A 72,089-nucleotide genomic window follows, 5' to 3' on the forward strand; every position below is an offset into this window, starting at 1 on the left:
CCCCTAGATCAACAAGCATGAATAGCATTCACACGGATGCAGTTGCCAAGGCCTTAAGCAATTATAGTGTGAATAAAGTCCTCGAAATACATCCCCCATCTATTGCAGCTGAGGAGCGACAGCTGCTACGACAAACTAGAGTAGTTTTGGCTCAACTACGCTCGGGATATTGCAGTCGCCTAAATTCTTATGGGCCCGCACGACGCAAAACACCTATTCAACTGCCCTGCCAAACCTACTTATCTAACTCCAGTGGATCTGTGGTTACATCCCATCAAAGCAGCCACTTTCCTGGAACTGGAGATAGACCCAGAGCCAGATTGAACAGAAGAACGAACATACAAACATAATAAAAAACACTGTTACAACAACAACCGAAAACATCGGGTCCAGACGAAATATCCATGATAATGCCGAAACAGCTGGATGAGCAAGGAATAGAGTGTCTTACAACAACACAAACCTTCAATTTGTCGATACGCTCCTGTGGTCAGAAAAGGATACGAGTCATACTGAACGATTTTACTTATGCCGCCTTTTATAAAGGCCCATTAGTCTTTACGCCTTCACCGATCGGCCGATCATAAAAATGGATTTCGCTAGAAAAGGTAGGGTAATCCCGCTAATGAAGCCAGACAAGGACGTGTCAGCAAAAGTAAATCGCACAATGTACTTGTTCGCCTGTATCAAGAGCTAATGAATTTATATACCTCCCTAGCTTCATACGGGTATGTTCTGAGACACACTTCACGTCTCACTCCACTCCACAAGCATTTTGTTCACCCCATTTTCGCTGATTTTTCGAGTATTTTATGGACGGACTATGGTGTACTTTTCTTTTTAAATGCCCTAATGTATCTTAGCCCCAAGAAATTCGCATAAAATAGGAGAAAATGGGGTGGACAAAATGCTTGAGGCGTGAAGTGAGAGGTGAAGTGTGTCTCAGAATATACCCGATAAATAGCTGTCCAGCTTCCCAGCTGCCGATTATCAGTATGGTACAAGCAGAACAATGCAGCACGACATACAATAGGCAACACCGAACAAACACAAGATCCGTATAAAACGTGTGATCAATTTATGTGTGCCGAACGTAGAATTCAGGAAAGGAAAGATAAAAGTGAAACAATGAGTTTCCCAAGGATTGGTGATAATTCCGTAACTGGAAGAAAACTCGCCAGAAAGAGATCTAATGCGATATAGTTCTCTTCAAATTCGACAAACTTTCGATTCAAATATCTTAAGCACCTCTTCGGATCAGTCACCATAATGTAGCCAAACGTGACTGAGGTCCCATATTCCCTCTTTCCATGGTTTGAGAGTGACTTAACCGTTGCCAACAATTCAGTTTTTCCGGCTCCAGTTTTGCATCTCTTCAGATGATTTAGCCAGTTGTTCCACTGACCAACATGTTTAATTCCATTATCAGCACCGTGTCCTGGGATCAGCAGGGTTAGCACGACGAAGCACATCACGCTCATTTGCTAATACCGTCCCCTCTGCTAGAAAAATTGGTCTCACTTCGTACAGCAGATATATGGCGAGCGGCTGCAGCCGCTCTCAGAATGTCCTGTCTTCTATCCCAACATCAGAAGGGTTGCCTAACGGTGAACTCTCTGAAACTAGGCACATGATTGATGAAAATCCGGCGTTATGGGAAGATGGCCTGACCCAAGAGAAACGACGGGTTATACTATATATCTGGTTATATCTGACGAATTGAGACACTGTCTAATTCTGGTAAAGGCATCCTTATTGACCGTGCAAAAAGTAAAGCTATAATTGTGCTCAGCCAGCGCTGTACCCCTCTGGTCGTTTCCTAGGACCGAGTTCCACATCTCATGAGCCCATTAAATTCCCCTAAGAACAGACGATTGGACCTTCCAAAAGCGGGCAAATGTTATTGGTGGGATGTATACGTTAAGCAAATCTACCTCGTCAGTTCCACTCCTTACTGATACACCCATACATTCCATGTTCCGGTCGCTAGTGCCCCGGCTCAAGCAAATTAGGTCTGTATTGAATAGACTGGCGCAATAGGAAAGCCAATCCCCCACCTCTACTTCTGGTGCGAACATTCCTCAGTATATTGTAACCATCACAACAATGTAAGCTGTTTCCTGCACCGCTGCGATGATGATAGGGGTTATTGTGAACGTAAATTCTTCGTGAGTTTTCTCACTTCCGGTATCAAAGAACCCGCCGCCGTGGAATTATTAAGACCACTTATTTTGAAAGTCATTCCTTTCGGTAGTTTTTGCACACACCAGCCATTTTAGTTGATCAGCATTTTGAGCTTTGGAACATTCGTGTATGTTCTGAGACACAATTCACCTCTCACTTCACGCCGGACGCAAATTAGTCACCCCATTAACGCTTATTTTTCGAGAATTTTGTGGACGGACTAGGGTGTACTCTTCTTTTTAAGTACCCTAATAAATCTTAGCCCCAAGAAATTCGCAAAAAATAGGAGTAAATGGCATGAACAAAATGCTAGAGGCGAGAAGTGAGAAGTGAAGTGTGACTCAGAACATACCCGATTATGTCGAGAAATATGGACCTACCCACGAAAAAGACAACATTGCTGTAAACAGGAACACAAGAAGTTCCTTCGGTGAATATTTCCTAAGTATCCTCGAGTAGCCCTTAAACGGGACTCACGCGAACATTTTAAACGTTTGTGAGAGATGTACTTGAAGATGTTGTCCGATAAAGACCCTTTTAGGATGTTTAAATTTTCGGTCAAATCGTTGTTGTTGTAACAGTGTTTGTTATTATGTTTGTATGTTCGTTCTTTTGTTCAATCTGGCTCTGGGTCTATCTCGATGGGATGTAACCACAGATCCACTGGAGTTAGATGAGTAGGGTTGGCTGGGCAGTTGAAAAGGTATTTTGTGTCGTGCGGACCCATGCCACATACTGGGCAGATATCTTGCACGGCGCGGCCGATTTCCGCCCAATAAGAATTTAGGCGACTGCAATATCCCGAGCGTAGTTGAGCCAAAACTACTCTAGTTTGTCGTGGCAGCTGACGCTCCTCAGCTGCAATAGATGGGGGATGTATTTCGAGGACTTTATTCACACTATAACTGCTTAAGGCCTTGGCAACTGCATCCGTGTGAATACTATTTAAACCTGTTGATCTAGGGGTTCTCTCCTGTATCGTTGGACCTCTCCCTCTAGAGCATGGTTATTCTTCCTGATCTGCCTGTATGTGTCGGCCTACCCACAAGATGATGATTGGGATGGCTAACATGGTAACATCCATGCAGGTACTGCAACGAAAGCATCTCATTGTGTTGCTTTACTGGAAGAATCTTTGCCTCCTCATGTAGATGGTCCACTGAAGACATGAGGAGGCACCCTGTTGCTGTTCTCAGGGCGGCATTCTGGCAAGTTTGAATCTTTTTCCAATTCGTATCACATAATCTCGGGGACCAGACTGACGCCGCATAGCTTACCACAGACCGACCTTTCGCGTTATATGTGGTCAACACGTTTTCTTTATCTGCACCCCAAGTGCTGCCGGCTAGGGAATTCAGGACCTTGTTCCTACTCTTCAGTTTGTCGCAGATAGCTGTGGCGTGCGCGCACGACGTGAAAGTAGTGTCGAATGTGACCCCTAAGATTTTGGGACAGTTTGTGGTCGGAATTCTGCTACCGTCGACCACGACATTCAATTCTCTTCCAAATTGCGCTGTCCATGTGGTGAACAGAGTGGCTGTTGATTTTGTGGCGGAAATCTGCATATTCCTCGAATGGAAAAAGGTGGTAAGATCGGTTAAATAGTTGTTCAGTCTCTCACAGATGTCATCAGGAAAGGTACCCGACGTCAGGATCGTGCAATCATTCGCATACGATACGATCTCAATGCCGTCTGGAGGGGGTGGAATACGGGAGAGGTAGAGGTTAAACAGTTCCGGAGATATCACCCCACCTTGGGGAACTCCCTGTTTCATTCTACGGGGTTGGGACTTCTTGTTCCTGAATTCCACGTACGACTGGCGTCCACACTTATAATTGACTACCCAACGTTTCAAGCTTGGCCGGAGGGTTGTCTGCTCAAACAGCGTGGAGTGCCTGACTGTATCAAAGGCTTTTGATAAGTCAAGCGCCACCATCACTGTTCTATCGCACGACCGTCTCTGGTTGAGTCCTTGACAAATATGTGTGGTAATGGCGTGCAGAGCAGTTGTCGTGCTGTGCTGCTTACGGAATCCATGCTGATGATGGGCAACTCGATAGCTATTTCTGATACTGGGGAGGACTAAGGCCTCAAGGGTCTTTGCTACGGGCGACAAAAGCGAAATCGGCCTGTACGATTCACTTTTGCTGGCATCCTTGCCGGGCTTCCGTAGCGGGACCACCCTACCCATTTTCCAGACTTCGGGAACAACGAGGGTGGATAGCGACAATTTGAGAACTTTAGTGAGATACTCCATTCCCGGCTCATCCAGCTGCTTCAGCATTACCATGGATGTTCCATCAGGGCCCAACGCTTTGGATGATTTAGCGTTCCTGATGGCATTGGCAACATTATCCTTTGTTAGCTGTGGTTGTGCCTCCTCGGCAGGAAGAGATCTGATGCAACGTAATACTCTTCTCTTCGCCCAGTCACTTTCGAGGTGTTCGACAAGCTGTCGATTGAAATAACTTGCACACCTCTTCGGGTCAGTCAACGTAACGTCGCCAAACGTGACTGTGGTCCCATCTTCCCTTCTTCCAGTGTTCGAGAGTGACTTAACCGTTGCCCACAATTCACTTATACCGGCTCCAATGGTGCAACTCTTCAGATGATTTAATCACTTGTTCCGCTTATGTTCGCCGACCAGCCTGTTAACTTCCAGTGTCAACTCCCTGACTCTGGGGTCATTGGGGTTGATACGACGAAGCTCATCACGCTCATTTGCTAATCCCGTCTCATCTCCTGGGAAATTTGGTCTTACTTCGGGTATTCGACCAGCAGGGATATGGCGAGCGGCTGCAGCAGTGATGATGTCGCGGAACGTTCTTTCCGCTACCCGAACATCAGAAGGATTGGGCAATTCTCTGAAGCGGTGATTGGTGAACTCTCTGAAACTCGGCCAATCAGCTTTTTTATGATTGATGAATGTGCGGCGTTCAGAGGTGATGAAGTCGGGTGGTCTGCTAATGGAGACAATTATGGGGAGATGGTCTGATCCAAGGGAAATGACGGGTTGCCAGGTAACGTCATTTGTCAGACCAGGTGAAACGATGGTTATGTCTGGCGAGCTGTGACACTCTCCTCTAATTCTGGTAGGGGCGTCCTCATTGACCGTGCAAAAAGTAGAGCTATCAATCTGCTCAGCCATCGCTGTACCTCACTGGTCGTTTCCGAGGGCCGAATGCCACATCTCATGATGCGCATTAAAGTCCCCCAGGACCAGACGATTATGTCCTTCCAAAAGCAGGCTAATGTTAGGCACGTAATCTGAGATACAGCTATTTCTCGGCGGGATGTATACGTTCAGCAACTCTATCTCGGCAGTTCCACACCTGACTGCTACCCCCATACATTCCATGTACGGGTCATTAGAGACAGGCTCAAGCGGGATAGGTCTGTATTGGACAGACTGGTGCAATAGGAAAGCTAATACCCCATCCTCCACTTCTGGTGCGATCCTTCTTTAGCACGTTGTAACCATCGCAACGTTGTAAACTACAGTTGTTGTTGAGCTTAGTTTCTTGCACCGCAGTGACCTTGATATTCCTCCGACTCATGATATCTACTATTTCCCCGATCTTACCTCGGAGTCCATTGCAATGAAATTGCAAAAAGGATGCATTTTCCGGGATTGGGACAACAACGGCTGGTGTTAAAGGCTGCATGTGCGGTTGTTGTCGAGGGGACTGCGGGGGCTAATGTCAGGCCTATAATCAGGGATACAGCTATTTCTCGGCGGGATGTATACATTCAGCAACTCTATCTCGGCAGCTCCACACCTGACTGCTACCCCCATACATTCCATGTACGGGTCATTAGAGACAGGCTCAAGCGAGATAGGTCTGTATTGAACAGACTGGTGCAATAGGAAAGCCAATCCCCCACCTCCACTTCTGGTGCGATCTTTCCTCAGAACATTGTAACCATCACAATGCTCTAAGCTGTGGTTGTTGTTCAGCTTGGTTTCCTGCACCGCCGCGACCTTGATGTTCTTCCGACTCATAAAATCTACTATCTCCTCGATCTTACCTCGGAGTCCATTGCAATTCAATTGCAAAAAGGCTGCATTTTCGGGGATTGGGACAACAACGGCTGGTGTTAAAGGCTGCGTGTGCGGTTGTTGTCGAGGGGACTGTGGGGGAGTTTCATAATCGGACGACGAGGGAGTCTCGTAATCCGACGACGACTCACTGGGGACTGTGTTCACACAGCATGCAGCAACATAGTCCCTGTCGTAGTCCCTCACGTGGTGTGGCCGAGGTGTGGCCCGATATCCAAAGGGTGGTTCCGATATAGTCCATATTCGCTTCATGTATGGAAGAAAGTTATCGTGCTCAACATTTTAGCTAAAAAAGTATCTTTTGTAAGTGGATGTCCGAACTTAAGTTTGACCAAAATATTACGAATTCCAAAGTTTCGAACAAATCGGTTATCGTGAGCTCCAACCAGCCATCACATGTTCTCGAGACGACGCATTAGACCTTAATGTCGGATTATGAATTGAATTTTTTTCTCTATTTAGTCTTCACTTTAAATAAATTTATTTATATTCATAATACATATTCTTTATAATTCAAAGCACTTACAAGTTCCCACAACTATTGAACATAAATTACAGGAAATTATAAAAATAATTTTCAGATTCATTTTTTTTTCTTCTTATATTTCACAATATTCACTTTGATTTTTTTTGTTTCACTATAGTTTTTTTCGTTCGTTATTTTGTTCACGATGAACCGGTCTCGACAACTGTCCTAACTACTCTTTTGTTAATATTTAAATTGGCCTCAAAAACGAAATTGATGTCTTCTATGTCATTCGCAGAGGTTAATTGATTCCCCGCTATCGAAATCGTAATTCTTACCATGTTGTAGTGCCCAAACATATGTACATATAGACAATTTTTAGTTAATTTATCATATGATAAGGTCTCGTCCGTCGGAAATATAGAGGAATTTGATATCTTATCTACATACTTTTTTACGATATACGACAATGAAATTATTGTATCGACAAATCATTGGGATTAATGATAAATTCTATGAAAGGAAACAGCAACAACAAAATCAATGCAATGAATATTACTAATAGCGGAGACCTTTGGCGTTGTTGGTGCTTCTGTGAGGGGATTTTTTTTCATTTTTCATTATGAAAAATATTTGTTTTCAGCCTGGACTTCAGGACTTTATAATACAATAATATATAATACAATAATTGTTCCACAGACATCCCAGACGGGACAATGGAAATTTCTTTCATATCAATAAGTGCACATTGATTCATATTGGATTGACCCCAAACCATAGTTTTTCGGCCAGAGGCTGCCAACCCAGCATCAAACCTACGTACGTACATATGTGGGTTTTTGTATAGTATATCTTTGTTTTTTATTTAGATCATCTTTACAAATAATTTTTTGTATAATTCAAATAAATTTCAATTAATTATTAATTATATATAAAAAATGGTAAATTCTAAAATGTAAATTTTAAAAATATTTGTTATTTTCTAAAACTACAGATTCTAACAAAAATTGTTATATTTATAAAAAAATATTTGTATTTTAAAAAATGTGTATCAGGGTGTGTTTGTTCAAATTTGTTCTAAGCTTTGCATGTACGTGCTTCTAAATCGGCCAAACGTTGAGCCTCCAAAAATTGTAGTTCTTTGCGAATGGTTTCCAATTGCAGTGTTATATCATCAGTATCACCACCAGTTCTGGTATCCGATTGCGAAGAATTATTGCTGCTGTCTACAACTTTAGGTGTCGATAAAACTTGCGGTGTAGATCGGGTTACTTTTGTTTTGATAACAATAGGCATGGGAGATTTTAAAGGTGATTTCTTAGTTGCTGAAGATGGCCGTGGTGATTTCGAGCTGGTATGAGGATAATTACTTTCCGAATCTGTGGATATTTCAACAACCTGACAATCGTCACTAACAACTTTGACAGATGCTTCCGAATTGTTGTTGTCTTTCTTGTTATTTGTTGTTTTTCTATTTTCAGGTGTAGCCGTCCTCCTGGTTAAACTTAAATTTTTAGATCTTCTTGGTGTCCTGGGTACATCGGCGTCTTCACCATCACTATCTGTATCGCATATATCCAAAGATTGTATGGATTTTGCAGCAATGGTTGCAACATTTTTGCCATCATCTATTTTAATGGCTTGTAAACTTTTCTCAATGGTCAGCTGTTTAGTTGAATGTGTTCTCTTCTTTTTGCGTGGTGTTATATCGATGACATCTGAATCATCGGAATCTGTTGTTTCACGGGGATTTTTCTTAGATTCTTCTTTTCTTGTTTCCGCACTCTTGGTTGCATGGTCCTTATTTGTTGTACTTTTATCATCAGTTTTATTGGATTTATTTTCTTCGCCCTTTTGATTTGTCTTCCTTTGATCAGGATCAGCACAGTCATCATCGTCTTCAGATTGTTTGGATAATGGTACGGATTGTTTGCGCTTCAATGCCGTTGCCATTATTGATACTTCACTTTCTGTTTCGCTTCTCTCTTCTTCAAAGTTTAAACAACGAAATGTCCGCAGTTTTCTAGCTGATTGGGAATTTGTTTCACCCATGTCGGAGGTACTCTTACGTCTTCTGGAATTGAAGAAAAGTAAAAAAGGAAATGATAATATATTAAATCGCCTGTAGGAATAAAATAATCCACTCTCCATAAAATAAAAAAACTCTACTTCAGCCTTAAAAAAACACCTGACGCTAAACTCGCCATAAGCCAGGACAACAATTGGGTGAATGTTGTCTGGAGGAGAGGCCATTAATATTGCACTGACATTGTTAGATTCTCCACCTTCTCATAATAATGGTCCACTGAAAACGTGAGAAGGCATCCTATTGAAGTTCTCAAGGCATCGTTTTGACAGGTCAGAATACTCTGAATACTCTTTCATTGTGTTGCACATGTATTAGCAGGCTATACCGCCGTTTTATATGGGATTAACAAGGTTTATTTACCTCAAGTGCTGCCGCCTAGGCACTTGATGAGCTTGTTCCTGCTATCGAATGTGACCCCAAAGATCCTGAGGTTGGAATTATAACACCCTCGATCTGGAAATTCAGTGGCATTCTCAACTCCGCAGTATATGTAGCAAACAGTATGGTCGTAGCTTACCGACGTAGCCAGAAATGGTAATTTTTTGAGATTTTACTTGCAAAAGTTGAAGTAACCGCTGGGTGTTGTTCCCATTCGCCTTGCTGAATTTGGGGCAATCAATCTCCTCCTCCAACCCACTACCTATCTAGGCATTACCTTGTACTAGATACTAGAAAGAATATGTGTATTCCCAATAAATGTTATGACATACCTTTTCCTTGGACTCTCATTATCTGTTGATTTTTTCTCCAGTTTCTTTTCAGAATTCCTTGATGGACCTCTTAGCGGCTCACTATTGTCAGGATTTTCAACACCGACTAAATCGGAAACCAAATTTTTGAGTTCTCTATTAAAAAAGTAAAATAATAAATTGAATATTTTTCAACATACAAAAAATATGACAAATAATTACCTTGGAAGTTTTTTAGGTTTTTCTTTTGTTTTATTTTCTGCATTTTCTTGCTTAGATGGATTTTCAGCTATTACCAAATTGCTTACCAGTCTTTGAAGTTCTCTATTCCTAAAACAAAACAAAAAACAGTGGTTACTATTTATCAATAAGTTATATAATTGTACAGGATTCAATTACTTTGTTGCTGGTTTGGATGCTGAAGGTGAGACAGATATTTTATTTTTATCCTCTCCATTCCTAGCGGTGTTGGATTCTAAAGTTTTGGCAGATACTTTATTAGATTCTCCATTCTTAACCGAACTTCCAGCTGAATCGTTTGTGGAGCTTTTAATTTCTTTGTTTCTAAAATGGACAAAGATAAATTTGTGTAGGTAGGCGAATTTGAAAAATTATTAAAATTATTTACTTTGAAACTGGATTTGTTTGCAAATGTTTTCCTCTGGTTTTATGCTCCTCTATAGCTGGGTTTTCAGCTATTACCAAATCGGAAACCAGACGTTTAAGTTCTCCGCATCTAAAAAAACGAAACTCTTGCCTATATGGACATTTAAAGCTATAAAAGGTATCACTTACTTTGAGGCTGGACTGGATTCTGACTCTTTTGCTGTTGTTTTGCTTTCAGAACTATCTTTCTTTTTTAAGTCATTTGCATTTGACCTTTTGTTATCTTCTTTTGTGTTGCATTTCTCAGTATCAAATTGTAAATCGTCCTCGGTCGTTTGACTTTCACTTTGACTATTTTGATATTCGATGACTGGTTTGCGACGTCCCACCATATCCTGCATCATTTGCTTTTTCAATATACCTTTTCTGAAAAAAAAAATCAAAATAACCATTAGTTGCATTCAAGTGTGATTTGTAATAGCAGCATACTTTTGTGCGGGACTGGTGGGAGGCATTTTATGTACTGTAGTGGTTTCCTGTTTCTCTTGTTTTTCCACTTTGCTTTTAATGGGGGATGTTTGTTTTTCTGCAGTTTTATCCTTGGCCAAAAACTGTCCCAAAACACTAAACTCATTAAGGAGTTTATTGGAGACCTCATATTTTCTGTCAAATTCTTCAAAGGCGAATAGCTTGGTAGCCAATGTTTCTGTTAGGAAATGAAAAAAAAAAATATTAGAAGACTATCGGGATCAAAAGCTTGTGTTTTTTGACAATATATTTTTTTTTTTCAATGTAGCCCTACAAACGTGGATGTTCTTTCTCAAATTTACACCACATCAAAAGGGTTTCAAAAGGTTCAAAATGTAGATCAGGCATTCAATCCACTGTAAAATTATATTTAACGGGAAAATAGATAAAATGTATAATTGAACAGTATTACTTCTGGAAACTAGAGTTGGGCAATTTAGTTACGAGTTCACCGTCCTAGTTCCAAAAAGTATGAGTGATGTATACGAAATAACGTATATGCAGTTTTTGATACAAATGATGTGTACGTTCAATTCAACTAGATTGACAAAACTCTACTCTAAACATAGTTTATTTACAGTTTCTGTACATAACATTCATGTTATTGTGGTTCTATATTTGTGTGAGTTTGTGTGTGTGCGTCATATTTTATTCCAAACAAACAAGAAGGGTGAGTAAACATGTGGACAAAAATACGTTACAGTTCAGAACAAGTATAATATACATATTATGTATTACTAGAACCACTAGAACCTAGAACTATTGTACAGTAGAAGTAGAAGCAACATGTGCTAATAGAAGTGAAATCCTTAATTCATTATTAACACTTTTTACTTACTTCGTCCCAATATTGCACCATCTTTCCGATACTGTTGTATCTCGGCATCTTTTTTTCTAACAGTTTCCGTCAATATTTCAATTTGTTCTTTGCAGGCGACCAATGTTTGTAACATGGGTTTTACAAAAAAACTTTGAAACTAAAATAAGACAATTATCAATGGAAATTTAATACTTTAATTTAACATCACACAACTTACCTCTTTCAGCGTTTGTTTTGTTAAATTCCATTCATAATGGAAAGGGCAATCCTTAACACGATATTTTACTTTTAACGTCACTTTATCGTTGCTCCGCCGATCAGCACTTTCCAACAATGCAGTTTCCAAATCACCTCCATCGCACAATGTTTTTCGTATATTTTCTTCATTGAAATCATAGCGCCGATTTAATACCTGCAATACACAGAACACATTTTATAAACATTACCACAAAAATGCATTGATGCTCCCTTCTTACTGTACTTGCAAGTTGCAACTTGCTTTTTACAATCGGTTTGTTTGTTTACCTTTACTTTTCGTTTTAATTCGTCTATCGGAATACTTTCACTCCATATCTCATTTAGATCATATAAAATTAATGTCACTTGATTGTTTGCGCCAATATTGCATTGAGAATAATATATTTTATCCACAATTTTCACTTCTTTCCACATTATTTTAAGAATAAGAATTTCATGAAAATTCTGATTGTCGTTTGATTGATCAGCTGTTTTTTTAAATAATAGCTTTGCCAACGATCTGTTACTACGCTTGGTTGTACATATATGCAAAAGCTGAAAGCTATGAAACTATGCAATAATAGCTGTGTCTGTTTGATTACAAATATGGTCTGTTCCAGAACTGCAAGAATCTACTAATTTTTACAATTTTCTTCGATAACATTAGGGAAAATTGTTATCGTAGTAAAAATTAGTAGATTCTTGCTGGTTCTGGAACAGAGCAATAGTAAACTTTATAACCCGTTTGTACTTAATAGTACGGTTAGGCCATGTTTATATTATTTCCTTTTGTGGGGTTAACCTTCTTTATGAAGATTTGTTTGACGTATATGTAATGGAATTGACATTTAAAACCCAGTGGGTTTGTTAAATCCGGTTATATATAACCGTACTATTATATTAGTTTTTCCCGGGTTAACCCACTTCATGAGGATTTATTTGAAGCTTCGCTATGGAATTGACATTTGAAAGCCAAAACCACTGCGTTAATCCGGTTAAGTGTAACTGGGGTATACGTTTATACCACTTACCAACTTTATAGGCTGGCTTGGACATTTTGCGCTTTTTATTAATTTCTGCCATGGTATAAGTAAAGAGGTAGATTTAAATGAAAAAAATCTATAGAACCCTTGTTTTTCTTGAATTCCTAAAACTTCAAAATAAAAGCAACAAGTCGGTTTGTTTACAAAGCATTTTTTGAGCATTTTATAAAAAACGCGAAAAATGAATGAAGAGTTAAGTTTTCTCCACATAATCGAGTTGTGAATATGATAAACTGATTGCTTCAATGCAAATCTCACCAATTCCTTCCATACAAATGGTCTAAAAACAATTTTAAAAACCATTGAATTCGATTGTTTTTAAAATTGTTTGGCATATTATTCAAACACCACACACACATACACAGTTTGTTTATATTGTTTTGAAGTTTTAGGCATACTCGAATGAAAAAATTTAAATTGACATAAAGCTTTGGCTAACCTTTCTTATTAAACCATGATTTCTGCGGTTTAAAGGGGAACAGGAATAGGTGTGTTCGTTTACTCAATAATTTGTACAAGTCCAGTAACTTCTTGCAATCGACTAAAGTCTTTTACATTGTACTGTAGATTAAACGAACAACATCCAGTAACAATTCGTACAAATTTTGAAACACAAAACTGGTATGCCCTGTAAAAAAAAGTTATTATTTGTATGTTATTATTAATGCCATAAATGGAGATTTTATATATAATTATTAAATAATTATATTGGAATTTTACGCACGCGGTTCGGACGATGGTTCTCGCTGGCTGGCTACGATTCAAAGAACCTGACAAAGATTGATGGAATTGCCACAACTGTCAAGTATTTATAAAACAGAAAATCGCATTGCCAACTCTCTAGTGTTCTCATAAGCCCTGTTCCAGAACTAAAAAGTTTTTACAATTTTTACCACTTTTACACATTTTGCGTTCCCGTACACAAAATTTATATGAAAATCGTTTACGACTTTTACAACTTTTACGACTTTTACCACTTTTTAAAGTACGGGAACAGGCCAATAATTGTGATTTTATTATTTATTATTTGTGATTTTATTATATTATTTATTATTATATGATTTAACAATATAAACAAACTGTGTATGTGTGTGTAATGTTTGAATAATATGCCAAACAATTTTAAAAACAATCGAATTCAATCGAAAAAACGCCAACAACGATTTTTAAAATTGTTTTTAGACCATTTGTATGGAAGAAATTGGTGAGATTTGCATTGAAGCAATCAGTTTATCATATTCACAACTCGATTATGTGGAGAAAACTTAACTCTTCATTCATTTTCGCGTTTTTTATAAAATGCCCAAAAAATGCACTGTAAACAAACCCACTTGTTGCTTTTATTTTGAAGTTTTAGGAATTCAAGAAAAACAAGGGTTCTATAGACTTTTTTCATTTAAATCTACCTCTTTACTTATACCATGCACATAATTACGTACACGAATTAATTCATACGACATGGATCACAATTCATAGCAACATGATTCATACTTTCATATTTTTATTTACTGATTTTAAAGAAAGTTTCAGCCAAAAGACGAGAAAAATTAATTGATATGAACTGAACAAATATCGTCCTTCTTTCAGATATCTATTTAATATTATATTATACTATTTTCGTTCATGTTTTCTTTTTTTCTCACAATTTTGGTGTTTTTACAAAAAATTTTAATTTTTCTATTTTAAAAATTAACAAGAGAGGCATTCTGGCAGGCATTTGATTTTTGTTTCTAGATTTGTGCGCGAATTTAAAACGATGGACAAGAAATGCAACTGAAATGAAAGAGAAGATAAAATTTGCTATGATTTGAATGTATACTTACTTAGTTGGCCCATTACAGAACATTTGTTCCATAGACCGAACTAAGAAAAGATCTCCATTCCTCTCTGTTTTTCGCTTGACTTTTTGGAATACCGCGCCTTTTCATTTCTTCATCCACTTGTATGCTCCATCGAAGCTTAGGCCTGCCGATTCTGCGTGCACCGCCATGTGACATGTATTCATACGTCTTTATAGCGGGTTCATCATCGCTCATTCTCATGATATGGCCTAGCCAACGCAATCGTTGCATCTCGATACGTTTAACTATATTCATTTTTTTGTATAGCCTTATATAGCTCGTGGTTCATACGACGTCGATATTGACCGTCAACGCAAATCGGCCCGTAGATCTTTCGAAGAATTTTCCTCTCAAACACACCAAGCACTGCCTTATCTGCTTGCGCAAGTACCCATGCTTCGGAGCCATACATTAGCACGGGTAGTATCAGCGTTTTGTATAGTGTTATTTTTGTTTGACGAGATGTGGCTTTGTTTTTAAATTGCTTACTTAAACCATAGTAGCATCTGTTGGGCAATACAATTCTTCTCCTTATTTCACAACTGATGTTGTTTGTTGTGTTTATGGCAGTGCCGAGGTAGACGAAGTCTTTAACTACCTCAAAATTGTAGGTACCAACTTCCACAGTTGGTCCGAGCTCTATGGACGCTTTGCGCGTCGACACCATCAATTTGGTCTTTTCGCCGTTTACCGCCAGACACACTTTCGCAGATTCTTCTTCGACCTTCCTAAAGGTATCAGTTACTTCCTCTACTGATCGTCCCATGATGTCTATGTCATCAGCATAGGCAAGTAACATGTGGCTATTGGTGTAAATTGTGCCATTTCTTTTGACATTTGCATCTCGTATTACCTTTTCCAGCAAAATGTTGAATAGGTCACACGAAAGGCTGTCTCCTTGTCTGAAACCTCTTTTGGTACAAAATTCTTCGGAGAGGTTCTTTCCAATTTTAACTGAGGACCTAGTATCAGTTAAAGTCATCTTACAAAGCCGGATGAGCTTTGCGGGATACCAAATTCAGACATTGCGTGGAATACCTTTGATCGGAGGGGACTGTCGAATGCTGCTTTATAGTCGACAAAAAGGTGAAATGTGTCGATCTGCATCTCTTGGGTCTTCTCCATGGTAGAACAAATATAAGGTAAAGTTAATACTACAACAAATACAACTCGAACAACAACCACAAAGGAATTTGTTTTTGTTTGTAACGTTACTGCCAGTTGTATTTGTAAACAAAACAAGTAAATGTCTATAAATTATTGGAATTTAAAAAACTAATAATTTTTCACATTTGATTGAATATTTTGGAAAACATGAATGAAAATTCGTTACATTTTCAATTTTTATGTTTTCACATCACTCCACTTAATGCATAAATTCTCGCAGAAAGTAGAATTCTTGCAGACAAGTTTGGGGTCGCTGAAAATTCATAGAAAAAGGAGAAGCTGTTTCAATGTTTTGTTTTAGAAATCAAAGAAGCACATGTTTATTAGGGTTTTATTTTTTTAAATTTTAACAAAATACCTCACAAATTAATAAACGTTGTATCGCCTCTACAAGCGGGGATTTACTGCGCGGCTTATCGTCCGAACTTGGAGGAGGTTACATATCAATGATATGAAGAAGTCTTTCTGGGAAATGTTTTTTTTTTTCGAATAATTTTTTTTTTTTTTTAATATATTTTAGAGTTGGGCAATATAGTTCCTGGAGCGGATCGATCTTTCTAGTTCCTTTTGCCAAAAGGAACTAGTTCCTTAATATAGTTCCATAGTTCCAAATAGTTCCGAGAGCGATATAGTTCAATGCATCTTTCTCGTTCAACGTTCTTTTTATTTCCTTCATTCCAAATAGTTCCGAGAATGAAATGGTTTATCGCATCTTTCTCTTTCTTTTTATTTTCATTTTTTTGTGGATGAATTGACATAAAAATAAATAAATTGCAGCAATGTAACGAGTATGTAATTTACATTTATTTAACAATGTGGCCGCATCTGAATGATGAAGGAACCAAACGTGAAAGATCGAAGAAAGAAAATGAATTATATGAATGAAAGGAATTATATGCACGGCTGGAACTATATGAACTAAAGGAACTATATAAATGAAAAATCCGGATATAGTTCCAATAGCTCCTTGTCCGGAATAGTTCATTGGAACTAGTTCGTTCCGGAACTACACAACTCTAATATATTTCCCTAATGTACATCGAAATAGAAATAAATGTATAAAATGACACTAACGTTACAACCCAGTTCAGTCAGCTGTGTATTGCTGCTACCTTTTCTTATTCTACCATGGGTCTTCTCTAGGATTTGCCGCAGGGTAAATATCTGGTCAATGGTGGACTTGCCAGGTCTAAAGCCACATTGGTATGGTCCAATTATTTCGTTGACCATTGGCTTTAGTCGTTCGCACAATATCCCTGACACTATCTTATAGGCAATAGGGAGAAGTTGGAGCATACAGTCTTATCTCCTTTCTTGTGGACGGGACATAGGATGCTCAGGTTCCAATCGTCGGGTACGCGTTCTTCCTGCCAGAAGGTGCTAACTAGCTGATGCATACACCTTATCAGCGCGTCACCTCCGGTTTTAAACAGCTCGGCTGGTAAGCCATCGGCTCCTGCTGCTTTATTATTCTTCAGCCGGTTGATTGCTGTTTTTACCTCATCTTGGCCGGGCGGTATACATTCTATACCATCTTCTGCGATTGGATCTGTGGTATCATCGTCTTCGCTACTATTGGATACCAGCAGATTGGAGAAATGTTCCTTCCATATCCTGAGCACGCTATCTGTATCTGTTACCAGATTACCTTGCTGGTCTCTACAGGAGGATGTGCCTGTACCAAAGCCATCTGTTTGATGTTTCACTCTTTGGTAGAATTTTCGGACTTCATTCTGGCTCCTGTACATCTCGATTTTTTCACACTCCCGCTTTTCCATTTCTCTCTTTTTCTTGCGGAAAAGACGTTTCTTTTCTCTCCTTTTCTCCCGATATCTCTCTCGTGCGCTACGCGTTGCTACTGATTGTAAAGTAGCTCGATATGCCGCATTTTTTTCTTCGGTAGCAGCAGGACACTCCTGGTCATACCATGAATTCCTTTGTGGAGGTCTCTGGAATCCAAGTATGGATTTTGCGGCTGTTTGCATGGAGTGGGCAATATGTTGCCATTGTGTTGTTATGTTATCGGGACAAGGAGTGCTCGCATTAAGCAATTGGGCTAGTAGAGTGGAATATGCTGTGGCTATCTGTTGTGTTTGCAGCCTATCGATGTCCAACTTCCGCGTTGTGTCTGTTCGTGCTTTATTTGCAACGTTTAGACGGGTACGTACCTTTGCTGCAACAAGGTAGTGGTCCGAATCAATGTTTGCGCCTCGGAACGATCGTACATCCAAAACGCTGGATGAATGTCTTCCATCTATTACAACATGATCAATTTGATTACTTGTTCTTTGATCTGGAGACATCCAGGTGCCCTTATGAATATCGAGATGATTAAATCTGGTACTGCTAACTACCATGTTTTTTTCAGCTGCAAAGTCTATCAGTCTCATACCATTGTCAGATGTTTCACTGTGGAGACTGAATTTCCCGACTGTTGGGCCAAAGATATTCTCCTTTCCAATTTTGGCATTAAAATCGCCTAGAATGATTTTAATGTCATGGGCAGGGCAACGGTCATATGTTTCTTCTAAGCGCTCGTAAAATATATCTTTGGTCTGTTCGTCCTTTTCTTCAGTGGGAGCATGAGCGCAAATAAAGCTGATGTTGAATAATTTAGCTTTTATTCGAATTGCAGCAAGTCTTTCATTCACTGGGGTGAAGCTGGATACCAGATGTTTTAGTCTCCGACTAACTACAAATCCGCAACCAAACTCATGCTTTACGTCATGGCAGCTATAATACGGTGCGTCACCTTTAGGTGGTGTTGTGACGCCTTTCCCAATCCATCGTATTTCCTGTATGGCAGTAATATCGGCCTTGTACTTTTCAAGTACGTCTGCCAATGCGAAGACTGCACCTTCTCTATAAAGAGTGCGAACATTCCAGGTGCAGATTCGCATGGTCCTTAAAACGTTTGCGGGGTTCGTCAACTTTAGAGGGGTTTGTTTTTCTTTTCTTTCGTTTTTTCATAGTAGGATGTTTTTTCTAGGGGAGGGTTACTAACCCGACGCCCAAACCCAAGTTTTTAACGTTCTTATGGGTGAACGCGCGGCACATGTTAGCTCACTACCTTTAACGGGTGTTAAAGGCAGTTAACCCTTATTAAGAAAAAAAGTCATAAAATCATATGATTTTTATGTATTTACCGAATAAATGGGGTATTTTGAAACATTCATTACGTTTTGAAAACATTTGTTCGCCACCTTGTATAACATGTTAATTATTAGTTCTGGTTATTATTGTTGAACTACATGGTGTAAGTTTTCAGCTGTGTCTGGTTACCCTAAATTTTGCAACAATTTGTACCAATTGTTACTGGAAGCCGTCTGTTAACACAAAAAACCAGCAAAAGAGAGCGATTCGAGAGAGACATTTTGACAGTTCTTTCACTGAGAGCTTGCAAATCCTTGCTGGACAAATTTCTTCTAGCAAACACTTGCAAGCTCTTCTTCTTCCTGAAAACAATTAATCAGCTGTTTTTAGTTTTTGGTTGATTTATGTTTGTGAACATTAAAAACAATTTTATTGTGGAAATAGCATAGTCTAATTGTATTGTTTTATGGAGAACAAATTTGTAAAGTGTATAAATACTTTTTTGTTTAATTTTCTTTTTTATTTTTCCTTTGTTGGCGGACAAATTTTTCTGTTTTGGCAAGTCAGCTGATTGCTTGCTGGTTTTTGCTGGGAAGGTGTATGTTTACTTTTTGCAATTTTCTAGCAAAAGAGAATAAAAACCCCTTACTCTCTGAGAAAGTTCTTGCTGGACAATTCTTGCTGGGAAAGTAACCAGACAGACTTTTTATTTATGCAACTAATCTGGTCTTAAACAAGTCGATCAACTGATTTTTGCAAAACAACCGACATTTTTATCACAATTGTTTGTCGTTTTTCACTAATTAATGCATGAAAAGTGTTCAAAATAGAAAAATTAAAAAATTTTGTAAAAACACCAAAATTGTGAGAAAAAAAGAAAACATGAACGAAAATAGTATAAAATAATATTAAATAGATATCTGAAAGAAGGAAGATATTTGTTCAGTTCATATCAATTAATTTTTCTCGTCTTTTGGCTGAAACTTTCTTTAAAATCAGTAAATAAAAATATGAAAGTATGAATCATGTTGCTATGAATTGTAATCCATGTCGTATGAATTAATTCGTGTACGTAATTATGTGCATGGTATAAGTAAAGAGGTAGATTTAAATGAAAAAAGTCTATAGAAGCCTTGTTTTTCTTGGATTCCTAAAACTTCAAAATAAAAGCAACAAGTGGGTTTGTTTACAGTGCATTTTTTGGGCATTTTATAAAAAACGCGAAAAATGAATGAAGAGTTAAGTTTTCTCCACATAATCGAGTTGTGAATATGATAAACTGATTGCTTCAATGCAAATCTCACCAATTTCTTCCATACAAATGGTCTAAAAACAATTTTAAAAATCATTGAATTCGATTGTTTTTAAAATTGCCCAGCAAAATGTTCGATGCCAAAGAAGCTATTCAAGAATGGGTACAAGTGATATGGAATGTCATTTTTTAGCATCTTCATTCATTCTTTTTGCAAGAGCGTGACCCCCAAAAGATGCAATTCCTTTTCAGATCCTAAGCATGTCATCTTCACTAACCCCGTGGAATGGCATTTTAACCAATTCTTTGGCATGACATCTTAACCAATTCCTTGAATAGCATTTTCACAAACCCTTTGGCATGACATCTTAACCAATTCGACAGATTTTGCATATATTTATGTACTTGAAATAGGATTCAAGCAAAAATTTGCAAGAGATGCATAAGGACATACTACTAATTAAAACCTTTTATAAAATATACTTATGTATTTACAAATAAGATCCTAGCACAGACAAGGAAACTCTTTTAGTATCAAAGAGTGCAGTACGATTCTATTTTTTGGCTCCATATTGGGGACCTCCTATAAATAACACTGTGAACAGAAATTTTGGGGCATGGACGATTCTCTTTGGGGTTGAAAGCCCTTGGTAAGTATATTAAGAACCCCGAAGGACAGATCCGCCATGAGTCGAACTTCCGCATTATGGCGTGAGGAAGTTTTTGCTAGAGACGCTGTAAGACATCAGGAACTAGCGTTATATCTTTGTTCACTGTTGTTTTAGCTTATTTTTGAGATAATATGTCTTTAGTCAAATCGAATGAGGATTATTTTCGTGGAGCACTTCGACCTTCTAACTCGCTTCCTTCAATGTCCTTTCTGTCCTTTATTTTAAGAGCTAAAACATCAGTGAACAAAGATACAACGCTAATTCCTGATGCCTTACAGGGCCTCTAGCAAAAAATTCATCACGCCATGGAAGTTCGACTCACGGCGGATCTGTCCTTCGGGGTTCTTAATATACTCATCAAGGCCATCCATCCCCAAGAGGAATTTTCCGTGCCCCAGATTTTCACATCCATTTTGTTGCACAGTGTAATAACCCAGCAAAATTTGACGGAAGGGGTTCTTTGCGGTGACGTGATTTCATGTCATCTTTTGCATTGGTTCAAAGGAAGTCGTGAAAGATCCGATCTTTTCATTAGGATTTGAACCAATGCCAAGGAAGTCATGAAAGATCCGATCTTTTCATCAGCATTTGTACCCATTCCATCGATCCAATAGAGATGATGTTTGTGTTTTTATTTACACACCTGTTTATTTTCATTTTGGTATGTTCCAGTACTGCAAAAATCTACTAATTTTTACTATTTTTTCCGATAACATAAAGGAAAAATTGTTATCGTAGTAAAAATAAGTAGATTCTTGCAGTTTCTGGAACAGACCAAAGTTGTTAGAACTGTCGTCGTGATGTTGTCTTACATTTCCTGCATATCAAACAACTAAAATTTCTAAACAATTGGTATTATATGAAGTCCCAATCATCGAGCTAAAAATAGAATCGGACTGCACACATTGCTATTTTAAAAGTTCCCTTGTCTTTTCTAAATCTGACATAGAATGAAATCAATCAAATCTCGCTTCTTGGAATTTGAAAAAAAGTCCGAAACGAAAAGGAACAAGAATCTGAAAATAAAGAAGAAACTACTTTTGGAAAGAAACAATTAAAAATAAATTAATTAAGCATAAATGGTATTTTCCATAAAAAGTCTCTCCTCCCCCTTCGTTACATTTTGTTCTTAGAGATCCCTAAAGCAAGCCGGGTTGTAGATCCCTACATATTTCCGTCACTAAACAAAAGAGTATAAATAAGTCCCAATTTACATTAGGCGAGTTTACTTGCGGCAATTGTCAGTTTGATGGAGAGAGAGGTGAGGCATATGGTAACCCTTTGCCCCTCAACCCCCTCTCTCACCTACAAACTGACAATTGCCGCAAGTAAACTCGCCTAATGTAAATTGGGACTTACCAAAAAGTTGTTATAAAATAACAAAATTATAAAATAAAAGTAATTTACGAAATAAAAATACTTAAAGGAGTGCATTTGGAGTCCATGTTGAAATCTGAACTGGTGATGGGAAGATAATTGAAAAAACCTTTTGTAAGATGAAAGAATATCAGTTGCGGAGAACGGAGGAAGTAATCTTTTGCGTTGCAGCGGTGGTGATTACATTGCAATTTTGGATGTAAACTTTTGAAAAACTAAACTGATAAATTAATTGTAGCTATTTCATGAATTCGTTTGAATTAATAAAGAGTTTTGTTTTTCATGAAAACCATATTTCAATACAGCATTTCCATTTTCCAAACAAGACATGAAAATCTCATGCCAAGGGGTTGGTGAAAATGACATGCCAAAGCATTGGTTAAAATGACATGTCAAAGCATGGGTGAAAATGACGTGTCAAAGCATTGGTGAAAATGACATGTCGAGTCATTGGTGGAAATGACATGCCAAAGCATTGGTGGAAATGACATTTCAACGCATTGGTTAAAATGACATGCTTAGGATCCAGAAAAGAACGTCATCTTTTGGGGTCCACGCTCATATAAAATTCATCGATGAAGATGCTAAAAAGATGACATGCTAGATCACTTGCACCCATGATTGAATGTCATCTTTGGCATCGAACATTTTGCTGGGAAATAAAAGAAAATATACCTAAAAATAAACTTCATCTCAATTGGATCCATGGAATGGGTTCAAATACCGATGAAAATATCGGATCTTTCGCGACTTCCTTTGAATGGGTTTTAATGTTGAAGAAAAGATCGGATCTTTCACGAGTTGATTTATCATTCGTGGAATTCGTTCAAATGCTGAAGAAAAGATCGGATCTATCACGACTTCATTTGAACCAATGCAAAAGATCCAGTGAAATCATGGCATCTCATGGAACCACTTCCATAAAATTTTGCTGGGTGTTTGGCATATTATTCAAACATTACACACACATACACAGTTTGTTTATATTGTTTTGAAATTTTAGGCATACTCGAATGAAAAAATTTAAATTGACAAAAAGCTTTGTCTAACCTTTCTTATTAAACCATGATTATGTGTGCTTCATTCAAATTGCCTTCGCTTTTTATTTGTTAGTACCGATTGTTTGGTACCCATAAAATCACAATTATGAGAACACTAGAGAGTTGGCAATGCGATTTTCTGTTTTATAAATACTTGACAGTTGTGGCAATTCCATCAATCGTTGTCAGGTTCTTTGAATCGTAGCCAGCCAGCGAGAACCATCGTCCGAACCGCGTGCGTAAAATTCCAATATAATTATTTAATAATTATATATAAAATCTCCATTTATGGCATTAATAATAACATACATATAATAACTTTTTTTACAGGGCATACCAGTTTTGTGTTTCATTCCTGTTCCCCTTTAAACCGCAAAAATTAATAAAAAACGCAAAATGTCCAAGCCAGCCTATAAAGTTGGTAAGTTGGTATAAACGTGTTTGGGGTTGGGATTGTTTTTTTTTCCGGGATGCTATGTTCTTATCTCCCGTATTAAGATTGGGGTTTGCTAAATAATACAAACACGTTTTTCCTGCCCGTTACAAATACTAATCATTGTTTTCTTTTTTTGTTTCATTTGTTGCTGACCAACCTCATTCATGGTTATGTTTCTATTAATGCTGCTGTTCGCTGTGTGTCTTTGGTAATAATCAACAGCTGATATTAAGTTGGCTGAATGGGGCCGCAAGGCTATCATTATTGCCGAAAATGAAATGCCCGGTTTGATGGCTTGCCGCAAGAAGTACGGTCCTTCCAAAGTATTGAAGGGTGCCCGTATTGCAGGCTGTTTGCATATGACGGTTCAGACAGCTGTACTCATTGAAACATTGGTTGAATTGGGAGCTGAGGTAAGTTGAAATGAGATATTCTTGTGGAGAGATAAGTGACAGTGATGGTGTGAAGAAGAAAGTATGTAGTTTTGTGATATGTTTGGAAATTGAATGAATTTCACAATTTTAATTTTCACGCCTTTGAATTGTACAAACAATTATAGTAGTAGCCGTTTAAATGAACATGAGAATAATTAATGCATATGTTAGAGTGTGAAGATAATAAATTCTGAATAGAAGGTAGTTGAAAAAATAGGTAGTCTTATTACAACGTATTTTTATATTCCATTCAAAGAAAACCTAAATTGATCTAAAAAATGAAACTAAGCTGTATTGGGACTCTGTGCAAATCTTATTCTAAATTCGTAAGTTGTCTTGCCTATCAGTTATTTTAGTAGGACAACCTGATACGCACTTAATCTGCAACTTTGCAAAAAAAATTTGGAACAAATTGAATAGTCTCTCAGGGCCTTTGCCCGTGGATTTAAACTTTGTCCTATGGAGAGGCAAATCCTGCGCCCATGAAAAAATGTTCTTTTAAACTTTTCCAAGTCCTATGCGTTTACACAAAAGAATTTTTGGAACTTCAGAGGCCCATATCTCGGGAAGTATGGACTTCCCCCAACGAACTTTATATTTTAATAATCAGTACGAAAATTACAGATTTTTCCACCGGCTATGGTAAAAATTACAGATTTTTCTACCAGCTGGAAGAGAATTAAATTTATGCCACCTGCTAAGCTTAGCTGAACCTTAATAGACTTAGACTGAGGCCCAGAGTTCATTCATCCATATAGGACAATTTAGGCTATATATTAAATGGATAGTTAATGATCTCCCGAATATTTTCTTTCAATTTCTTCCAAATGTACACCAAGTTCCTAAAGGTATATTTCGAACAGCACCTTTGGGTACCTCCCTCAAAGAACTGCAAAATATTCGTTTAAGTGCAAAGTATAGTGTTGGAATTGAAATGGAATATACTCCATGTGGATTGTTTTGAAATTTATGCCGATGGTGGTCATTGCGATCATGGTTACGACGATTTAATTTTTATCGTGGGCAGGTCCGTGCTTGCTGTTAAAATGGATAAATTTTAAAATTTTCGATTAAGGGCAGTTTAAGCGCTGTTCGAGGATAGTTTTAAGCTTAATATCGAAGGTAGTCATTGTAATTCTGATTACAACCATATAATGTTTTTCGTGGGCAAGTTCATGTTTTCTGACATAATGGCCCAAAAGCTGTAAAAAATCCTATGGTGAACAATCCAAATGGTTGGTAGGCAATGACTCCCAAAATTAGACTACGTCGGACCATTTTTTCAGCTGCATCCATCCTCCGTCAAGTTTAACACATGTGTGCTTTAATTCAGTTTCAAACAGCTTCTAGGATTGTGCTGAAATGTATTAAGCGAACAATTCATTCAAATTTTGTTACTTTAAAATCATTAATCTTTTCACTTCCATGTTATAACATCTCATGTTTAAACACTACGTTATGTTGTGCGTCATTGTCTAGGCCAGGAATAGCTACTGTAATCTTGTCTATGGTCAATGGTTTCAAATTTAAATATACTTTCTAAACAAAAGTTGGTGGGGTCATCTCTAAAAAGACCTTCCGTTTCGTTATCACTGATTGTGTGTGTTTTTTTTTTTGTTACGTTCAAATAGAATTTCATCACAATTTGGAAATTTGCTTCACATCAAGTTTGTCATAAAAAACAAGGCTTAGAGTGTTTACGCACAGCTTCATTTTTCATGGCCACACCCCTTCCTCTTCTAATCGGTTATTAAATTCTCCGTAATGCTGCAAACATAAGCACACATGATATCAATAAAAAAATGTGAGATTAGCAATTGTTTGCTGGTGACAACAGTGGGTCACACAGGTCTCCTGATCTTTATTTAGATTATCTATTAGAACAAAACATGCTTCCTTATGTCTTTTTTTGTTGTTGTTCTTTTCATTATCACTATTCTATTTTGAACATTCAAGGTTGTCATTAAAATTATTTCCTTCTTCTATTTGTTTTTCTTTCACAGGTTCAATGGTCCAGCTGTAACATTTTCAGTACTCAAGATCATGCTGCTGCTGCTATTGCCGCTACCGGTGTACCCGTTTACGCCTGGAAGGGTGAAACCGAAGAAGAATACCAATGGTGTATTGAACAAACTTTGGTCTTCTCCGATGGCCAACCCTTGAACATGATCTTGGATGATGGTGGTGACTTGACCAATTTGGTCCATGAAAAATACCCCCAATACTTGAAGGGTATCAAGGGTTTGTCCGAAGAAACCACCACTGGTGTCCATAATTTGTATAAAATGTTTAAGGAAGGACGTTTGGGTGTACCAGCCATCAATGTCAATGACTCTGTTACCAAGAGCAAATTTGACAACTTGTATGGTTGCCGTGAATCTCTTATCGATGGCATCAAGCGTGCCACTGATGTCATGATTGCTGGCAAGGTGTGTGTTGTTGCCGGTTATGGTGATGTAGGCAAGGGTTGTGCCCAAGCTTTGAAGGGTTTCGGTGGTCGTGTCCTAATTACCGAAATTGATCCCATCAATGCCTTGCAAGCTGCCATGGAAGGTTATGAAGTCACCACCATGGAAGAGGCCAGCAAAGAAGCTACCATTTTTGTTACCACCACTGGCTGTGTTGACATCATCACCGGCGAACATTTCTTGAACATGAATGACGATTCCGTTGTCTGCAATATTGGTCACTTCGATTGTGAAATCGATGTTGCCTGGTTGAACACCAACGCCGTGGAAAAGGTCAATGTTAAGCCCCAAGTTGATCGTTATACCCTGCCCAATGGCCGCCACATTATTGTCTTGGCTGAAGGTCGTTTGGTCAATTTGGGTTGTGCCCATGGTCATCCCAGTTTCGTTATGTCCAACTCTTTCACCAATCAAGTTTTAGCTCAAATCGAATTGTGGACCAAATCGGAACAATATGCTGTCGGTGTACATGTTTTGCCCAAACATTTGGATGAAGAAGTTGCCAGTTTGCATTTGGAGAAATTGGGTGTTAAATTGACCAAGTTGACAGAGAAACAAGCCAAATATTTGGGTATTCCCATCAATGGCCCCTACAAGCCTGACCATTATAGATATTAGATTTCGCGGATTTGTGTCCTTCCCCTATTTTATAATTTTTACCATGAAATGTTATCTACAAAAAATACACATATTATGTTTTGAAATATTTCGCTAAAATTTCTTACTCGTTTTAAGTAAAAAAACAATAAAAAAAATCATACTGTTGACAAGAACGAATTTGTAAACAAATTAATGGTGGATGTTTTTTATTTGTTGGTGGCAGAGAATAATGTGTTTGGGAAACAATGTGTATTAACCTTAAATAACCTATAAAAAATAAGTATTCCTAAATGTTTTAATATTTTTGCATGGCAGTTGTTTGAGTTACTGTTTATTTAACTGTATTTATATTTTTTCCTTTAGCACAACTCTACCCTCCATCAGAAGAATCTGTTATAGAACTACCTCATCGTGAAGTTGTTCAACTGCTTTTATTTTCTACTAACGAATGTAATGCACGTTGAATTGATGCTTACTTATCAGTCACGTTTGATCAGATTGAAGTTGAATTTGTACGAGAAAATTTGTTTTAATTTTGGACAGACATTTTAATTTTGAAGACCATATATACAGACTTGTTTTAATAAGTTAATTTTATATTACGAATAATCTAGAATTAAATGTCCCATTGAATGTAAGAAAAAGTAGGCGTAAGCGCTAAAATAAACTTTACGCTTAATATTGGATAAACAAGGCTTATGAGTTCTATTCCGTATTGTGACAAGAGTCGAGTCGCGTTGTCTGTCGTCTCTGCGACCAAATTTAAAATTTGTATTGCGTAAAGCGATCAAAAATAATAGCCGATAACTCGTAAAGTAACTAGGATCAATGAGTAACTAGTTACATGCCTATGTCAAAGTAGACAATTTCTATTTATTGAACTGGGTAATCATACGACAACGACTACAAAAACGTCTACGCCAAACAATTCTTTTGATCGTAAAAACTGTAGGGTTGGGTTTTCTTTTGGAATAAAAGTTTAAACAAGATCCACTAATAATTCTATTAATTTTTGGTACCAAAAGAATTCTTTAACATTTTATGGCTTAAGTTGAATGTTTTCAGCTCGGATCGGGACCAATTTTTTTCACAGGTAGGTCCCGCCTCCCTGATCAAAAATATATATAACATTTATTGCTGGCTTCTGAAGTTCCGAAAATTCCCTTGTTAAAGACCGACTATTTAGACAAAAAATTTTGATTTTAAAGGAAATTTTGTTCCCATTCCCTTGATGTGCACCTGTCCGTGGGTGAAAGCCTTAAATCCCCGGCCGAAGGCCGGCTATTTACAGAAAAAATTGTGATTTTAAAGAAAATTTTGTTCCCATTCCCTAGATTTGCACCTGTTCATAGGAGAAATTCTAAAATCCCGGCCGAAGGCCGGCTGTTTAGAGGAAATATATGATTTTAAAGAAAATGTTGTTGCCGTTCCCGAGATTTGTACCTATCCATAGAAAAAGTCTTAAATCCCCGGCCGAAGGCCATCTATTAATAATAAAATGTGCCCCAAGGTTCTGTCCTTGGGCCTTTGTTGTTTATCTATATATATAAAAGAGCAGTGAGGTGAGGTATTCACTGACTGACTGACTGACTGACTGATTCATCAGCGCCCAGACGAAACCGCTGAAGCTAGAAAGTTGAAATTTTGGGTGTAGGTTGCTGTTGGTGTGTAGGGGTGAGATAAGGCTGGGTTTTTGGAAATTCGACCTAGAAGTGTACGAAAAGTAATAAATGGTACTAAATATGGTACCCTTGGTATAAGGCAAACGGTAAGAGCTAGAACTCTGAAATTTGGAATGAGGGTCACTGATGGAGAGTTAGAAAGATGTACCAAAGGGTTTTTGGAAATTCGAACTACAAGTGTACGAAAAGTACTAAAATTTACAAAATTTAGTACCAATTGTATATTTTAAACGGATATAGCTAGAATCATGGAATTTGGTATGGAAATCAAGGTTGGGTAGTGGTGTTGATGTAACTAAATGGTTTTGGAAAATCGTACTAATGTGTACGAAAAGTACTAAATGGTACTAAATTAAGTACAACTTGGATTTTGGGTGAACGGATAGAGCTGGAATCCTGAAATTTGGAATGAGGGCCACTGATAAAGAGTAACAATGACAGGTTTTTGGAAATTCGAACTATAAGGGTACGAAAAGTACTAAATGGTACTAAATTTTTGTACAATTACAATTTGGGTGAACGGATTGAGTTGGAATACTGAAATTTGGAATGAGGGTCACTAATGGAAAGTAACAAAGAAAAGGTTTTGGAAATTCGAACTATAAGTGCACGAAAAAGAATAAATGGTACTAAATTTAGTACAAATTGGATTTGGGTGAACAGATAGAGCTGGAATCCCGAAATTTGGAATAAGGGTCACTGATGAAGAGTAACTATGAAAGGTTTTTGGAAATTCGAACTATAAGTGCACGAAAAGTACTAAATGGTACTAAATTTAGTACAATTTGGATTTGAGTGAACGGATACAGCTAGAATCCTGAAATTTTGAATGAGGGCCACTGATGGAGAGTAACAATGAAAGGTTTTTGGAAATTCGAACTATAAGGGAACGAAAAGTACGAAATGGTACTAAATTTAGTACAACTTGAATTTGGGTGAACGGATTAGGTTGGAATCCTGAAATTTGGAAAGAGGGTCACTAATGGAAAGTAACAAAGAAAAGTTTTTGGAAATTCGAACTATAAGTGCACGAAAACTAATACATGATACTAAATTTTGTACAATATGGATTTGGGTGAACAGATAGAGCTGGAATCCCGAAATGAGGGTTACTGATGAAATGTAACAATGAAAGGTTTTTGGAAATTCTAACTATAATTGCACGAAAAGTACTAAATGGTACTAAATTTAGTACAATTTGGATTTGGGTGAACGGATTGAGTTGGAATCCTGAAATTTGGAATGACGGTCACTAATGGAAAGAAACAAAGAAAAGTTTTTGGAAATTCGAACTACAAGTGTACTAAATTTAGTACAATTTGGATTTGGGTGAACAGATAGAGCTGGAAACCCGAAATTTGGAATGAGGGTTACTGATGACAAGTAACAATGAAAAGTTTTTGGAAATTCGAACTGTAAGGGTACGAAAAGTAGGAAATGGTACTAAATTTAGTACAATTTGAAATTGGGTGAACGGATTGAGTTGGAATCCTGAAATTTGGAATGAGGGTCACAAATGGAAAGTAACAAAGAAAAGTTTTTGGAAATTCTAACTATAAGCACACGAAACGTACTAAATTTAGTACACTTTGGATTTGGGTGATCGGATAGAGCTGGAATGCTGAAATTTAGAATTAAGATTACTGTTGGAATCTAGAATTGAGATATGGAGGTATCTTTTGAAAATCGTACTAATGTGCACGAAGCAGTACTAAATGGTACCAAATTCGATACAATTTGTATTTGCGTGAACAGATTACTGTTGGAGTGTAGGATTGAGGTAGTTTTGGAAATGCGTACTTATGGAAAAGTGCTCAATGGAACTACATTGGCTATAATTTGGATAGAGCAGATTTTTGAAAGTAGTTATAGGAAAGTCGTGTACGAAAAGTGCTAAATGGTACATTTTGGTATTTGCTATATGCTACAGAATTTTGTTAAATTTGTGATTTTGTAAAGGGGTAGAACTGGAATTTTGAAATTCGGTATTAGATTAGTAATTGGTGTTTAGAGAGGAGGTAGAAAGGAGGTTTTGAAAATGCTTACTTATTTATACAAAACGTCTACAAGTACTATAATTGGTTTCAGAGGAAGAGATAATGCTGGAAAAGTGAATTGCAGTTGGTATTTATGTTGAATATTAGAAAGTAATTTTTGAAACGTTTACCTACATATGTGTACGAAAAGTTTGGTAACATGTTGGTACCAAAACCATTTTGGTATTGTGTAAACGGTTAAAGTGAGAAATACCTGCTATAGGAGAACGAAAAGTAGTAAATGGTACTAAATTTGGCGTTGGGTGTAGGAACAAAGCTTGGATTATATAATTTGGACAAAAAACTACGAAATGGAAAAATATTTGTTAAGAAGATCATTTTGATATTTGAGATAAAGTTCGGAGTTTGAAAAATTGTACTGAATATTGTTCTATTGATGTTATGTTAACGCGAAGGCGTTTCTAAATAATGTACTGGAATTATGTAGTCAAACGTGAAGTATCTCTTCAACAATTTTTTTTGTTTTTTTATGTTAATTTGAAAACGTGGTCCAATGCGACAATTTTGTAAACTAGAAGGTTTTTGCCCCTGATAATAAAAAGGCCTAAATTGAAATGCATCAAAAAAATTTACCGTTATATACGGTTAACATACCCGTGCACATTAAGTACAATTTTTTGTAAAAAAGTTTTTTTCTAACCTTTCATGCCACAAATTCCGAATTTCGGTCGGAAAATGTTCATAAAATCTTCAAAATACTCTAAGTCATCAAAATATCTCTTTTAATAAAAGTGTATTGAAGTAGACATTTTTTAAATGAAACTTTTGTATCCCCTGAGTATTCAAGGTCCAAATTTAAAGAAAATTTGGCAATATAGATTTGTTCTATTTTTAAAATACACTAAGTCGAGGGGTACCGTTATATGGTGCTATACGAATTTTTGTGGCCATTTTGAATGCCGAAAATTAGGTTCGTAGAATTTTCGGGTTCTTGGCGAAACCGCTGAAGCTAGAACTTTTAATTGATGTGAAGGGGTGAGATAAAGTTTAGTGTTTGGAAATTCGTACTGGGAGCATTTTTAAAGCCTTGACCAGAAGTCAAGCCTGAAATTAGCAATATGAGTCGCTGTTGGTGTATGTCTGTGATATGAGGTCGTAGTTTTGGTAATTCGAAATAAAAAATATGGTATTTTTGGAAATTCTAACTGCAGTGTACAGTATTAAAAGTAATTAAATCGATTAAATTAAAAATTAAAAATAGGTTTTAGTACAACAGAATCGCCAGTGTTCACCTCTTCCATATTAAATATTGTTCATATGTATATATTTTATTCCCTTTCCGCATACGAAGTAGCGGGCATTTGCTAGTAATGTATATTAATGATTTGTTTGGTTGTATTAATAGTAGAAATTGTATGTCATTTGCCTTTGCTGATGATATACAGGTTTTGTTTAAAGGGGAATATGTTTTTATGGATGTTTTGCAGTCTTCTATTGATTTTAATATTAATATGTTAGTCACGTGGTTGTCCAACAATGGGCTCTCAATAAATACTAGTAAGACTAAGGCTATGTTTTTTGGCAACTTCCAAGAGAGTTCTATAAATGTTTCCATCTATAGGGAGTCTATAGATGTTGTAAGCTCGATGAAGTGTCTTGGTTTGTTGCTTGATAGTGGTTTGGAGTTTGATCTGCATGTTAATTGTTTAGTTTCCAAGGTAAACTTTATTTTAAGAAAGTTGTACTGTTTGGATATTGTCCTACCTAAGAAAATTAGGATACAGGTAGTACATGCATTGATAATGCCGCATTCTTTGTATTGTATTGAGGTTGTTGGTGGAAGTTGTGGTTACGTTTTGCGTAAGCTTAAGCTATTGTTTAATAGGGTCATGCGCTATGTTTTCGTGCTTAAACGTCGTGATCATATTTCTTCGTATGTAGAAGAATTTCTTGGTAGTTCGTTTGATGCTTTTCTGAATATTAGGTGCATGTTGTTTTTCTTTAAGGTGATACAAATCAAAGTCCCTTCCTCTGTTTTAGAGTTATTTGTTTTTAGTAGATCGGGGAGGAATAAACAAATTCATATACCGCGTTTGACCCCTTTTTTGGAAAAATCCTTTTTGGTACGGGTTGCCCGTGTGTTCAATGGTTTACCGCAAGATCTTAAGACATTCAGTGGCTCCTTAATCTGTTATAAAAGAAAGTTATTTGAATATTTCAATCGGAGTGATTTTGAAGATTAATAATTTTTCGACTAGTACAAATTTTTGTTATGATTGTTTATGTTCCTTATTTTTAATATTGCTTAGCTGATTTACTAAACAGATCTTCATATTTTCTTTAATTACATCCTGTTAATGAATTTTAAGACTATTAAATTTAATGTATTGTTAGTTTTAAGCTTTTGGAGTAGTGTATGTTTTGTAGCTTTTGGAACCGCTCTTGGCCCTATGGGCTAGGTTCCCATTTATGAAAATAAATTGAATTGAATTGAAATATGATAGTATGTTCTTTAAGCTTTCCCAGCAAAATTTGACGGAAGGGGTTCTTTGCGATGACGTGATTTCATGTCATCTTTTGCATTGGTTCAAAGGAAGTCGTGAAAGATCCGATCTTTCCATTAGGATTTGAACCAATGCAAAGGAAGTCGTGAAAGATCCGATCTTTTCATCAGCATTTGTACCCATTCCATCGATCCAATAGAGATGATGTTTGTGTTTTTATTTACACACCTGTTTATTTTCATTTTGGTATGTTCCAGTACTGCAAAAATCTACTAATTTTTACTATTTTTTCCGATAACATAAAGGAAAAATTGTTATCGTAGTAAACATAAGTAGATTTTTGCAGTTTCTGGAACAGACCAAAGTTATTAGAACTGTCGTCGTGATGTTGTCTTACATTTCCTGCATATCAAACAACTAAAACTTCTAAACAATTGATATTATATGAAGTCCCAACCATCGAGCTAAAAATAGAATCGGACTGCACACATTGCTATTTTAAAAGTTCCCTTGTCTGTTCTAAATCTGACATATGTAGAATGAAATCAATCAAATCTCGCTTCTTGGAATTTGAAAAAAAGTCCGAAACGAAGAGTAACAAGAATCTGAAAATAAAGAAGAAACTACTTTTGGAAAGAAACAATTAAAAATAAATTAATTAAGCATGAATGGTATTTTCCATAAAAAGTCTCTCCTCCCCGTTCGTTACATTTTGTTCTTAGAGATCCCTAAAGCAAGCCGGGTTGTAGATCCCTACATATTTCCGTCACTAAACAAAAAGTATAAATTACCAAAATGTTGTTATAAAATAACAAAATTATAAAATAAAAGCAATTTACGAAATTAAAATACTTAAAGGAGTGCATTTGGAGTCCATGTTGAAATCTGAACTGGTGATGGGAAGATAATTGAAAAAACCTTTTGTAAGATGAAGGAATATCAGTTGCGGAGAACGGAGGAAGTAATCTTTTGCGTTGCAGCGGTGGTGATTACATTGCAATTTTGGATGTAAACTTTTGAAAAACTAAACTGATAAATTAATTGTAGCTATTTCATGAATTCGTTTGAATTAATAAAGAGTTTTGTTTATCATGAAAACCATATTTCAATACAGCATTTCCATTTTCCAAACAAGACATGAAAATTTCATGCCAAGGGGTTGGTGAAAATGACATGCCAAAGCATTGGTTAAAATGACATGTCAAAGCATGGGTGAAAATGACGTGTCAAAGCATTGGTGAAAATGACATGTCAAATCATTGGTGGAAATGTCATGCCAAAGCATTGGTGGAAATGACATGTCAACGCATTGGTTAAAATGACATGCTTAGGATCCAGAAAAGAACGTCATCTTTTGGGGTCCACGCTCATATAAAATTCATCGATGAAGATGCTAAAAAGATGACATGCTAGATCACTTGCACCCATGATTGAATGTCATCTTTGGCATCGAACATTTTGCTGGGTTTACAATATTATCATTATCCGTTCAAAAATATCGAAGTTACACACAAAGGAATTTTCGGAACTTTCAAGTACGAATATATTCATTATACCAATCACGTAAACTTGTAATTTTGGATTATTTATTATTTCGGTGAGGCACATTTTGCCCGTATGAAAGTGTTGCCTAAAGGCTGAGGGTATAAAAATTCCCGAACGATGCTCGAACAGTGGTTCCATGAGATGCCATGATTTCACTGGATCTTTTGCATTGGTTCAAATAAAGTCGTGAAAGATCCGATCTTCTCATCAGCATTTGAACCCTTTCAAAGATCCAATAGAGATGCATTTTGTGTTTTTATTTATACACATCCCAGCAAAATGTTCGATGCCAAAGATGACATTCAATCATGGGTGCAAGTGATCTAGCATGTCATCTTTTTAGCATCTTCATCGATGAATTTTATATGAGCGTGGACCCCAAAAGATGACGTTCTTTTCTGGATCCTAAGCATGTCATTTTAACCAATGCGTTGACATGTCATTTCCACCAATGCTTTGGCATGACATTTCCACCAATGATTTGACATGTCATTTTCACCAATGCTTTGACACGTCATTTTCACCCATGCTTTGACATGTCATTTTAACCAATGCTTTGGCATGTCATTTTGTTATGTCACCCATTCTGCCATGCGTCATACTATAAGCATCACCCATGCTTGGACAGCTGTTGTGCTTGATGACGTGTCGACGTCGTATTGGACGAAGACAAAATTCGGAGTGGCGATCCCTAATCGTCTCTTTTGACATTCCCGTCATTTGTAAAAGGAGCAGTCGCAGCGATCGGATCGAGGAAGAAAAAAACAAAACAATTTGGCTGGCAAAATTGTTCTGCGTTAGTACTAGTATACACGTTTAAAGAAATAAGAAGTACATACAATTGGATGCACTTTAAATTAAAGTAAATGTGTTTTTTCATTCTTTTTAAACAATTGTGAATATCATGTGGTGCAGTAACAATAAAGGTGAGTTCGTGCAACAAAAATAATTACAAACAAAAGCAAGTGTTTGCAATTTTTAAGAATTTCGTAATTTCCTTTATAGAATCGCCACCGTGGTGCAATAACGGTACGGGCGCATCACCACGTTCTGGAGCACGCGGTTGTATAACAGTACTTTAGTACTTGACCACCTTATGGAATACCAGGCTGAGCATAAACATTCCACAACCCGTGTCACCAGGAACGCAAGAAACCACCACTTTATTTGTTGAACAAATTTCTGCATTTTTGCAAGTACCACCCAGCAAACATTTTCCAGCCATTTTTAAGAAAATTCCTACTATCGAATTGGATCAATTTTACCCGGCAGTTTCAGGTACAGTTACCATCTACAACTGAAACAGAACCTTTCAACGGGCCGTGCCTTGCAGACACCATCAGCATTTTATTCCAATTCGTGATTTTTTTTTTTGAAAAAAAAAGGATTCAAAGTTGATTCCTTCTGCTGACTGTTAAGATTTTTGGGTGTCATGCCACCAACCCAACATCTTGAAACCCAAATACAACATATCTGTTTGCTGACCAGCAATGCAACCACAAAACAATATCATCGCCATCTTGTAGCATATGACACCTGAGTCCGATTCAAATGTTCAATGAAGATTTTTGAGCCGATTTTTTTTTGTTAAAGGAGACATCTTACAGCACCATCCCTAATCACTCATCATCATAGACCGGATTACCTTCTTGATCACCCCAATCATACAGCACATCAATCATCTATAGCCCAGACATTCATCTTGCTTCAACAGTCATAATTTTCATATCACCAGTACACCACCAAAATTATACCACCTACAACCACATCTATTGGAAGCTTATGTACTGTAAGTAAACCTGTATGAGACCTGAAGGACAACCAAATTTGTGACCATTTGCCTCAAGAATGGATCATATCAAGGCGTCCTAAAATTGCAAGCTGTACTGCTGGATCGTGAATGGTGATTATATATGCATTGTTGTTTTTGCTTTTGGTTATAAAATTATGTATGTGAGTTGGGTTATAATAGAATAATCGATTATAATCAAGCCCACATACATCAAACCAGATTATTGAAATTGATTATACATCTTAAATTTTTTTTATGCTGTACTAATCTAATTATATGTCCGACTATTATTATGGATTATTAATTATAGTTACATATGAATTTGATTATACATGCATGCCGTTAATTATAATTGAAAATCATTAATTATAATTACAACCAACTTTTACATTCTTTAATTATAATTGTATTAATTGTAATTAACTAAATTTATACCTTTTTTTATTGATTATAACCATATTTATACTTTTGTAATTTTCTCTGAGTACACATCCGATACGCATATTAATTTCAAGTTACAAAAGAATAATTGTTTTCATGTGTTTGATTATAATTAAAACAAATAATTGTAATCTTGTGCAAATTTAATTTCGGTAAAAAGCACTGGCAATACAGCCGTGTTCATATGCGGATATACACTCAAAGAAATACCAAATCCAAATATTGACCAGTTATTTCTATTATATTTCGTTATATGTATAGTTTAATAACGTAAAGCTTAGCGTTAAGTATCCTAATTAATTCTCATCGATCTTTCACACACTTATACATAATCAAACATAACTTTTTTTTTCTGATTTTTGTACTACACGCCTCCGCGATCTCCCCATTTCAAAATTTAAATATATTCAGGGTTTCTGAACAGTACCGTCGTAAGGACAAAATCCTACATCAAATCGAGCTCGATAGGTTTAGGAAATTTATCGCGTTTTAAACCTTTTTTTTATCTTTTCGGCCCAAGTTTATGGGGAAATCACTTGAGAGTGTACTCTAAATTCAGTCCATATTTTATTTTGATCTCTTAAAAATCATAATTGTCATTTATCATCCATCCTTAAAAGGATTATAACCTGATCTGAAGTATTTATTATTGAATCTTTTTGTTAGTAGACATAAACAATTATAAGTCTAAGCTTATATTGTTTAAAGCTTAACTCGATAATAAAATGTTATTGAATTGTGAATTTTAAAGAAAGCTTTATGCTATGGATTAACTGAGAAATAAAGAAAGGTAATGTAGAGGTAATCGGGCAGCCATAATATACGTTTTGGGGGTCCTCTTAGTTCAGAGGCCCATTAGGGGGTTCATGTTAGGAACCCATAGGGAGGGCACAGGGTACCCAAATTCCACCTAGGGTACCAGCAACAACAACAACAACCAAATTCAATATAACAACAAGGCTTTTCCTGGTTTTCTTATAAATTGATATATTTTTTTTGTATGTGCCCAAGTGCACCTCCTCGCCGCTAGAGCTTAAGCCGGAGCCAAAATAGTCAAATGCCATTGTCACCTTGGTAACCAATAGAGGTCATACTTGCCAGGCACATTACAAAATGGCGCCCAACGTCCAAGCCGATGTCTTAGGTTCAACTCCCCTTAATGGGAATTGTTCTTAAGCATTAGGTGTATGAATTTTTGTTTGATTGATTTTCAGTATGTCTTGAGTTGTTGTTATATTACAACTTCTCAATTGCGACTTGAGGTCGATTAAATTTTAGTATAATTTCTTGAATTCCATCTTAAAGGAAAAGAATTTTAGTCGTCTTGCAAGCCTGAGTTTATGTCAAGCTGCAATTTTGTGACAAAACTTCCACGTTATTAAATTCATACTTCGACTTTATTTAAAGCTTTATAATATATTGTCATCTGCAGTTGATTATTTATGATCTTTTGTATGATTTGCTATATTATAGCTGCTTTAATATATTAATTTATTAGAATTGAAATTTTTGGGGAAAATTTTTGACTGCGCTTATGAAAGATGTTAAAGATTGTTTGTTGTTGTTTTTTTTTTCTATTATTGGCTGATACCGTAACCTTTTACTAATTACCTTTAACTTTATGAAAATTCTGATCTACAATTATTTGAACTCTTTCTAAAAACTATTGACACTAAAATTATTGATATTGATTCGATTGTTGGCACGTTTAAGACATAGTGAGTTACCCAGTTTTTTGGCACCTGCACTAACGAATTCTTTTGACACAACTTTTTTATTTCTGTCTCCGGTTTGAGAATTGTATATCGTCGTGGAACCTGGTGAAATTTTCGAGATTTTAGTCGAGTGTGAGATTTACTTTTGAATTTCTCGGAACCTTTTGATAGTAAAGGGCCTTCGCTATTTTACTATACACTTTGCTTGAAGTTTTCTACAGTGTGGATTACCATTCCAATTCAGATAGCTAGAAGCATAGGGTCGTCGCCCACAAGACTTTTGTTTTTTTTTTCTTTGTTTTTAAAAGACTGCAGGAGGGGTTTGATAGGCTCAAACTACCGATTGCTAGTTCTTACTTTAAAATATATAAGCTTTAAGTAGTAATATATTTTTGTTTGTTTTCACGTACACACAGGGTGTACACAGAACTGGACTAACTGTACCCGAAGACTGGTCTTCAGTTCGACTCGAGGTCAGCTGAAGTACCTTAAGGTTGTAGGGGCGGGTAGTCTGGAGAGCCTTCGGACGGCAGCGCTCAACCTTGAGTTGGAGCATTTTCCGTAGGACGGATTGTTGTCTGGTTGTCGATTTCCCAGTGTATCTTTAGAAAGCCGTTCTATGCTTAACTAAGGATACACTGAAGAGACCTCGAGAAACTTTTTGAGGAAATTCTAACCGGCAACAATCACTCCTACGTTTGAACAGTCTACTCCATAGAACAATAGGGGTAGGCGAAGAGAACTGAAGAGCCTATCGAAGTTCTATTTCTTTTTCCTTTTACCAGCCAAGACTTTATTCGAATATTATTCGAACTAATTTTACCCGGACTTACAAACTTTTACCCTGATCTACCACAGCCTAGATAATCTACTGTCTCAATTTATTCTGTTTTCAGGATTTTTGAGTTTTTTTTTTTGCTTATGAGAAACTTTGCAAGATTTATTGTTTTTTTGGTTCGATCCTTTTTCGAAATACCTGACCTGTTGGAACCATTTAAATTTTCATATTGAGTTTTGTTGCGTATGAGATTTTCTATATTGGCCTTTTCGGAACCTTAAGGCAGTAACCGTGATTGACTGTTTCATCTATATATCTTTGGTATTTTTGTTGAATTTATGGTATCATACCTATCTTTTTGAAAACCTGTCGGTCATTAGAGAAGACATTTTTGGATTTTGAGCTTTTTATTGAGATTTCTTGTTGGACTGAGTAGTACAAGGACATTTTTTTTTTTTTTTAAACTTTTGTTGATTTGTGGGACATCATGCAGCCTGCTACAGGTGCTAAGCCAAAAACTTACAGCATTATTACCAGGTCGACAAGCCAAGCAGTAGGAGAAGCTGCTGGAACAGAACAAGGTACTGAATCTGGTAACCCTGCTAGCGCTGATGGCAATGATCCGCCTACACCAAACGAATTTGCAAGTCCACCTACTCTTTCGCAAGTAAATGAGCAACCAAGCACAATTACTAGACCTTCTTTTAGCCCTTTGACTATTCGTGGCAATGATGAAGATCAGGTTGATAGGCTTAGTAGCACAGGAGTTCTTGAGGTAGTTCAGTCCGCCTTAGAGGCCACCCAAGCATCAATGGTTGAAACCATGAAAAAGGAAATGCAGAAAGCGGTTGCTGCTGCAGTTCAAGCTGCTTTTTCTCAATCTTCCGTTCCTCCAGCTAATCCTATTAACAGACAAGAACCACATTCTCAAAGCATTGATTGGCCTCATGATTTGCCACCACTACAAACCGATACCAGACATGCAGGATCGGGTAGTAGAAACCAGGAAGTTCCAAATCGAAATAGGGAAGATTTTAGCAGGCCCAGGTATCCATATCTCAGTAAGTGGGGCATTAAGTTTGATGCCACCCCAAAGACACCAAATGTCGAAGATTTCATCTTTCGAGTAGAAAGGCTTCGAAATAGTTATGGCTGCCCAGAACAAGAATTGGTTGATGAATTTCATCATTTACTGGAAGGCCGTCCTTGTCAGTGGTACTGGGGTCTGATCCGTCAATATCCAAATTTGAACTGGGAAATGTTAAAACTGTGTATAGTTAGGGAATTCCAGCGTTTTCAATCAAATCTTGATGTAATGAGGCAGATTATGGACAGAAAGCAGGGGAGAGATGAGTCTGCTACACAATATATAGACGCAATAAATAATCTGCGTACTCAATTAAGGGAACCTTTGAAAGATTTTGAAGTTATAGACATCCTCAAAGCTGGATTGAAACCCAAACTTGCCCATTTAACATTTAGTGGCACTTTTTATTCGGTGGAACAATTCCGAAATGAAGTTAGGAAAGCTGAGGAATTTCTGGAAAGGGAATCATCACTGAGATTTAGGACCAATCAACCCCCTCGAATGATAAATGAAATTAACGATTCTGATTTTGATGATTTAGTCCATGATGTTGAGGAGTTGCGTTTACGGCAGAAGCCAACTGGTGTTTCCAAAAATGAGCCTTCACGGTGTTGGAATTGCGGCAGCAATGGCCACATTTTTAAGAATTGCTCCAGTTCTCATCGTTCAGTATTTTGTTTCCGCTGCGGATCACCAGGGGTTACCACCCCACAATGCAATAACTGCAAACAAATTAGTCGTTCTAATGTTTCTAAGTCCGAATCCATAGCTACTCAGACAGTGGATTGACTAGCCTCTACTGATGTTTCCACGTCTACAGATCCAATTCTTTCTGATCCATGTAGAGTATTACCCAGACCTTCCAATAACTTAGCCAGAACCAAACCTAATTTGACCTTGCCATTTCATATTCGTATGGCCAATTATATGAAGACTCGCGATAGAATTTTCAATTCCGAAATAACTGCCGATACCACTGTTTTTGTTTCCAAACGTATTATGAAGACTCGTGAGCGATATAAACGTAGGCGACTTAAAAGGTTATCAATATCGTCTGCTCAATTTTCTGATTTTAAATCAAATGATCCTCGGCCATTCCGCGAAGTCTTAGTTAACGGTACTCCAGTGTTAGCCCTTTTTGACAGTGGAGCAACTGTTACCTGTTTGGGTAAAAATTGTTTGTCGCTGATTGAGAAATTGAATTTGAAGGTTATTCCCATTTATAAGTGTAGCGTCGGTACAGCAAATGGACAGCGAGTTTCGTGTTCAGGCAAAGTTCAAGTTGAGCTCTCGTACGATGGCCAGACGGAGACCATGGATATCTATTTGATTCCTGGTCTAGAGAATCCAATGTACTGCGGTGTAGATTTTTGGAGAAAATTTAGTGTTGCGCCTAAACTTATACACAGTATAGAGATCAAGTCCGATATTCAAGATTCCGATATGCATGTTTTGTCGCCAGATCAGGCAGCTATGCTCGAGAAAGCCAAAGAAAGTTTCAAAGACTTTGAACAATTTGGTCTTGGGAAAACTGATTTGGAAGAGCACATTATAGATACAGGGGACGCCGCCCCCATCAAACAGCGTCACTACCCTGTGTCTCCAGCTATTGAGTCCTTGATATATTCGGAACTTGATCGCATGCTGAAGTTAGGCGTAATAGAACCCAGTACCAGTCCTTGGAATTCGCCAGTCACGCTCGTACGCAGAGGGGAAAAGAATAGGCTCTGCTTGGACGCGCGAAAGCTGAACGACGTCACAGTTAAAGATGCGTATCCTCTTCCTTTTATAGATGCGTTGTTAGGGCGGTTACAGGATACGTATTATATCTCAAGTATCGATTTGAAAGACGCGTTTTGGCAGGTTCCTCTGGCAGCTGACAGCCGTCCGAAGACAGCGTTCACAGTGCCGGGGAGACCACATTATCAGTTCACCGTCATGCCGTTCGGGTTGTGTAACGCAGCCCAACGGTTATGTCGGTTAATGGATAAAGTGATCTCACCGGAACTGAAGAACAAAGTCTTCGTGTACCTCGACGACCTTTTGGTTGTATCTCCAGATTTTGAGACTCATGTCGATCTGTTGAGGAGGGTAGGCGAGATGTTGTCTAGGGCGAATCTGACCATAAACATTAAAAAGTCAAAGTTCTGTCGACGTCAATTGAGGTACTTGGGATATATCGTCGGTGAGGGGAAATTGAAACCCGACCCTTCAAAGATCAATTCAATCACAGACATACCTGTACCGAAGAATACTCGCGAGGTCAGACGTTTTCTAGGAATGGCATCGTGGTTCAGGCGATTCATTCGGAATTACGCAGAAATTACAACGCCAATAACTCGTACCTTGAAGAAGGGTAAACAATTTTCTTTTGATGAAGAAGCTGTTGATGCCTTCAACAAATTGAAGCTAGCTCTCACTACAAGTCCTGTATTAAGCCATCCCATCTTTGATAAGAGATTTTACGTGCAGTGTGACGCGTCAAACCTAGGTATCGGTGCGGTCTTGTACCAATTAGACGCTGAAGGTCTGGAACGCCCCATCGCATTCCACTCCGCTCAGTTATCCAAGGCTGAACGGAATTATAGCGTAACTGAGCGTGAGTGCTTAGCCGTTATTAGCGCCATCAAGAAGTTCAGACCCTTTATTGAACTTATGCCGTTCACAGTGGTAACGGATCATAGCGCGCTAAAGTGGTTGATGGGCCAGAAAGACCTCAGTGGTCGGTTGGCAAGATGGAGCCTCAAACTCCAGGGGTTTAATTTTGATATACAGCACAGGAAAGGTACTCAGAATGTTGTCGCCGACACATTATCACGGTTGCACATGGATGAGCTGAACATGTTTGTAGATGAGGGGCCCATAATCGATTTAAATTCTCCTGAATTCAAGAGCGACGAGTATTTGAAATTGGTGGCGATGGTTAAGGATAATCAAGACAGTCTTCCTGACTTGAAGATCTGTGATTCATTCGTCTATAAGAAAACTCTTCCGTCTGATGGCACTCCAATCCATGAAAATTTCATATGGAAATTATGGGTTCCCCCAGGTTTGACTAGGGAAATTATTAAAAATGCACACACTTCTTCTGTGAAAAGCCATTGTGGTATTGGTAGAACTATCGCTGCGATCCGGCAATATTTTTATTGGCCAAAAATGGCACAGCAAATTCATGACTTTATCAATGCTTGTGTTTTGTGTAAGGAGACCAAATCTCCAAACAATGTTTTGAGGCCCAAAATGGGTGATGAAACCGTAACGTGTAGACCGTGGCAGAAGATCTTTATAGATTTCATAGGACCTTTCCCGAGATCGAAATCTGGTAACAGTTTTGTTTTCATTGTTTTAGATCACTTAACAAAATTCGTTTTGTTAAAGCCTTTACCGAAAGCCAATTCGAGAAGCGTAATAAAGTTCTTAGAATGTGAAGTTTTTCATAAGTTTGGGGTCCCTCAAACAGTCCATTCCGACAATGGAAAGCAATTCACTTCTACCGATTTCACAGATTTCTTAAACAAATACGGATGTAAACCGATGAGGAATGCCGTGTATTCGCCACAGGCGAATGCATCGGAACGCGTGAACAGAACTATTATCGCGGCAATAAGAGCTTATGTATCAGAAGATCAAAAGGATTGGGACCGATTTTTATCTGCCATAGAATGTTCACTTCGGTCCACAATACACACTTCTACCGGATATTCACCATATTTTTCATTATTTGGGTCGCATATGGTCACACACGCCAGCGCTTACGATCTCGCGGATAAACTTGGCGCTTTAGAAGACGGATCGATTGAAGTCGTACCGAAACACAACGTCTTGGAGTTAGTCCGAAGCGCGGTAAAGAAAAAACTACACGAATCTTACGAAAAATCAGCGGCACGATATAATAAAAGATCTCGAGATGTCACATTTAAACCGGGACAAGAAATTTTAAGAAGAAACTTCGTACAAAGTGATGCTTCCCGCCATTTCAATGCAAAACTTTGTCGAAAGTTCGTTAAGTGCAGGGTTGTTCAAAAACTAGGTAACTCACTTTACGAAATTGAGGATTTACAGGGTAGGAAAATAGGGATCTATCACGCGAAAGATCTCCAGCATATGGTGCCCAATAAGTAGATGTCCGGCGTTTAGTAGGTTTGAGACCAAGCTCAGGGTCGTGGTTCTTCCCCACGCCAAGGTCATTATAGGTTGACTTCCCGAATCAGTTGTCTTCGGCAGACCTCCGACAACATGTTCGGGTTTGTTATGTCACCCATTCTGCCATGCGTCATACTATAAGCATCACCCATGCTTGGACAGCTGTTGTGCTTGATGACGTGTCGACGTCGTATTGGACGAAGACAAAATTCGGAGTGGCGATCCCTAATCGTCTCTTTTGACATTCCCGTCATTTGTAAAAGGAGCAGTCGCAGCGATCGGATCGAGGAAGAAAAAAACAAAACAATTTGGCTGGCAAAATTGTTCTGCGTTAGTACTAGTATACACGTTTAAAGAAATAAGAAGTACATACAATTGGATGCACTTTAAATTAAAGTAAATGTGTTTTTTCATTCTTTTTAAACAATTGTGAATATCATGTGGTGCAGTAACAATAAAGGTGAGTTCGTGCAACAAAAATAATTACAAACAAAAGCAAGTGTTTGCAATTTTTAAGAATTTCGTAATTTCCTTTATAGAATCGCCACCGTGGTGCAATAACGGTACGGGCGCATCACCACGTTCTGGAGCACGCGGTTGTATAACAGTACTTTAGTACTTGACCACCTTATGGAATACCAGGCTGAGCATAAACATTCCACAACCCGTGTCACCAGGAACGCAAGAAACCACCACTTTATTTGTTGAACAAATTTCTGCATTTTTGCAAGTACCACCCAGCAAACATTTTCCAGCCATTTTTAAGAAAATTCCTACTATCGAATTGGATCAATTTTACCCGGCAGTTTCAGGTACAGTTACCATCTACAACTGAAACAGAACCTTTCAACGGGCCGTGCCTTGCAGACACCATCAGCATTTTATTCCAATTCGTGATTTTTTTTTTGAAAAAAAAAGCATTCAAAGTTGATTCCTTCTGCTGACTGTTAAGATTTTTGGGTGTCATGCCACCAACCCAACATCTTGAAACCCAAATACAACATATCTGTTTGCTGACCAGCAATGCAACCACAAAACAATATCATCGCCATCTTGTAGCATATGACACCTGAGTCCGATTCAAATGTTCAATGAAGATTTTTGAGCCGATTTTTTTTTGTTAAAGGAGACATCTTACAGCACCATCCCTAATCACTCATCATCATAGACCGGATTACCTTCTTGATCACCCCAATCATACAGCACATCAATCATCTATAGCCCAGACATTCATCTTGCTTCAACAGTCATAATTTTCATATCACCAGTACACCACCAAAATTATACCACCTACAACCACATCTATTGGAAGCTTATGTACTGTAAGTAAACCTGTATGAGACCTGAAGGACAACCAAATTTGTGACCATTTGCCTCAAGAATGGATCATATCAAGGCGTCCTAAAATTGCAAGCTGTACTGCTGGATCGTGAATGGTGATTATATATGCATTGTTGTTTTTGCTTTTGGTTATAAAATTATGTATGTGAGTTGGGTTATAATAGAATAATCGATTATAATCAAGCCCACATACATCAAACCAGATTATTGAAATTGATTATACATCTTAAATTTTTTTTATGCTGTACTAATCTAATTATATGTCCGACTATTATTATGGATTATTAATTATAGTTACATATGAATTTGATTATACATGCATGCCGTTAATTATAATTGAAAATCATTAATTATAATTACAACCAACTTTTACATTCTTTAATTATAATTGTATTAATTGTAATTAACTAAATTTATACCTTTTTTTATTGATTATAACCATATTTATACTTTTGTAATTTTCTCTGAGTACACATCCGATACGCATATTAATTTCAAGTTACAAAAGAATAATTGTTTTCATGTGTTTGATTATAATTAAAACAAATAATTGTAATCTTGTGCAAATTTAATTTCGGTAAAAAGCACTGGCAATACAGCCGTGTTCATATGCGGATATACACTCAAAGAAATACCAAATCCAAATATTGACCAGTTATTTCTATTATATTTCGTTATATGTATAGTTTAATAACGTAAAGCTTAGCGTTAAGTATCCTAATTAATTCTCATCGATCTTTCACACACTTATACATAATCAAACATAACTTTTTTTTTCTGATTTTTGTACTACACGCCTCCGCGATCTCCCCATTTCAAAATTTAAATATATTCAGGGTTTCTGAACAGTACCGTCGTAAGGACAAAATCCTACATCAAATCGAGCTCGATAGGTTTAGGAAATTTATCGCGTTTTAAACCTTTTTTTTATCTTTTCGGCCCAAGTTTATGGGGAAATCACTTGAGAGTGTACTCTAAATTCAGTCCATATTTTATTTTGATCTCTTAAAAATCATAATTGTCATTTATCATCCATCCTTAAAAGGATTATAACCTGATCTGAAGTATTTATTATTGAATCTTTTTGTTAGTAGACATAAACAATTATAAGTCTAAGCTTATATTGTTTAAAGCTTAACTCGATAATAAAATGTTATTGAATTGTGAATTTTAAAGAAAGCTTTATGCTATGGATTAACTGAGAAATAAAGAAAGGTAATGTAGAGGTAATCGGGCAGCCATAATATACGTTTTGGGGGTCCTCTTAGTTCAGAGGCCCATTAGGGGGTTCATGTTAGGAACCCATAGGGAGGGCACAGGGTACCCAAATTCCACCTAGGGTACCAGCAACAACAACCAAATTCAATATAACAACAAGGCTTTTCCTGGTTTTCTTATAAATTGATATATTTTTTTTGTATGTGCCCAAGTGCACCTCCTCGCCGCTAGAGCTTAAGCCGGAGCCAAAATAGTCAAATGCCATTGTCACCTTGGTAACCAATAGAGGTCATACTTGCCAGGCACATTACAATTTTCACCAACCCCTTGGCATGAAATTTTCATGTCTTGTTTGGAAAATGGAAATGCTGTATTGAAATATGGTTTTCATGATAAACAAAACTCTTTATTAATTCAAACGAATTCATGAAATAGCTACAATTAATTTATCAGTTTAGTTTTTCAAAAGTTTACATCCAAAATTGCAATGTAATCACCACCGCTGCAACGCAAAAGATTACTTCCTCCGTTCTCCGCAACTGATATTCCTTCATCTTACAAAAGGTTTTTTCAATTATCTTCCCATCACCAGTTCAGATTTCAACATGGACTCCAAATGCACTCCTTTAAGTATTTTAATTTCGTAAATTGCTTTTATTTTATAATTTTGTTATTTTATAACAACATTTTGGTAATTTATACTTTTTGTTTAGTGACGGAAATATGTAGGGATCTACAACCCGGCTTGCTTTAGGGATCTCTAAGAACAAAATGTAACGAACGGGGAGGAGAGACTTTTTATGGAAAATACCATTCATGCTTAATTAATTTATTTTTAATTGTTTCTTTCCACAAGTAGTTTCTTCTTTATTTTCAGATTCTTGTTACTCTTCGTTTCGGACTTTTTTTCAAATTCCAAGAAGCGAGATTTGATTGATTTCATTCTACATATGTCAGATTTAGAACAGACAAGGGAACTTTTAAAATAGCAATGTGTGCAGTCCGATTCTATTTTTAGCTCGATGGTTGGGACTTCATATAATACCAATTGTTTAGAAGTTTTAGTTGTTTGATATGCAGGAAATGTAAGACAACATCACGACGACAGTTCTAACAACTTTGGTCTGTTCCAGAAACTGCAAGAATCTACTTATGTTTACTACGATAACAATTTTTCCTTTATGTTATCGGAAAAAATAGTAAAAATTAGTAGATTTTTGCAGTACTGGAACATACCAAAATGAAAATAAACAGGTGTGTAAATAAAAACACAAACATCATCTCTATTGGATCGATGGAATGGGTACAAATGCTGATGAAAAGATCGGATCTTTCACGACTTCCTTTGCATTGGTTCAAATCCTAATGAAAAGATCGGATCTTTCACGACTTCCTTTGAACCAATGCAAAAGATGACGTGAAATCACGTCATCGCAAAGAACCCCTTCCGTCAAATTTTGCTGGGATGTATATATTTTTTCTTTTACTTATCTAAGATTTATTAAAGCTATGTAAGATTTATTACGCTAGAAAGTCCCAATCATTGAGCAAAAAATTGAGTCGGACTGCAATCTTTGGTATTATAAAATTTTCCTTGTCTGCTAGAGAGCCCTGCTCTACAAGTCGATTTGTAGATCCCTACATTTCCAAAATGTTTGTAAAATAAAATTCACGAAATAGTAATATGCAGTTAGAGTCCATGTCGAAATCTGTACTGGTGATGGGAACTGAAAAACCTTTTGTAAGATGAATCAATCAATCAGTTGCGGAGGAATTAAACTATGTTGCGAGTAGCGGCGGTGCTTAAACTGCAACAGCTGGACGGCCGAATGTCAAGTATCTCAATAAAGTTCTCAACCTGTCGCTAGCCACACACATCGTTCCCGAAGTCTGGAAAATATACCAGCTACTGAAGCTTAGCAAGTATGCCAGCAAAAGTAAATCGTGCAGACCAATTTCGCTTTAGTCGCCCGTAACAAAGACCCCAGCATCAGAAATAGCTGTCTAGTTGCCGATAAATAACATGAGATCCGCAAGCAACACAACAACTGCGCTACACGCCATCTCTACTCATATTAGTCGAGGACTCAATCAAAGTAAGCCGTCCGATAGAACAGTGATAGTAGTGATAGTAACCCTTTGTGATTGTCAAGCACTCCACGCTGTTTGAGTTGATCGAGCAGACTACGCTCCGGCCAAGTTTGAAACGTTGGATAATAAATGATATGTTTGGACGCCTGTCGTGCGTAGAATTTAGGATCAAGATGTCCGAGACCCGTTCAATAAACAACTATCTATCGTCTGCATGCGGTCCTCGGAGAATGTCGACCATTTATCTCAGCTGAGGAGCGTCAGCTGTCAGGACAAAGCAGAGTACTTTTGGCTCAATACGCTCGGGATGGTACTGCCGTTTAAATTTCTATAGAGCAAGGTTTCATGACACAAAAGATCTGCTCAGCATCAAATCTACTAACAAACTTCAATATCACTGTGCAACATTTTTAAGGTGATCTTGTGCAAACAATTCGAACCCAAGATTTTTTGAAAGTACAGACCCAAATGACAAGAAACCCTAGTTTGGTTTTGTTGGGTCAGATCCAGCTCGGATTTTATGGCCCCATCTAAACATGGTAAAATATTGAGTTTTTAAAGAAATTCGGGGCTATATCTCTGAAACCAATGCGAATCTTCTTCTGACCTCTGAAGCAAATTTGTAGATAAGGACAAGGATAATATATTTGGAGAATTAATGAACTCGAAAAACTACACTTATTTCCTCAAATTTCAAAATATATGCAAAAATTACACAATTTTTATACATTTCGCACCGTATCTCCAAAACCGTTAATTTTTTCTGAATAATTTCTTTTGGAAAAATATTCCCTGGAATGTTATACACAACTCTTCAGAACATGTCATTGTTGTAAAATGCATCAATCCCGTTGTTTTCAGTACATTTTCCAACGACGATTTAATAAAAATGTCAATAATGTAGGGAAATCCGAAATGCGAGAAAAAACTGTTGGTGTGAACTGTGTTGGAAATACGTGTTGTAAAAGATATGATGCAAAATACCGCTGAAACAACATGAAGTAAGCATTTTAGAGTTTCAGAATGTTCTAAAGAATTGTTGAGAACTTTATTTGGAAGATTTTTGCAAAAGGTTACTTGGTTCAACTCCCAATAGTTTGGCCTACACTGACCAGAATTTCAGCAATTATGTAAAATTTTCTATATTTTATAGATTTTGATGCCCTAGATGAAGTTTTTCTTATGTGGTTTTTCAAAAGATAAGTTCTACTAGTTTAGGGCTACAATATTGCCAAAGACAGCAAGGCCAAATTCCTATTCGTTTCTGAGATAAAGGCTTGATAAATGCAAAAAAGTGTAGATTTAGCCCGGTTTAGATGAGGCCATAAAATCCGAACTGGATCTGACAGGACAAAACCCAACTAGGGTTTTTGTAGTCTAAATATGTACTTTCAAAAAATGCATACTAGAAGTTTGCATTTTCAGTGTTGCATACAGGTATGTGATGGAAAACGATTCGACTCGTTTTGCCATAAATCGAAATCGTATATCTCTAATTTTGGTGAATATTTTAATGAAATTGAAAATGGATTTTAAAAATAATATTCAAATAAGGGGCTTTTGCGAAGCTCAACTATATAAATCATCAACGCCTCTCCGATTATATACCATTTCGATTCTGCAAATCGAGTCGATTCGGTTTTCATCACATACCCGATAGTGTATGTAGCCACATTCATTAAGCAGAAAAATGAACATATAAACTACTGTTACAACAACAAACTGCAATTATAATTTTGATGATAATTAAATTATAGTTATTTCATAAATTGCTTTGGATAAATAAAAAAGCCATGAAAATCATATTTATACAGCATTTTCCGAACAAGACGTGAAAAATTCATGCCAGAGGGTTGGTGAAAATGACATGCCAAAGATTAGCGAAAATGCTATTCTAGGGAATTAATTAAGATGACATGCCAAAGAATTGTTGAAGATGCCATTCCACCAAGTTAGTGGAGATGACATGCTTAGGATCTGTATTGCAATGTATTGCATCTTTTTGGGGTCACGCTCTTGTAAAAAGAATGAGTGAAGATGCTAAAAAAATGACATTCCATTTCACTTGCACCCATTCTTGAATAGCATCTTTGGCATCGAACATTTTGCTGGGAGAGAACATTTTGCACTTATTTGACTGATGTACCCGAATGTGATGTCTGGTAGAAATTTTCAATATTGTGAACTGTGTCGACGCTCACGTGAATAATGTTCGCTACACCAAATTATGATAGCATACTTTTGGGGGGATGTAATTTTGTTTTGTAATACAAAATGCCTATTTGCATTGAATTCGCGGTTTTTGAATTAGATTAGCAAAAGCACAACTTACTTAATTCAACAACCGTGCATTGATTTATGGATTTTTTAAGTGAATGGTGTCAACGATGTTGTTCTAATAAGCACATTTTCTTCAGATTGTGCGAATTGGTGTAAGCATTTTTTAATTAGTAGGCAAACATAATTTTTATGTAAAAAGTAATAGGAACTTTTTAAGTTTGTAACGAATTTAAAAATTGTATGTTGATACCGAGTAATTTTAGTTAGGGGTTTAACGAGTATATCGCTAGTTTTACTTATTCCTAATGATCGCTAGAACTCGTATTTTGCATATTTTTAAAAAAAATTCAAAAGGATAAGTTCGGATATTTTTCTCGATTATTACATATTTTTGCTTGTTATTACATATTGTCACCATAAATATCCGAAGACGTATATCAAAAAAAACAAGTAAGAAAAGCGTTAAGTTCGGTCGGGCCGAACTTTTTATACCCTCCACCACAAATTTCAGCCATTTCGGTGGATTAATGTGGCCACAACCTTCAAAATACCGAAATTCGGAAGGTACCGTTCTATGGGGGCTATATGATGGCGTGGACCTATACCTACAAATTTCTGGCGGAAAGTTTTATACGCCTAAAGAAGACTAAATACCAAATTTCAGCCATCTCGGTGTGATAATGAGGCTAAAACGTTCAAAATATCGAAAATCGGGAGATATCGTATTATGGGGGCACGTGGGCCTATATAAACATTTTATGGTAGAACTGTTTCTTAGCCTCTGGAAACACAAAATACAAAGTTACAACCGATTCTTTGGTCAACTGGATCTTATACATTCAAAATATATTAAAATGACGCGTACTTTATAAGGGGCCTTATGTGGGGACTATACCAAAACGTGGACCTATATAACCCAACTTTGGTAGGAATGTTTTCTGGCCTCTTAAGACACAAAATACCAAATTACAACCAATTCTGTGGTCAAATAGGTCTAATACATTAAAAATATATTAAAATGACGCGTACTTTATATGGGGCCTTATATGGGGGCTATACCAAAACGTGGACCTATATAACCCAACTTTGGTAGGAATATTTTTTGGCCTCTGGAGACACAAAGTACCAAATTACAACCAATTCGGTGGTAAAATGGGCCAAATATCTTAAAAATTCCTTAAAACGACGACGCGTCACGCGTCATTTTGTATGGGGGCTATACGAAAGCGTGGACCTACATAGCCCGCTTTTAATACCAAAAGTCCTACGTAAATATAACATATTTTCCCAAAATTTCATCAACCTACGTCAATCCGTTCGGACGCTAGAGTGATTTCCACAGACGGACAGACGGACAGACAGACAGACGGACAGACGGACGGACATGGCTATATCGATGTAGAATTGCACGCGGATCAAGAATATATATACTTTGTGGGGTCTACAATGGTTATTTCGAGTAGTTACAAACGTAGTGACAAACTTAATATACCCCCATCCTATGGTGGAGGGTATAAAAAAAATAATAATAATAATAATAAAATACGTTTGTGATTGAATCTAAAACTAAAACACATGCCCTTGCAAAATTTCAAGCTTCTACGTTCAAAAATAACGATCCTATTCAAGAAAAGGCATTTCGGAAAATGGAATAGCATTGCAATAATTTGGCATATATGTATGTATGTACGCCTGTGATCGTTGTCGTGTCGTTGAGGAGACTAATTCGTTTTCAATAGAACGTTGGTCGTCTGATTTAAAAAACCCGAAGGTTATATTACGAAAATGAATAAAAGTTGTAAAGATTGTATATATTATGGTTATTTTCCAATATATTTTAATAATTATTGCCAAAAATTCTTTTGAAATTGATTTGTTTTTACTTGTTGTTCTGCGTTAATAGAATCAACCATGACTCTTTTTCTCGTATTTCAATACATATGGTCTGTTCCAGAACTGCAAAAATCTACTAATTTTTACTACTTGGGCCTAATTATGTGATTCGATTCGATCGAGAATTTACTCGTGAATAAGTTTTCGACACGAGAAAAAAACGGCATGATAAGACTCGATCGAAATCACTGATCGAATGTTTCGAGAGTAACCGGTAATCGAACTATGTGTTCTTTGGGGAAAGTTATGAAAGTAGATGTCAAAAAATGTGTTTATTTCAAATCAAAAACTAAAAAACAAAATTATGAATGAAAAAATGTAAATATTTGTGGAATTTTTTGAACAATACATTGAATAATAATTTCGGAATGAAGTTGTGCTAAGAAAATATGAAAATTATTAATGTTTGCAAAATTGTTTTGTCATTCTTGTTACAGATTGCTAATACATCTACCTTAATAATTCTCTCTCAAAATAAATGAGAGAATTTGGTGGGTGTTTTGCATTAGCCTCTCTGAGAGAGTATTTCCTTTGGTAAACAACGGGGGATGAACTATTTAAAATGCACCTTATTAAAAGTTGTTCACCTATAAAATAAAGCCTATTAATATTAAATAATTTTTTGTTTTGCAGAAATGCTTATTTTTTCAACTTATATTTTAACGACTGCAAACACTAATTTTTGGTTAATGATAGCATGCATATTTATTTATTTTAATTATAATTTTTTCACAATTTCTTAAAACGACTGAAAAGGACTTTTCCCAATTTCTCTTATTTTGTGTAAAAAATGTTCACAATTATTTACTAATATCATTTTTCCTCTATAAACCGTCAATACACAACAATTTTTTACATTTTAAACACAAATACAATAAGAAATCTTTCATTTTGTTTGTTTACGATAGGCCATTTGGCTACGAGAAATTACTCGCAAATTTATGCTCAATTTCTCGATAATTTTACTCGATAACGAATGTTGTCATCCCAACTTTGAGTACTCGGGTCGAAACAACTCGATGTCGAATCACGTAATTAGGCCCCTTTTTTTTGTTTTGTTCGATAACATAAAGGAAAATTTTTTATCGGTGTAAAACATGTTAGATTCTTGCAGGTTTTTGTATCATATAAGAATATGCAAAATCCGAAGTCTACTAATGACATATTTTACAGTACTTTTTGTATGCTTTTATTAAGCAAACACATGGCGATTATAAATATTTGCAATAATTTTGTCGTGTAGATGTCTTAAAATATGAAATTTCATAAAAATATGAAATTTCTTGAATTTCTTTTTTCAAACTCCCACACTGTTTGCTGGGGAGATTTTTCCCACAAAAAGACACAAAATTCTCCCACAATTCAAGATAGAGAATGTATACTTTTTTCCCATGGGAACAAATTCCCAATTCGAACTTCATTCAGAATGAGGGGAGATGGTAAATGGGAAAAAAACTCCCACAAAATTTTGTTCAGAATACGAAAATGTGGGAATGGGAAAAAATTCCCAACTCCCATGCGTTCAGAATAGGGCTGATAATAAATTGGCGTCATGAGAATACACCCTTTTGCAGTTTGCTGAGGGTATAAAAATATCATTTCCCTAATATTAAGAATAGGACGGAATATGTTTTAATTTGTTTATTACAATGCAAATACACTACAATCCCAAAATTCGAAAATAAAATAAATAAATAAAAGGTACATAAAATTATTTATTCAATCATTGAAATACAATTAAAAAATACAGCATACGTATAAGATGGTAATGATAAACTCTGTCGAGTTTCGCTCCGCTTCCTGTTTTCCAAAGTTTAGGCGGTTACGCATTCTCCGGAGTTTTTAAATTGTACTTTGTCTTTATGTGATTCAGTTCGTCTTGTTTCTTGTCAACATCCAAACGTTTAAAGGCTTTATTGGACTGATAATACAGCACCACTAAGTAACGATTGCAGACATTAAATCCTGACAAATGGTCACAGGCATTCTTTGCGTCAAAAATATCCTCATATACAACAAAAGCGGTTCCTCGAGTTTCCGGAGTATTGCCACTGCAAAAGAAAGAGAATGATTAGGACTTCCAGGTTTCAACAAAAATAGGGTTTGTTCCAGAACTGCAACAATCTACTAATTTTGAATATTTTTTTCCGATAACATAAGGGAAAAATGTAATGTAAAAGTAGTAGCATCTTGCAGGTTCAGGAACAGAGCAATATTTACAATACATACACTCTTATTTGTCTAATGGCCCCATACTTTCCAAAAATATCGTACATTTCTTCCGAGGTGATTTTGTATGGCAAATTTCGTACATACAAAAGACGATTTACTTCTGGAGGCAATCGAATCTGCAAAAATAAGAGACGAATAAAAATGTGGAACAAATTTGGTGCTGGCTTACTTACATTGTTGCGCTTGTTCATGGTGAAAACGTGTTATGTAGCAAAAATATCCTAAAGCAGTTTACTCGAAACGGATGAAATTTGAAGTTGGCTATTTGATAATTTCTTTGCAATAAGTTGTTCCTTTGTCCTGTATTGTAGTGGTCCTTTTTTGATTGTTTATATGTCGTGTGGTTTGTATTTCTTTTTCAGGGGTAAATAAGTCGACATTGGAATAAGTGATGCCAATCATATTAAAACCAAAATAAATGGTGCCCACATAGCACATTAATCAAGGTAGATGCTTCAACCCAGCTGATAAACTATCAAAGACATTTGTTGTAATTTTTATACGATGATATTTTTCGGCTTCGTTGTTTATTTTTGATGATTTTCTTTATTTATTCCGATATTTCGATTGACATCGTCAATCATCTTCAGGGAAACTATAAAAATACAAATATTACAATATTTAAAACACAAAACGAATGTTGGTGCAACAAAAACAAAATTAAAAACTAGACTTTCCGGACATAAGTCGGATCAAAAAACGGACAAGCCCATGGAGCAAAAGACGGCCTTATGGCCCCGGCACATACGGTCCGTTGTACGTCGCGTCACGCTTTAATAACACCAACCACATGAAAAAAGTGTAAGTGATGCCAAGTTTGTTCTTGAAGTTTTCATGTGGTTGTTGTAACGCGATGCAGCACATTGCACTTTGACGGGACGTAAGCCAAATTTTAATGAAGTTGACATATTGGCACAAGAAAACTACAAACGACAATTTACTTTGGAAATGCTACATATAATTAAATTAACAAATGACATTAGAATGAACTATAAAAGCGATACAGACCACTGTGCACACCTGTACTTAGTCCCAATTTACATTAGGCGAGTTTACTTGCGGCAATTGTCAGTTTGTAGGTGAGAGAGGGTTCTGAGAGGCAAAGGGTTACCATATGCCTCACCTCTCTCTCCTACAAAATGACAATTGCCGCAAGTAAACTCGCCCAATGTAAATTGGGACTAAGTACAAAAGCACACACGTCAAAAAAGTTAGTTTAGCACAAACGGTGAAAGAGACCAATGCCAAGTTTACACTTGCGCTTCAAAATACACTGGATTTCACGAAATCCTGAAATACACCCCGGTGTTTACACTTATTTTTTGTTGATTTCAAACATATCACAATGATCAAGGTAGATGCATATGCGCAGCTGATCGAACACTAATTTTCAAAACAAGTTGCTGTAAATTGAATTAATCATGAAAAATATACGACAATATAGAACTTTACATCTTCATTTGGAAAATTAACGTAAAATTATCTATCAGCCCAATCATGAATGAAAATTCCTTGCGGAATTTCTCTCTTTTCCCTTCTTTGCTATCACAAACAAAAAATCCGCACGGAAAAAAATTCCGATGGAGAAAAAGTAGGTATCATGAACGCTCTCAAACATGTGTTTTCCTCCAAAAAAATCTCCCTTGCAAAACTGAAGGGAGATTACAAAAAAGTTGGTATTTCCCACAAACTTTGTACAAAACATGCAAAATAGACAATTTTGTTGGGATTTTATACTAAAATCTTTTACTTATGGTTGGAAATTTATTAAAAATTGAACAAATTTTACAAAATAACATCACTTTGCAAACTCAGTACTCAGTCTCTCTCCACTTTTTGTACCGATCAACGATGGGATGAGAGAATTTTGCACAACAATTATAGAAAAAACACTGGATAAAAGCATATTTTCAATTATTTTTATTTCAGAATTCGTTTTTTTTTTCAATTTTTGCCATTATTTAATTAAAAACACTCGTTTCTAACACATTCATGATAGTGGCAGTTCCATGGAACAATGGAGTCAATTGCACTGTCTTCTTAGAAATTTCCAATCACATCTGATGTTTTTCATAATTAGTAACATCTTCTGAATATCTTTGATGTGAAAAAGTTTAATTTATTTGATTACATTTGCTTATTTTGTCTAAAAACACAAACATTTAACATTTTCTCTTTGTTTTCACAACAATTAGGGCACACAAGGTATGAACAGTGATGCCAGATTTGCCGATTTATCGGCATTTTGCCGATTTTTAGTCCAAAAAAATAGAAATGCCGATTTGCCGATTTTTACCCCTAAAATGCCGATTTTTAGTTAAGGCAACTTGTTCACATAAAATTTACGTTTTGTATGAAAATTGTGGCTGCTAGCACTAATTTGGTACAATAACAAAGACAACTATATCGTCAAGAGTAGTTTGATTAATAATAATAATAAAATTTTTCTTGATTACCAAAACGTGAACTTCAGTATATTCATCAAGGAAATTGTTAAAAAAAAACGAAATTGTCGAGAAGTGGGTTAGTGGAAATAATTAAAAACTGCAAAAACTTTTAAATTGAACTTTGTGATCAGATTTTGAAGCGGTTTAATTTTGAAAATAAATTTAAGTGCCTACGAGTATCTTCAATAAATCAACGTTTTATAATAAATGGCACAGAAGATTCATTTTGACATTATAAAGGAATACGAATGCGAACGAAAAGCAAGAATCACGCGAACTTTCACGTTTAAATTACAGAAATTTGTTTAAAGATAAAAACGTAGAGTTGCTAGAATTTTGGAAAACAGTGTGTGAATTAATATGTGCAAATTCTGAACCAATATTTCCTATTTTGTCCAAATTTATTAAACATATTTTAGTCTTGCCACATTCTTCAGCAAATGTGGAAAGAGTTTTTAGCCAAGTGAATTTAAATAAAAACAAGTGTCGAAATCGATTAGCTAGGGAGTCGATGGAAGGAATTCTCTTAAACACTACTTAAAATAAAAGACTACTTAAAATTAAATAAGTCCAACTGTTATGATGTTGTCATTAAAAATGATTTGTTACGAAACTTTAATTGAAATATTTTGGTCTGTTCCACTACTGCAAGAGTCTACTATTTTTTACTATTTTTTTCGATAACATAAAGGAAAAAATGTTATCGTAGTAAAAAGTAGTAGCTTCTTGCAGGTTCTGGAACAGAGCATTTATGAATGAAATTGAATTTTATTGTAAACCAACATTTCACCTTATTAGTTAACCTTTTAAGATAATATTTGTATTAGTTTTGTTTAGCTTGACTGAATTGAAAATATATTGATCTCATGTACTTATAAATATATACTTCATATCGACGCCTCCAAACAATAGTATGCTAAGTCCACTTAGCATGTTTTCAAGTTCTTTACATTTTTATATTAAACGTATTTAACGTCCTTTAACTTAAATTCTGTCAAATTTTGGTAATAATCGGACAATCCGAACAGAAGTTATAAACAAATATTTACTTAGCATAGTACTGAAGGTCAAAGAAATTTCCAAACTTTGAGAGCTACTCCTGCAAAACTCACTTTTTAGACTTAGCATACCATTATTTGGAGGTGTCGATATGTATATGGTAAAACCATTTATATTCATACATATTTTGAATTGTTGCCTTGTTTTATGAATTTTTAATTGTTTTGTTGTACTTAAAATGTTATTTTTTAAACTTATGCTTATTAAATAAAGCGATAATTGGAACTGAAATAAATGTTTTTTAATTTGCCGATTTTTTGCCGATTTTGAAAATTTTTTGCCGATTTTGCCGATTTCGGCACCCGAAAAGTGCCGATTTTCGACCAAACTTATCTGGCATCCCTGGGTATGAAAACGACCGTTCAGTGCTGCCAAATTCAATGATTATTTTTCCTCAATTATTCATGATAGGAGGAATGTTCTCTCGAGAAAAATCTATTCCGCGAGAGTTGTATTCCGCAAGAATATTCATGATTGGGCTGTATATGTATATCGTATTAATTGTGTATAGTACTAACAAATGAAAAAATAAAAAATGATTTTATCGTTGAGACCTCGTTATAATAAATTTTGATAGATAAAAGTTGTGCTCAGAACCTGCACAATATTAGTAATTGCAGTAGTTTTCCCGTTTAGTGCTAAAATGCGTTCCCGTACTCCGAAATCTAGCAAGACTTGCACTTCTCTTTAAACAAAAATAGCGCCGAATAACACCCTCTTATGTTTTCTGCCATACAATTTTGGCCTAGTAGAAACTAGCAGCAAGCATGTTCATTGGCATCAAATATGATAGCTTATACGTTGATTTTGACATTTATGCTAGAGTTTTTGCAATTTCCGTCATTTTTCCGTTCCCTTATTTTTTAAGGAGTTTGTATGGGGAAGCAATTTTTGACAATTTGCTCTTTTTCTAACATTACCATTAAAAAAGTACGGAAACACAATGAAAAATAGCATTGTAACAAAGTAATTTAATATTTTTTCGCATTGTTTACAAATTTTGATACTAAATATTTTTGTTGCAGCAATTGACCATCTACTTTGTTTATTGTGATACGTGGAAAGTGTTGCAACTTTTGGTACTTTTTTAGGCAAAAACTGGGTTGTATATCATGTGTACTGGTGATTTCGATGTTGATTTCGCTGAAATCACGAAATGAGATGATTTCATTTTTGTATGCGAAATCATGATAAATTTTGCTTGATTCCGCTCGAAATCACGAAACGCCTTCGAAATCACGAAACGAAGCCAAATGTAAACTAAGCACAACAGCTTTTCTCAACAAAGTAATAATTTTTGTGTTTTAAATATTCGTTTTGTGTTTTAAATATTGTAATATTTGAATATTTGAGAATCGCGAGTTCTACAATCCTATATACGATTTTTTGTAAAATCTGTTTGCGGAATGAAATTAGAAGAAAATTAAAAAAAAAAAACACTGTAAATCTGGCTTCAAAATGTCAGCATCATTTAACCCATATCGTACCGGGACAAATTTTTTATTTATTTTTTTAAAAACAAAACACTTTTTTAGGGTAATTAGGACCCACTGATGTCAAAAATCAACTCAAAAAACTTGTCCGATTTTTCGTTTTCCCGGAAAGTGGTGTTCGAAATTTCGAACACTGGCGCTTAAGCTATATGTATAGAAGTAAAATAAAATTGATTTATTTGCCGTTTTACTGATTTATTTCAGCATTTTTCTATGAAAAAAATGGTTGAAGATTGGTATTGAGACTTCTTTGGACCTACAAAACTTTTCCCCGAAATGTGTCAGCACTGGTCCACGTTTTGGATTGCCACCCATAGAGCGGTACCGCCCGATTTTCGGGAGATTTCAAGGATTTAGCTGCATTATAATACAAAAATGGCTGTAAATTAATACATATTTAGTAGTTTTTGAGGCTACTTAACTTTCCTCCAAAAATTTGTCAGCATAGGTCCACGTTTTATATAGCCTCCGTTGAATGGTACCTAAGAATTTTAAGGTATTTCAGGATTTTAGCCGCACTATCCTTTTGAAATGGCTGAAATTTAGTATTTAGTCTTATATGGTGCTATAATAACTTTTCCCCGCAATTTGTCAGTAAATTTCCACGTTTTGATATATCCATCGATATGTAGGTTAAGTACCAGAGTTCGAAATTTCGAACAGTCAACTTTGCACATCTGTAAAGTCGCGCTTGCGCATGTAAATCATGTTCTCTATATTTTGTGAAACGGCTACATATCGACGCCTCCAAACAATAGTATGCTAAGTCAACTTAGAATGTTTTCAAGTTCTTTACATTTTTATATTTAACGTCCTTTAACTTAAATTCTGTCAAATTTTGGTAATGATCGGACAATCTGAACAGAAGTTATAAACAAATATTTACTTAGCATAGTACTGAAGGTCAAAGAAATTTCCAAACTTTAAGAGCTTGTCCTGCAAAACTCGCTTTTCAGAATTAGCAAACTATTATTTGTAGGTGTCGAACGTCCTTTAACTTAAATTCTGTCTAATTTTGGTAATGATCGGTCAATCCGAACAGAAGTTATAAACAAATATTGACTTAGCATAGTACTGAAGTTCAAAAAAATTTCCAAACTTTGAGAGCTTCTCCTGCAAAACTCACTTTTTAGACTTAGCATACTATTATTTGGAGGTGTCGATATATTGACAATAATTCCCCATGATTACTTTTTTAATTTCATTTTTTATACTTTTTTAAAATTAATTTAAAAAGTATCCAAAATATAGGTTTCAAAAATCTACCGTTAACATCGAGGGGGTTTTCAAGGGAACAATATTTTTTTATTTGCTGACAGATTAGACTTTATACATATACCAAACCTTGTTTAAAATTTAACCTTTTTCATCCATAAATATTTTTTGAAAAAAAGTGATTTTATTGTTCGAAAAATCGAACACCAAGTACGAAATGGGTTAATGGTATAAGCAGATCAAATTTTGAAAACTTATACATTAGTGAGATGATCCTTATTTAGTTTTCTTCTACTTTTACTTTGACAGGAAAATCGGAATAGTTTGGTTCATTCACAAATCAAGACAAAACAAAAAAGACACGTTGGCGTCAACCCATTTTTACCTATTTTTTAACATAAATATAGCCACAGCTTCCACGCAAATTAACTTTTGATGCCAATATTTTTTGCCACGTCCAAAAACATCTCATTTTAGCCAAAAACATTTAATTTTTATAATATACAATCACAAGTCGCGTGTTCTAAAAGGGTAAACCTTGGCTTCAACTATGTTAAATTTTCAAAAATATTGGTGATATATATATATATATTTATATATATATATATATATATATATATATATATATATATATATATATATATATATATGATAACGGTAAAACTTGCGAAAGCCAACTTTGTAGAGAATTTGTAAAGCTAAAAGATTCTAAAACCTAAAATAAACCTAAAAATGTGAATTTTGACCGCGAATTATTTAAAAAATCCTCCGGCGATTTTTTCTTGTTTTTAGATTTTTCTCACCTATGAACATTGCTGTTTCAAAATCCGCAAAAACTTCCCAGGTGTAAGCTCCTTCCATTTAAATTTAGTTAAGGCGCACCGTGTTAAAATAATGAATAATGGATGTTAATGAAATTGGCCATAAGCTATTAACATGTACGTTGCTGAACGTATACATCCCGTCAAGAAATAGCTGTATCGCAGATTACGACCCTGACATTTGCCCGCTTTTGGAAGGTCAAAATCGTCTGGTCCTGTGGAACTTTAATGCGCATCATGAGATGTGGCATTCGGCCCTCGAGATTGATAGCACGACAACAGCGCTGTACGCCATCTCCGCATATATTTGTCAAGGACTCAACCGGCGTCAGGTACCTTCCCTGATGACATCTGCGAGAGACTGAAGTCCTATTTAACCGATCTTACCACCCTTTTCCACGCGAGGAATATGCAGACTTCTGCCACAAAATCTACAGCCACTCTGTTCACCACATGGACAGCGCAGTTTGGAAGAGAATTGAATGTCGTGGTCGACGGTAGCAGAATTCCGACACAACTTTCAAAGATTCTTCCAGTAAAGTAGCATAATGAGATGCTTTCGTTGCAGTACTTGCTTGGGTGTTACCGCGAGAGCCATCCCAATCACCATCTGCTAGCTAGGCAAGACACATTCAGGCATATCATGCTCTAGAGAGGGAGGTCCAACAATATAGGAGGGAACCCCTGGATCAACAGACATACCAAGCTGGTTTAAATACCCAGCAAAATTTGAAGGAAGGGGTTCCATGCGATGACGTGATTTCATAGCATCTATTGCATTGGTTCAAACGAAGTCGTGAAAGATCCGATCTTTTAATTAGCATTTGAACCAATGCAAAGGAAGTCGTGAAAGATCCGTTCTTTTCATCAGCATTTAAACCCATGCGAAGGAAGTCGTGAAAGATCCGATCTTTTCATTAACATTTGAATCCATTCCATCGATCCAATAGAGATGAATTTTGTGTTTTTATTTATACACATTTTTTAAATATATACGATTAATTATTTACAATAGGCTTGATGTTGTCGGAGACTCGAAACCACAACCAACGTTGCTAAAACTCTCGCCGTATTAGGATTGGTGGAGATGACATGCCAAAGCATTGCACAATGGTCCCAAATCCAAATTTTCTGGCCAAAACTTTTTCAACGTCCATTTTGTATTGAAATTAATTATTATTTATAATCAATGTGTACAAACAGCAATTCTTACGTTTTATCGACCAAAACTGCCAAAATTTGTTGAACAGGGTGGTCCCGTTGTGTGGGGTCTAAACCAAAATATTGACCTATGTTAATAATTTTTGGTACGAAGGATTCATATCTTCCAAGAAGTCAAAATACTAAATTTCGGACGGTACTTGTATGTGGGGGCTATCACAAAAAATGGACCTATTTTCAAAAAAAATTATACATACTTGTTTTCTACACTCTGAAACCCTTAAATATGAGTTTCAAGGAAAATCGGTTGATAGATGTGGCTATAACCGTTCTATTTCAATTGGATACTACGTACAGTCACAACAGGTATTTACAAAAAATTCATCCATCTTAAAGTAGAAAAATCCACTTTATTTTAACTGTGGCAAATTTGAATTTATTAGTACAGACCCCCTGCTATCTTTTAAATTCGATTTGGAGGTGGACATATTTGGACATTTTTTTTAAAAGTTTAAGTATATTTAAAAAATATTTGTAAAAAATAATTTTTAATATACATATATAAAAACATTGATTTTATTACGCTAATTTAAAAAATTTCTTCGTTCTTTTTGTAAATATTATGAAAGTACTCATTAACATCTTCCTGATTCATAATGACTTTGGTCTCACTTCTGTATATTTATGCAGCGACGCAATACAACAAAAATTGTATATTTTACAGCACAAAGTCTGTTTTATTTTAACATAAAAAAGTGTCAACTTTGTCACTGCGCCAATCAACGAATTCTAAAGTTATTTACAAAAACTAATTATTTTCAGATGACTTGATGTGTTTTTTATGATTCTGTGCAAATAAAATATTAAAATTTCGAAACTTCAAAAATAGGGTTTTGGCCAAAAATTTCTTGATTGAAACCTATGTGCATTGGTGGAAATGACATGCCAAAGCATTGGTGAAAATAACATCTCCAAGCATTGGTGTAAATGACATGCTTTGGATCCAGAAATGAATAGCATCTTTTGTGGTCCACGCTTATTTAAAATTCATCGATGAAGATGCTAAAAAGATGACATGTCAGATCACTTGCACCCATGATTGAATGGCATCTTTGGCATCGAACATTTTGCTGGGTAGTATTCACACGGATGCAGTTACTAAGGCCATAAGCAAATATAATGTGAATAAAGTCCTCGGAGTACATCCCCCATCTATCGCAGCTAAGGAGCGTCAGCTGCCACGACAAACTAGAGTAGTTTTGGCTCAACTACGCTCGGGATATTGCAGTCGCCTAAATTCTTATCTGCCCATTATGTGGTATGGGCCTGTGCGACACAAAACACCTCTCCAACTGACCCGCCAAACCTACTCATCTAACTCCAGTGGATCTGTGGTTCCAAACCATTGAAGCTGCCATTTTCCTTTAACTAGAGTTAGTCCCAGAGCCAGATTGAACAGAGGAACGAACATACAAACATAATAATAAACATTGTAACAACAACAACTCTCAATGATGAAACTCGATCTAAAACTAACAGTTGGAATAATCACGGGTCACTGCAGGATAAGATCAATGACTGACAAATGAGAAAGAAATTAAATTGCTGACTACTGCATGCTGTGCGAAGATGAAGAAGAGATAGAGACAATCGAGCACCGCTGTCCAATGCTTATGTCCCGAAGATTGCGCACCATGGGTGAGCGCACGATTCAATCCTTAACAGCATTCTGGAAAATCGAGTCGACAAGTCGTCTCTTCCTTGCCAAAGCGCTGGGATGGCTCCAACGGGAAAATATCTTTAAATATTCTGTCTATCCACTACCTTTCCATACATTTTCTGTCTCTTTCAGCATGAACACAATAGACCATATGGTCTCTAAGTGGAGCGGCTATCTATTGTGATTGCCGCGCTTCCTTTAATTTAACCTAGCTTAGAGGATGATAGTGAGTTTGCACTGGAAGTCTTCTTCGAAAAAAAGAATACTAAGCGATCTATGAACAGTCCATAAACTTCACACAATCAATGAACTTTTGTGGGGAGGTAACCGAAGGAGTGGACCGATAAAGACCATCTTGGTTGTACATTTGGTAGACATTTCTTTCTTTACAGCTTTTGGTCCATTACCTCAGAAAGTACTGATTTGCACCCGAAAGAATTTGTACCGACAAAACAAACAAATCGATCCGAGACTTGCAGTTAAACTGCACTTGCGGGAACACAATTTTAGCGAAAAATTTGAACTTTTTAGGGGAGGTACCCGAATGAGTGGACTGATATGGTGATTCAATGAACTTGATCTAAGTTTGGACACTATTTCCGGGGACCAAATTGTTGATTTTTTACAAAATCTGTTGATCCGTTCCAGTGCGCCAGCTAGACAAACAGCGCTGAATCGGCTCTAAATTGTCTGGAACGGATTTCACACCATAATGTACATATGTATGTATATACCCTTGTTAGCCTAAAGAGAGAGGGTATACAAATTGAAAAGTATAGGAGATGGCATTCCACCTTTCTAATTCCACATGCTTATTACTTATGAGTGAAGACTAGGACTTTCGCCCAGCAATGAAGTTTGTCAATCACCTTTTTAATGAGAATCTCTTTTCATACGGGCAAAATGTGCCTCATCGAAATAATGGTTTTAGACCCCAAGTATGTTTGGACGAAATGTGTTTCAGACAATTTGGAGTTGATTTAGCCATGTCCGTCCGTCTGTCTGTCTGGAGCGCACGATAACTCTCGAACGGATCAACCGATTCAGTCCAAAATTTGGCTTTCGCCCACAAAAGTTCGAAAATGTTCGGAAAATTTGTACGTACGTTAACTCCTGAAGGAAACAAGCGTTTTGGTCCATAATTTGCAACTCGTGAAATGTCTACCAGACTTAGATGAGGTTTCAATATGGACTCAATCGGTCCACTCCTTCGGGTACCTCCCACACAAAATTTCGAAAAAGTTCAGTTTAGGACATGCTCTCGAATCAGTTTGATTTTTCTTTTAGCAACTTGTATTCACTGCCCCTCATACGACGGTACAAGTTTAATCAGAGGCAAGTCCATACTTCCTGAGAAAATAGTCTGAAAGTTGCACAAAACCCCTATGACACCGTGTGAGGTGGTTAGAGCGCAAGATAACTTTCGAACGGATATTCCGACTGAGTCCAAAATTTGGCCTTAGTAATCACCCTTATTACGGTTGGCGTAGTCGTAGACGTTCAAGTGACGTAGACGTTGTCGTAGGCGTAGACGTTGGCGTAGTCGTAAGATACATTTTTATATGATGAAAAATTATATACAACGACATTTTTTGTCTTTTATAGCATTTTATGTCCTTAAAAAATCGAAAGAAATACATTTGTAATTGCCAGAACGCATTTCTTGGTTTAAATACAACATTTATTTTTTTGATACGACAAATCGGTATTACGTATGGCGTAACACGACAAATTGGTATTACGTATGGCGTTGAAATACGAGGAAAGAGTCGTGACCGATTTTGTAAACGACAGCATATAAAAATAAAAACAAATTAATTTCAAAAGAATTGTTTGGCAATGATTGTTAAAATATATTGGAAAATAACTATAATAAATACAAATTTTACTACTTTGATTCATTTGCGTAAGATAAATTTCGTGTCTTTATCAGATGACAAACTTTCTATTGAAAATTTGTTAGAGTACTCATATAACGATTGATGCAATGTAAATTTCTTAGTTCTTGCTCAAAAGATGATTTCAAACGAATTGTTTTACAATTAAAAAATATATATTTTTTAAATTTTGTATGAGAAAAAAATTGTCGTTGTCGTAAATGTTACGTGGTACCAAAAAATATCCCTACGACAACGACTACGCCAACCACCACAAAAACGTCTACGCCAAACATTTATTTTGATTGTAAAAACTATAGGGTTAGTTTTTCTTCTGAATTAAAAGTTTAAAAATGATCTACTAATAATTCTAATTATGTTTGTTACCAAAAGAATTCTTTAAAATTTGAAATTTTTGCTTTTTTGTTCAAAAACATACATAATACCAATTAGACGTTACGACACGTCAGCTTGCAATTTTGGATACGACAACGCCAACCGTAATAAGGGTGAATATTTTTCCAAACATAGTATAAGTTCGAAGATAAGCCATATCGGTCCACTCCTTCAGGTACCTCCCCCACAAAAATTCAAAAATATTCAGAAAAATTATTCGTACGGTAACTTTTGAATGGAGTGGCCGAATTGGTCCATACTTAATACACCCTAATATATCTACTAGATATCGATCAGGTTCAAATATGGACTATATTTGTGCACTTCATCCAGTACCTCCCAAACAAAATTTAGGATAAGTTCACTTTAAGACCTACTATCGAATCACTTTGATTTTTGTTGAAGCAACTTGTATTCGCTGCCTCAATTACGATGGTAAAAGTTTTTTCAGGGGCAAATCCACACTTCTTGAGCAAACAGCCCGAAGACTGTAAAAACCCCCTCTGACACCATATGTAGTGGCTGGAGATCCACTTCCATAAGTATTTCCTCCGCAAAACTTTTGCTCTTTAATCCTAATCAACATTTTTGTCGTTTCATACGCCCAACATTTTCAAAACTCTCTAAATACATAGGTTTTTTGGGAAAAATTTTTTTCAATATACGCAGGCTGAGGGTATATATCTGTCTGCCAAGCTGATACTTTTTTGCTTGATATATCATTAAAATGTGGGAGATGGCAACTGTATAAAAGGTCAGAGCCGGAGGTATTTAGCTTTATTGGAAGTATTAATGCCGATTCCCTCTAGGATTTTGGCCGAGATATCAGATAGAGTTGTGACTGTATTCCCATCCGTGTCATGATTCCCGACAAGTTTCGGTAGTCTGCCAGTTAGTTACAGTAATACCCATGTGGTTTTCAGAGGAGTTGGAATGACAGGGGACCCAATAATTTTTACCAACCCCATGTTTGATGTGGGGAAAATTAACCTACTTCTGGAAAACTAATTTACTATGATGGACACCTGCTTGCCGAAAATGTATCGTTGTGTTAATCTGGTATTGAACAACCCGACTCTTTGGAACAATCGCAATAATAAGTTAAGGCTGGCAACTACCAATCCAACGGCATTCTCTTCTTTCCAAATGTCTAGTCAAGTTTCTTTGTTTTGCTTTCACAATATTAATAAGTTACGCTCAGATAGAAGCTTAAAGAAAAGTATCTCAAAAATGTTGAAATCAAAAATTTTTAAGTGAATCTCATCCAGTTTTTATTACTATTTATTATTAAAAATTATTAAATAATTAAAAACTATGCAAAAATAATAAGAATTGTGAACCTACCAAGTAAAATGAACTTGTTGGTAGTATCTATATGCCTCACAATGATTTGTATCTCACGATCGTTTTTGGTCGAAGCCGCAAAAACAACAACAAAACATCATGTAGTCAGAGATCTTAAAAGAGAAAAATCGTTGCCACAATGGCATGTTAAATTTAACCCATCTAACATAACAGCACACATGAACACTGTTATTATCATTGAGGTTGAAATAAGGGGTAAGTTAGAGTAAAGCATAGTACACACGGTCCAACAAAACTGACAGTCATCGAGGTCTATATCGTTAATATCAAAATCTAGCTGAATAATTACTTTCCTAATCACTAAATTATACCTTAAATGTTGTATTTCAATCATTATTAGCTAACAAAAAGTTTGTATTTGCCAGAAAATTGCCGTAAAATTGCGTTGACTGTCAGTTTTGTTGGACCGTGTGTACTATGCTTAACATAACGAAAAAATTATACTTCTAACGGCTATTTCTTTATATTACAGATGTTGATGTTACACATTTGAATGATATATCATTTCACTTTTATAGCGAAAATGAACGATTGGCTGTTGTTAACAATGCAGTTTCCGGTTCACAAATTGATGTGAATTCTCAGAGATGGAAGGGTTCCATAACAGTTGAGGTAAAACTATTGGGTTTTACACGAATTTATGCGAAAATGTTAAATCAGAAAAATAATCATGTGGAAATAAGTAATGAATCTCTGGCCTTGACAATCGTAAGGAAACCAAGGTTAATTGATCACATATTTACTGGTTCGGTGGCCTTATTGGTATCCTTGCTTTATATTAACTTTGGAGCGGCCATGGACCTAAAGGTGTTAAAGAAGTTGCTTTTAAAACCAGTGGTATGTAGAAATAAAACAAAAATTATTACATCAAAATTAATTTAGATTTCTATATTTTTTCTAGGGACCCATGATTGGTTTTATGACACAATTCATTTTAATGCCTCTAATAAGTTATGCCGTAGGTTATTTTGTCTTTCCGGAAAGTGTTGAAATGCAATTGGGTCTTTTTTTTACTGGTGTTTCTCCTAGTGGCGGTGCATCTAATATGTGGACTGTAATCTTGGGTGGAAATATGAATTTATCTCTGCTGATGACAAGTATTAGTAATGTTGCTGCTTTTGCTATGATGCCATTGTGGATATTTACATTGGGTCGTGTTATATTTTCACGTAATAATATGACCATACCATACAGTAAAATTGCAACCTTTGCAGTGGCCTTGGTCATACCACTGGCCATAGGTGTTGTTATACAAAAATATTCACCCAAGTGGACAAAAATTTTGGTACGCTTCTTGGAACCAATTTCAAAATGTTTAATAATATTCATTATCATCTTTGCAACGGTGACAAATTTGTATTTGTTTGAATTGTTTTCATTGCAGGTAAGAAGAAAGAAAGATTATGAATAAATTTAAAATCTATTTTAAATAATTTTTTCAGATTATTTTAGCCGGCTCTTTACTACCATGGCTGGGTTATGGCTTGGCATGGTACTTAGCCAAAAGTCTTAAACAAATTCCCGCCGATGCCCTAACCATAGCCATAGAAACGGGTATACAAAATACTGGTATTGCCATATTCCTCCTCCGCAGTTTACCCCAGCCCCAGGCCGACTTGACGACAGTTATACCCGTGTCAGTGGCCATAATGACACCATTTCCTTTGTTGGGTTTATATCTCTATAGGAAATACAAGGGACACAAACCTATAAAGTACAGTGCTTTAAATGGCGATGAACACCACATACGTAGTTTGTAATTTAAATGAAGATTTAGGAAATAAAGAAAATAAAGGGCTTGTTCCAGTACTACAAGAATATACTAATTTTTACTATTTTTTCCGATAACATAAAGGAAAATATGTTATCGTAGTAAAAAGTAGTAGCTTCTTGCAGGTTCTGGAACAGAGCAAATCATAATTGTTTATAAATTATTGTTTAAAATAAAAAAGTAAACATAACAAGTAAAAAACTGTCAGTCGGCTTTGCCGACAGATATATACCCTCAGCCAATGTGAAGTGAAACTTTCACCTACGGAAAGATCGAATGAATTTAAGGTCTCTTCAGAATTTTGTGGCCCTTTTTGGACAATTGAATTTGTGGATTAGGATTAAAGTTCAAAAGTTTTGCGGAGGAGGGAATGGACCGACATAGTGGAATTGGATCCCATTTTGAGAGTCAAATCTTTCCGATAAATATCGCGCCCACTAGTCATTTCAGTGGGTTATCATACACCTGTTGGACCAGTATGCCAGGAAGCATGGACTTGTCCACGGAAAACATAATATGGCTGTACATCATCAGTATACATTTCCAAAGGATCTCCGAACAGATCCTAAACTGCACTTGGACACAAATGTTGAACTTTTGTGGGGGAGGTATCCTAAGGAGAGGATCGATATGGGCCATTTTAGAAGTTATACTAAGTTTGCACAAAATATGACGAAAGCCAAATTTTGGACCAAATCGGTTTATCATTTCGAGAGTTATTGTGCTCTCCAGCTACTGCATATGGTGCCATAGGGGTTTTTTACAATCTTCGGACTGTTTTCCAAGAAGTATGGACTTGCCACTGAAAAAAATACTAAGACACAAATGTGGGCCATTTTAGAAGTTAAACTAAATTGTAACAAAATATAAGGAGATCCGAAGTTTGGACCAAATTGGTTGCCCCATTCAAGTGATATCGTCCT

General features: G+C 36.3%; 5 protein-coding genes and 1 long non-coding RNA gene across 7 annotated transcripts in view; 3 read left to right on the forward strand and 3 right to left on the reverse strand.

Moving 5' to 3' along the window:
- LOC141399075 (trypsin delta-like) overlaps positions 1-7,282 on the reverse strand; it is an 11,652-nt gene extending 4,370 nt beyond the window's left edge. The window contains exon 1 of the mRNA XM_073977138.1: positions 6,772-7,282. Coding sequence (XP_073833239.1) covers positions 6,772-6,832 — 61 coding nt within the window. The 5' untranslated portion in view covers positions 6,833-7,282. The remainder of the gene's footprint in view (positions 1-6,771) is intronic.
- Positions 7,283-7,547: 265 nt separating this feature from the next.
- On the reverse strand, positions 7,548-12,176 carry LOC141399071 (uncharacterized). Of its 2 annotated transcripts, none has more exons than XM_073977133.1 (10): positions 11,969-12,176; positions 11,661-11,855; positions 11,462-11,600; positions 10,585-10,801; positions 10,285-10,521; positions 10,118-10,225; positions 9,889-10,053; positions 9,712-9,819; positions 9,511-9,645; positions 7,548-8,782 (listed from the first exon to the last, which is right to left on the reverse strand). In XM_073977133.1, exons 1-10 carry the CDS (start codon positions 12,113-12,115, stop codon positions 7,789-7,791), a joined length of 2,445 nt encoding a protein of 814 aa, XP_073833234.1. In that variant the 5' UTR covers positions 12,116-12,176; the 3' UTR covers positions 7,548-7,788. The 2 variants fall into 2 exon arrangements, with proteins under 2 accessions (XP_073833234.1, XP_073833233.1); XM_073977132.1 differs by having other exon boundaries at positions 7,548-8,785.
- Positions 12,177-23,284: 11,108 nt separating this feature from the next.
- On the forward strand, positions 23,285-27,295 carry Ahcy (adenosylhomocysteinase). The gene is made up of 4 exons (XM_073977140.1): positions 23,285-23,399; positions 23,495-23,585; positions 23,823-24,013; positions 26,038-27,295. Exons 2-4 carry the CDS (start codon positions 23,561-23,563, stop codon positions 27,118-27,120), a joined length of 1,299 nt encoding a protein of 432 aa, XP_073833241.1. The 5' UTR covers positions 23,285-23,399; positions 23,495-23,560; the 3' UTR covers positions 27,121-27,295.
- Positions 27,296-35,539: 8,244 nt separating this feature from the next.
- LOC141397209 (uncharacterized) lies at positions 35,540-37,818 on the forward strand. Its single transcript, XR_012411333.1, has 2 exons — positions 35,540-35,756; positions 35,836-37,818. It is a non-coding gene; the product is annotated as an uncharacterized lncRNA (long non-coding RNA).
- A 17,486-nt stretch (positions 37,819-55,304) lies between these two features.
- On the reverse strand, positions 55,305-56,313 carry Sf3b6 (splicing factor 3b subunit 6). Its single transcript, XM_073977146.1, has 3 exons — positions 56,015-56,313; positions 55,839-55,957; positions 55,305-55,660 (listed from the first exon to the last, which is right to left on the reverse strand). The coding sequence occupies exons 1-3, from the start codon at positions 56,030-56,032 to the stop codon at positions 55,432-55,434; spliced, it is 366 nt and encodes a 121-aa protein (XP_073833247.1). The 5' UTR covers positions 56,033-56,313; the 3' UTR covers positions 55,305-55,431.
- A 12,847-nt stretch (positions 56,314-69,160) lies between these two features.
- Positions 69,161-71,326, forward strand: LOC141399081 (ileal sodium/bile acid cotransporter-like). The gene is made up of 4 exons (XM_073977145.1): positions 69,161-69,590; positions 69,868-70,232; positions 70,297-70,779; positions 70,838-71,326. The coding sequence occupies exons 1-4, from the start codon at positions 69,383-69,385 to the stop codon at positions 71,153-71,155; spliced, it is 1,374 nt and encodes a 457-aa protein (XP_073833246.1). The 5' UTR covers positions 69,161-69,382; the 3' UTR covers positions 71,156-71,326.
- The last annotated feature ends 763 nt before the right edge of the window (positions 71,327-72,089 follow it).

This window comes from Musca autumnalis, unplaced genomic scaffold, assembly GCF_047663935.1.
Source record: "Musca autumnalis isolate F117 unplaced genomic scaffold, ASM4766393v1 scaffold_3, whole genome shotgun sequence".
NCBI lineage: Eukaryota > Metazoa > Arthropoda > Insecta > Diptera > Muscidae > Musca > Musca autumnalis.

Coding starts and splice junctions, on each gene's coding strand:
- LOC141399071 (XM_073977132.1), bottom strand. CDS start 12,115: ATGTGGAAAGAAGTGAAAATTGTGGATAAAATATATTATTCTCAATGC. Junction 10,054..10,117: donor CAAACAAATCCAGTTTCAAA/GTAAATAATTTT, acceptor TGTCCATTTTAG/AAACAAAGAAATTAAAAGCT. Junction 9,646..9,711: donor AAACCTAAAAAACTTCCAAG/GTAATTATTTGT, acceptor CTTTTTTAATAG/AGAACTCAAAAATTTGGTTT.
- Ahcy (XM_073977140.1), top strand. CDS start 23,561: ATGTCCAAGCCAGCCTATAAAGTTG. Junction 23,586..23,822: donor CAAGCCAGCCTATAAAGTTG/GTAAGTTGGTAT, acceptor AATAATCAACAG/CTGATATTAAGTTGGCTGAA. Junction 24,014..26,037: donor TGGTTGAATTGGGAGCTGAG/GTAAGTTGAAAT, acceptor TTTCTTTCACAG/GTTCAATGGTCCAGCTGTAA.
- Sf3b6 (XM_073977146.1), bottom strand. Junction 55,661..55,838: donor GCCATTAGACAAATAAGAGT/GTATGTATTGTA, acceptor TTTCTTTTGCAG/TGGCAATACTCCGGAAACTC.
- LOC141399081 (XM_073977145.1), top strand. CDS start 69,383: ATGAACTTGTTGGTAGTATCTATATGCCTCACAATGATTTGTATCTCA. Junction 69,591..69,867: donor CATTGAGGTTGAAATAAGGG/GTAAGTTAGAGT, acceptor TTTATATTACAG/ATGTTGATGTTACACATTTG. Junction 70,780..70,837: donor TTGAATTGTTTTCATTGCAG/GTAAGAAGAAAG, acceptor TAATTTTTTCAG/ATTATTTTAGCCGGCTCTTT.